Source organism: Diceros bicornis, chromosome 16 (assembly GCF_020826845.1).
Source record: "Diceros bicornis minor isolate mBicDic1 chromosome 16, mDicBic1.mat.cur, whole genome shotgun sequence".
Lineage (NCBI taxonomy): Eukaryota > Metazoa > Chordata > Mammalia > Perissodactyla > Rhinocerotidae > Diceros > Diceros bicornis.
This window is the reverse complement of record NC_080755.1, coordinates 38,732,612-38,804,700: the sequence shown is the minus strand read 5'-3', so window position 1 is coordinate 38,804,700 and position 72,089 is coordinate 38,732,612. Positions and strand designations below refer to the sequence as shown.

At 43.2% G+C, this 72,089-nt stretch overlaps 1 protein-coding gene across 1 annotated transcript; it reads right to left on the bottom strand.

The window, feature by feature from the left end:
- Positions 1-24,963: 24,963 nt before the first annotated feature.
- On the bottom strand, positions 24,964-49,338 carry SLC14A1 (solute carrier family 14 member 1 (Kidd blood group)). The gene is made up of 9 exons (XM_058556567.1): positions 49,177-49,338; positions 42,216-42,372; positions 41,417-41,606; positions 39,070-39,198; positions 37,125-37,317; positions 34,283-34,430; positions 33,942-34,076; positions 28,679-28,728; positions 24,964-26,995 (listed from the first exon to the last, which is right to left on the bottom strand). Exons 1-9 carry the CDS (start codon positions 49,321-49,323, stop codon positions 26,822-26,824), a joined length of 1,323 nt encoding a protein of 440 aa, XP_058412550.1. The 5' UTR covers positions 49,324-49,338; the 3' UTR covers positions 24,964-26,821.
- Positions 49,339-72,089: the final 22,751 nt, after the last annotated feature.

The window sequence follows — 72,089 nt, the reverse complement described above, 5'->3', positions numbered from 1 at the left end:
CCTGGGGTCATGCTGGTACTTGGAGAACTTATAAGTGTGACACCTGGGAGGTTGGGCTGAGATGCTGAGAGTCACAAAGGGTTGACAGTTGATGAATATAAGTGGACACACAGTTTCCAAGCACCCACAAGCTGCTTGCTCAGTGAGGGTGAGGGCTGGCACCTTCTCTAGCACAAGCCTCTGCAGGACGACATATCAGGTTTGGTGAGTATCGAGAGCAGGCTGGGTGTAAGAGAGAAAGTGATTTTACAGCCAACATCATACATAACTGTGGAAAACTGAAAGCCATCCTTCTAAGAACAGAGACAAGACAAGGGTGCCCACTTTTGCCACGCCTATTCAACATAGTACAGGAGGTTTTGGCCAGAGCAATTAGGCAAGAAAAAGAAATTAAAGGTATCCAAATTGGAAAGGAAGAAGTGAAACTCTTGCTGTTTGAGGATGACATGATATAGAAAACCCTAAAGAATCCACCAGCAAACTTTTAGAAATAATCAACGACTACAGCGAAGTTGAAGGGTGCAAAATCAACTTACAAAAATCAGTTGCATTTCTATACACTAATAATGAACTAGCAGAAAGAGAACTCAAGAACACAATCCCATTTACAATCGCAACAAAAAGAATAAAATATCTAGGAATAAATTTAACCAAGGAGGTGAAAGAGCTATATACTGAAAACTATAAGACATTACTGAGATAAATTGAAGAAGACATAAAGAAATGGAAAGATAGTTCATGATCACAGATTGGAAGAATAAACATAGTTAAAATGTCCATATCACCTAAGGAAATCTACAGATTCAATGCAATCTTAATCAGAATCCCAATGACATTCTTCCTGGAAATAGAACGAAGAATCCTAAAATTCATATGGAACAACAGAAGACCCCCCAAATAGCCAAAGCAATCCTGAGAAAAAAGAACAAAACTGGAAGCATCCCAATCCCTGACTTCAAAATATACTACAAAGCTATAGTAATCAAAAGAGCATGGTACTGGCACAAAAACAGACACACAGATGAATAGAACAGACTTGAAAGCCCAGAAATAAAACCACACATCCATGGACAGTTAATCTTTGACAAAGGAGCCAAGAACATTCAATGGAGAAAGGAAAGTCTCTTCACTAAATGGTGCTGGGAAAACTGGACAGCCACGTGCAAAAGAATGAAACTAGACCCTTATCTCTCACCATACACAAAAATTAACTCAAAATGGATTAAAGACTTGAATGTAAGAACTGAAACTGTAAACTCCCAGAAGAAAATATAGGCAGTATGCTCTTTGACATTGGTCTTAGCAGCATCTTTTTGAATACCATGTCTACTTAGGCAAGGGAAACAAAAGGAAAAATAAGGGGCAGCACAGTGCCGTAATGATTAAGTTTGATGCGCTCCACTTTTGTGGTCCTGGGTTCGCAGGCTTAGATCCCAGGTACAGACCTATACCACTCATCAAACCATGCTGTGGCAGTGACCCACATACAAAATAGAGGAAGATTGCCACAGATGTTAGCTCAGGGCCAGTCTTCCTCAAGCAGAAAGAAGAGGATTGGCAACAGATGTTAGCTCATGGCCAATCTTCCTCACCAAAAAAAAAAGAAAGAAAGAAAAAAATCAACAAATGGGACTACCTCAGACTAAAAAGCTTCTGCAAGGCAAAAGAAACCATGAACAAAATGAAATTACAGCCCACCAGCTGGGAGAAAATATTTGCAAATCATACATCTGATAAGAGGCTAAGTTCCAAAATATATAATGAACTCCTACAACTCAACAACAAAAAAACAAAGAACCTGATCAAACAATGGACAGAGGATATGAACAAATCTTTTTCCAAAGAAGATATATGGATGGCCAACACACACACGAAAAAATGTTCAACATTACTAATTATTCGGGATATGCAAATCAAAACTACAATAAGCTATCACCTCACACCTGTCAGAATGACTATAATTAACAAGACAAAAACCTACAAGTGTTGGAGAGGATGTGGAGAAAAGGGAAACCTCATACACTGCTGGTGGGAATGCAAATTGGTGCAGCCACTATGGAAAACAGTATGGAGAATTCTCAAAAAATTAAAAATAGAAATACCATATGATCCAGCTATCCCACTGCTGGGTATTTATCCTAAGAGCACGAAATACACAATTCAAAGAGATTTATGCACCCCATGTTCATTGCAATATTATTCACAATAGCCAAGATGTAGAAGCAACCCAAGTGTCCGTCAACTGATGAAGGGATAAAGAAGATGAGGTGTATATATACATATATATATATATATATATATATGTATATATACACAATGGAATACTACTCAGCCATAAAAAAGACAAAATTGTCCCATTTGCAACAATATGGATGGACCTCGAAGGTATTATGTTAAGCAAAATAAGCCAGATAGAGGAAGACAAACACCGTATGATTTCACTCATATGTGGAAGATGAACACATGGACAAAGAGAACAGATTAGTGGTTAGCAGAGGGAAAGGGGGTTGGAGGGTGGGCAAAAGGGGTAAAAGGGCACATATATATGGTGATGGATAAAAACTAGACTATTGGTGGTGAACACGATACAGTCTATACAGAAACTGACATATAATAATGTACACCTGAAATTACACAATGTTATAAAGCAATATGACCTCAATAAAAGAAGTAAAAAAATAAAAATAAAAAAAAATAAAAGGAAGTTATAAACTGAAGCTTAAAGCTAACCCTCCTGCTGCTCCAACTACATCTGAAGGGGGGTGCAGGGCCATAGTCGAACGCTTGACCCGAGACACCAGCCTAAATTCCTTATATTTTATGATTGTACCTAGTCTTAGTGTTCTGTGCCATTAGCTTGAATAAATCTCTTTAAAAATGCAAAAAAAAAAAAAAAAAAGAATGTAACTGATTTTAGGAGGATGAGTAAGGGGGTAAAAGAGGCAACCTTTTTTGAAGATTTGGGATGAGGAAAAAGGTGGGTCAGGAGAAATCAGGAAAAGAAGTCTTGAGCAGGCTGACTTCTTTTGTTATTCTGAGCAGAGGACTTTTCTGCCAAAGAGCCAGGGAAGAATTCAAGGAGGGCCAGTGTTCATTCATTATCCAGCAAATAATTACCCATCTGACAGCTATCGATGTGTGTCAGGGATACGCAGAAGACATCCTCTGTTCTCAAGTAACTCATTGCTCATTTCCACCTCTGCACATTTGCTCACACCATTCCCCCTGCCTGGCCTTCTCTCCCTCTTCTTTCCATCTATTCCAGGTTTCTCAACTTCAGCACTATTGACATTTGGGGCTGGATAATTCTTTCTTGTGGGGGACTGTCCTGTGCATTATAGAACTTTTAGCAGCATCCCTGGACTTTACCCACTAGATGCCACTCCCTGTCACCCACCACTCCTCGTGGTTGTGACATCCGAAAATGTCCTAAACATTGCCAAATATCTCCTGGGAGGCAATGGAGCCACTCATCCATTTTGACTTGATCCATATTTCACAACCTCACTCAAGTCCCACCTCCTCTATGAAGCTTGCTTGGCTCCTTTTGCTCATGTGGATTTCTCCTTTTTTTTGGCCTCCTGTACCAATTATTGCTGCTGCAATGCAATTTAAGATGTAATCTTCTACTCTCCTCTTTTGATCTCTATGAGAAGACAGTCCCGAAATTGTCCTGGAGATGTAGATTTCACTCACGCACGATGGTGAATCTATAACATCTCTGAGACCAAGCAGCTTCCATTCTGCCAGGAGACACCAGTTTCCTTGATTGTCAAATCAAACATGGTGCTAGATCAGGAATTTTCAACCATGTATCATAGAAGATATGGAAGAGCCAATTGGGAAGATTTCTAGGTACCAATTCTCCTTAAAATGAAGCAGATTTTATGTTTTATACATTGAGTTTCTGTACAGTGTTTTGTAGGGACAGTACCATGGAGGAAAAAAGTCAAAAGCTATTAGATTATCTTAAAGGTTTTTCTAACGTTTGATAATGAGATTTCATTTGTATTAACTGTATCTCTCAATTAGGTGTGAGTGCCTTTGATGCCTGCTACATTGCTGATTTCCACAGTGCCAACTAGCTCAGTGCTGGGCTCAAAGAAGCTTCAATTAACATTTGCTATTTGATCACTTTTTCACTCTAAAGCCAGAGATGATTTTGCTCTGATGTTGAATCTTGGCATTTGAAATCTCCCTACATTAGTTAGGAGTGTTTCATTTGCAAATTATAGAAATCCTAATCACAACAGCTTGAACAAATAGTGGTTTCTTTTCCTCACATAAGAAGACAGCAACGTCAGGGCTGGTGTCTTAGAGATTTTCTGGGCCTTTCCCTCCTGCATGTCTCCTCCCAGGATGGTTGTTCCAACTCCAGGCAGCACACCCGCATTCAAGTCTGGAATCAGTGCCACCTGTCTCTTTAACAGGAAAAAAAATTTCCCAGAACCCTCCCACCAAACTTCTGATTATATCTCATTTGCCAGAACTATATCACAGGACCACTCTAAGATGAAAGGAGATTAGGAGAGTGAATATTTGGCTATTCTAGCCTCCATAGTGGAAATAGCAAAGGGAAAGGAGGGGGAGGAGAGATGCATGCTGGCCAAGGAGCAGGGTCTCCCACTGTCCCTATTCAGCAAAGTCTCCAGCACCTATAGCCCTGGAAGGTAGGCAGCCAGAGGGCCACACACAGGACCCCGTACTGTGACTGGTGCTTCAGTCTCAGCAGTGCAGCCTTGATTCCCCGAGCTCACCCACTCCCCCAGCATGGCTCAAAGTGGCTCTCTGAGAGAAGGGACAATGGTTCAGTGCTCCTAGAGTGGGGATTAATCTATCTGTGGCTTAGGTTTTCCTTTCCTCTTGGCAGAGTTTTCAGTTGGAATTAAAGTCTCCCCGACAAGGAAGCAATTAAGTAAATTAGACAATGCTGCCTGTTTTTGAAATCTCATGGGTTTAGTTAGGATTAGAAGTATCAATTTGGGCATTAACCCAATAAATTCTTTGACCCTTTACGCTGGCTGGAACAAGGGAAGGAAATCAATAGAAAGAATCTTTTTCTTTTGTTCTGATCTCTCTACTGACTCCTGGAACAGCCCCCTGAAATAATCTACACACCACCTTCTGATTAATTTCTCCACTCATGTCCCTCCGCTGATCAAAAATTCTGATCCTCATCTCTGTTCAGAGCCTACATCAGACTTCTACTTCTAGTAGAGGCAGATTAGGTAATCTGGACCAAACTTCCTTCTGAAAACAACCAAAAAAATCTGAAGAAAACATTAAAAAACTTTTTCCTAAAACATAAAGCTAATAGGATAGTGAGGAATTAGCAAGCCAAAGTCTAGAAGATGGAAATCTAGAGAGATGAGCCTGGCATTTAGGGCTACTTTTACCTAGGGGGCATTGGCTGATCCAAAGAGGAAGCTGAGAAATGAGCTATGCTTTTGAAAATTGTAAGTAGCCAGGAGTCCAAAAGTTGGAATCTATTGCTTACTTTCTTTTCCAGAGTGGAGGTCCTGGTAAACTACTTGTCACTTGGAGTTGGGGCCCCGAAGGGCTGCACTGTAGGACTAAGGTCAACCAGAATTAAACTGCCCTCCCATGGAGTGCAGCCTAGTTGAGACATGTGGGGGGCCCAAAGAGTTGAAGCCTTCACTTTGGATTAAACTGACCTTGGAATGCTAGTGTCCCTAGATATCTGGCCAAGCAAGTGAAAATCTTGTCTGGAAGAAGATATCATCCTAGGTCTCAAATTATTTCTACAGACAACTCTTCAAATGTAATGTCCAACACACAATAAAAAATAACCAAGCAAATGAGGAATGCCATCAAACCCACCTTCAGTGGCATGTGTAGTGGCCCCTCCACTTACATCCTTGATTTCCATAGCTCCCCTTCATAAGATCTCTGCTACAATGATCAGATCTATTCACTGTCCCTGACTAGGCTGAGTGTTTCCGTCCCTGTTCATTTACTAATCTGGCCCCTTCTCCTGTGAGGCCTGCTTCTCACATGTTTTTAAATCCTCTTCTGATCAGTTTTCATGCAGTTTCTGTCTCTGCCACAATGATGTCTCACCTAGCGACTCTGCTGCCCATAACTCCTCTGTTCACCAAACTCCTAGAGCCTTGATGGCCTGACTCACTCAAAATTGGATTTATTATACACTGTTGTCTTGTATTGTGGTTTATTTGGAGGTTAAGGTTTATTTTTCTTAGAATATAGGTTTCTGGAAGACAATGATCATGTCTTTAATAATTTTTGTATCTCTCACTGTCTATCACAATGCCTTGCACAGAGGAGACACTAAATAATTTTTACAGAAATAGGTAATCATGGAAAGCCATTTAATATCTGTGAGTGGTTTTCTCAGCTGTTAAAATGATGAAAACAATACCTGCACTAACCTAATTCACTAGATTGCTGACAGGCTCAAATAGGCTAATAGATCTGTAAGAACTTGGATTATGCAATATGCTATAAAGAATTACTAAGAGTAGCAAGCATTGATGATCAAGCAAATCATTGGGTATTTATAACATGAAGAACATTAAACCATCAATGATTAGAGTTGAACAAGAACCAAAAGTCACTATTTGAGCCCTCAGGTAGTTGACGCCAGGATTCAAGTCATCCATTCACTCACTCATGCAATGATGTTTACTGAGGACATACTAGGTGGCTGGCATTGTGTCAGGCACTGAGTGTGCAGAAATACAATAGTTTCTGCCCACACCTAGCTCAGTCTGGTAGGGGAAGATAAAGGTGGCAAATGGTATAACAGAGATATTTATAAAGTGCTAGAAGAGCAAAGAGGGGAGACACCTGACCTGAGAAGGGATGTATTAGGAAGAAGAGGTGACCACTCAAACAAGTCTTGAAGGGCAAATAGGAGATAGACAGGTAATGGAAGAAATAGGTTATTTCAGGAAGAAGGCACAGAGTTTCAAAGAGCAAGTCTCTTTAAGGAAATTTTTGCAGTTTTATGCAGATGCAGAGGCCTGCTGACTTAAGAGACTGGGCAGCTACATGGGCACCAGATTAGTGAGAGCCTTATGAGCCAGCTAAGAAGTATGAGTGCTCTTCTTTCCAAGGCACTCTCCAGATCATCTGGTCCAGCAGTTCTCAAACTTGAGCATAAATCAGAATCTCGTGGAGGGCTTGTTAAGAGACATTGCTGGGCTCACCACTGATTTTCTGATTTAGTAGGTCTAAGGTGGGCCTGACAATTTATATTTCTGACAAGTTCCCAGGTGATGCCCATGTTGCTGGTCTGGGGACCACTTTGAGAACCACTGCTCTAGTCCAACCTTCCTTGCTTCCAGATGAACAAGCTGAGACCTAGACGGGAAGTGCATTAACCAAGGTAACAGCTGAATAAGGCCAACTAGCCAAGCGTCCAGAGGTGTCACTCTCTCCCTCTCCCCTCTCACAGCCAAGCTCCTCCCTTCCTGGACCTTAAATAGCCTACCTACCTCCTTCCCCCTCAAGAATTCTACCCTCTCAGTGCTCTGCTGTCAACCCTCTCTAAGGGAAAGAAATTGGTTGTCCCAATTTATACTAGAATTCACTTTTAAAGAAGGTCCTTATAGAAGCCTGTTTTAGTAACAGTCGACTCCTAGAGACCCAGTGAGCAAAACCCTGTCGGATCTTTTCGTGCCACCCTTTCATCTTTCCAGTGCTATATCAGACAATGCTCCACTGCTATTCATAGGGTTTTCTTGGCCGATTTGTTTGGAAGTGGGTGGCCAGGTCCTTCTTCCTAGCCTATCTTAGCCTAGAAGCTCCGCTGAAACCTGTCCACCATGGGTGACCCTGCTGGTATTTGAAATACCGGTGGCATAGCTTTCAGCATCACAGCAGTATGCAGCCACCACAGTATGACAACCAACAGAAGGGTGGTGTGGTTCCCTGACCAGTAAATGAGTCCGGGTTGTGGCGGTGAGAGCACCCAATCTTAACCCCTTAGACCACCAGGGCTGGCTTTAACCCAAGGTAACGCATCTTTAACAGCAGATTTTGAGACAGCCCCCGCCCAGGGCTCCAGACAGCCAGTGCGCACATCCCCATCTCCACCCAGAAACCCGGCTCTGCAGGAGACCACTCTGGCCCCGGAGAACAGGGTCTGCGCGTCCCCGACGCCTGGGTGACACGGCTGAAGCCGCGCGAGATTCCCATCTTCGAGAATTCCCTTCCCATCTTCGAGAATTCCCTTCCCTTCTCGCGCTGCTTCCTGGCGCCGCCCCGTCCGCCACGGGGTTCCGCACAGCGAAGCGCTGGCCGCAAGCATCGCTGGACTTGCGTCCTTTGCGGCGAAAGCGACTGTCCACAGGGGTTTGGGGGTGATGTTGGGGACACGAGCGGGACGTCGTGTTGCAGGGCTCCTAACAGCCCGGTGCTCCGCCCTTCTCCTTCCCCCACTTCCTCCCGGCCACCCTGGAGCATCGGGCAAACCTTTCCTGCAGCCCAACAGTTCCGTCCTCTTGGAGGTTCTCACCTCCGGTTCTTCCAACATCCCACACAAGCAGAGTGTCTTTCCCAAGAGGGATTCCTTTCTCTTTTTGAGTTCTCTGAGTCTTGTGGTTTGGAATGCAGCTGCTGTCTTGTTCTCTGCAGTCTATGACAAGCTTAATAATAGCAACTAATATTATTAGTTGTGTTATTAACAAATGACTGAACGATGTCATGTCTTTGCTCTAATTTATTCAAGGAGTATTTATCATGAGACTGCCATTTACATTGTCCTTTGCTAGGTATTGTAGGGGACATTCAAACGTGGTAGCACATGCCTTCTGCCCTCCAGGAACTTAAAGATAATGTTAGGACACAAGGTACCACAAGGTAGAGTTCACAAACGATTCCACTCCACCATTTTGGAGGTGCCTCCAGGAATGACATAAACTGAACACATCTTGCCATCTGCAGTGTGAGAGTTAGAAGAAAAGTTCACTTAAGTAGTCAGTAGAGGCTTCAAAGAGAAGGTGGAGCTTAAAGTGGACTTTGGAGGGGATAGGTAGCCATAAGCTGGGTGGACAGAAGGAGAGCGACCTTTCCAGGTTGGGATTGGAGTAGGAGGAGAGTGAGATGAGGAATGATGTGACCAAGGTGAGGTTGCAGTGGGGAGACTGAGGTAAGTGGGAGGTGTATGTTGGCATGTGAAACCTCCTCTCCTCCAGCAGATATAGTCCTACTTTTATATTTCAAGTGACCAGCCACTTTGGTAAGGCCATAGGATGTGACACCTGAGACCTAGGATAGAGACTGAATAATGCAATTCTGTGGGGTCTGGCTTTTCTGCTTCCCTCAGAGACACTGGGGAAATGGTGCATGCCCTGGGCAGGTACATGAGGTCCAAACCCTGGAAGCAGGAAGCTGTCTGGGGTTTTATGGGCAGCCATATAATAGGAGAGTGACATTTGTCTTCCAGAGTGATCTTTCTGGTTAAGAAGGCTGGTTTAGACACTGGTAACAGCTTATTCAAACCCCAGTTAGGCCTGAAAGAAATCTCAGTTTCAATGGGTTCTTAGTTAATAATAAGAGCAAGACTGGAAGAGAAGGACAGGATGTGGTGAGCAGAGCAAAAGAGAGGATTCCCAGGGGAGAACTGATGTTTATGAGAGGCTCTGAAAAATACTTACATATACTAATGTTTCATTTATCCTGACAGAATTTTTCTCCCTGAAAAGCTAATGAAACCTGTAATACTGTAGCTTCAAAGGAAAAGAAATGTCAAGTAATTTTTAGATTTAGAAGGTGGTAAGTATTAATGAGAACCTACTGCTAGGGAGCTAGTGTGGGAGTAGGCATCTTTTCACATCTGGTGTAAAATTGATGGTCTTCTTCTGGGGTCTGTAGGAGGCTATTGGGAAGAAACACTAGGGAGACTGCTGAATGCTCAGGCTTTTCCCTCTCTTTCTGCTCTTCACCTTGGAGCTTCTTTGTGGTTTCCAAATTCTTCCTTTACAATGCAAACACACATGGAACACCTTAATGGGGAAAGGGGAAGGATGACGGGGGAGTGGGGAAGGGAGATAAGAGGGACAGGCACAAAAGCATTCTGAGGTTTGGGGCATCTTGGGGGAGGGAAATCTGAGGGGATCTGCAGGAAGACACTTGGGTGTGGCAGAGGAGCTTGAAGAGCACTGAGTGTTGGGAAAAGACATTGACAAGGAGCCAAGGGGGCATTTGACACAAACTTTGCCTAATGTGCAGTCAGTGACAATAATACAAAAAAGCATTAAATGCCAACCATGAAGAGGTGAGGGTGTCCCAGCTTTCTGTTGCTGCCTAACAAGCTCCTCCAAAACTTAGTGGCTTAAATCCACAACTATTTTATTATATCTAATGATTTTGTGGGTTAGAAATGAAGTTGGGGCTCTGTTGTGTGATTCTTCTGTTCCTTGTGGAGTCTATGAAGGTCACTCAGTGGTACTCTGCTGCCATTTTAAGAAGAAGAAGAAAAAGAAAAAGTAAGCTAGTTAACGTTTATTGAGCACCTCCTTAGCATGGGGGTTGAGAGAACAGACTCTGGAATGAGCATGGTGCTGTCTCTTCCCAGTTATGTGGCCTTGCAAGAATCAGTTAGCCTCTCTAAGTGTCAATTATGACATCTATAGAGTAGAAAAATATCCTCTTGGGGATATTATGAGGTTCAAATGAGATCACGTGTATGAGTGCTCATTAAAGCTAAGTTGGTACTGCTGTTGTTATTTTTATTTCTCTGGGAGATATTTTGCTTCTTGTGTGGGGACACAATGATGTAGCAGATGCAATCTCTATTCTCAAACAGCTTAGTGAGACAAGCCCTACGCCACAGATGGATAATATGATAATGCACAGTAGCTGTGACAAGTGCTGGCTTAATATGAGAGCTTAGCAGAGAGGAGATACTGTAATCTTAGAGGACTTCATGGATGGTGAGCATGTTTCAGATAAATGAGTAGAAGAAGGAGGACGTTCCAGGCTACAGGGGAAGCAAAGGAGATAAGGAGGGAAAGCTGAAGGGGTGCAGAGGAGGTATCAGGTAAGGTTCTTGCAGAGAAGTGGGGTTACCTAAGCCTGGAAGGGGAGTGGGACAGACTGGAAGTTCTGAAGTTCCATCCTAAGCCCGTTATCCTATTTGCCAATTGTTTTTCATAGTTTTCTTCTGAAATATTCTAAACAGGAGCTGGCGGAGTCCAAAGCAGCAATTGCAAGCAAGACATTTCTTAGAAGTCTCATGTTTTATCTCAGAAATTCATGTGCTTTTGTGTTCTACTTATTAATATCTCCATGTTTATTTTTAATATAAAAATGATCTTTTAAATTACTTAACATTGAGTAAAAGGGAAGGACCTGATGTATTATCCTTCATCTTCGCTTTCTCCAGGCACATCGTCTCACCCTACTGTGGAGGTGCCGACCCTGGGGTGAGACATGGGCCCATGTGGGGTTTGAGTGGACACAGACTGGAATGAAAGCGATGCACATAAGCAGCCTAATGAGGGGGTCTGGGAGACCAGATGATAGTTTCTGGAGAAGAGGGCTCGGGAGCCTGAAATGGGGGCTCACTGGAAGTGGTGAGAACAGACACCTCAACTTCTGCAGACCCAAGTTCAAATCCAGATCCTGTCACTTACTGGCTGTGTGACCTGGTGAAGGTGTAACCTTTCACAACCTCAGGGCCATTCCTCATCAGTACAATGAAACTGTAACAGTGTGTACCTCAGAGGGTTGATGGGATTTGAGTAAAAGAGATATAGTATATAAAGAGTCTAACAGTTCCTGCACCTAACAGAGACTTAGAGAGTGTGAGTTTTCCTTCCCGATCCTTTTTTCCTTCTTTCTTTCCATACCTCCCTGCCTCCTGCCTTGAGCATGGTGCAGTGGCAGCAGGAGGACAGAGAAGTAAGGAATGGCTGTGTCTCCTCTTCCAAACCCTACTATCGATTTCCCCTGTACTCTAATAGTCATTTAGCCCAAGCTCCGGTTTCCATACATGTAACATGGGAAAACCTTCTCATGGGGTTATTATGAGGTTCAAATGAGATCACAGATGGGTACCCAATAAAATCTAAGTCATTTAAATTATCCCAAGTGTCTCCTGTCTTTAAAATAATCACCCTCCCATCTCCCATCCAGCTTTGGTTGCTGTCCCTTTTTTTAACTCTTTTCAGATTAGCAAAGGTTTTCACACTCACTGTCTCCACTTCCTACCTCCTATTCTTTCCTAAACCTGAGACTCTCCAGCTTTTGCTCCCACCACACCAAGCTCTGCCTCCCAAGGTCATCAGGGACCTCCTTGTGGTGGAATCTCATGGACAACCTCTCGGAAGCAGTAGCCACTGTTAGCATTCCCTTCTTCTCGAAATCTGTTCTTTGTTTGGATTCTGTGGTGCCCACTCTCCTGGTTTTCCTCCTACCTACTCCTTCTCAGCCTCTCTCATGCCCTTTTTCTTCTGTTGCAGCTTAAAGACTGATTGTCTCTGGGGTCCCGTGTTCATCATCTTCTCACCCCCCATGCTCTCCTGGGGTCATGGCGGTTTGAATTATCATCTGCAGCCCAAAACACTTTCTGAAGCCCCAGACGACTATGGTCAGCTGCCTCCTGGGAGCCTCTACTTGGATTCCCCTGCCCCAACCCTTGCAACTTGCTTCTTTTCTGTGTTTCACTTTTCAGTGAATGTCACCACCATCTCAGTTGCCCAAGACTGTTGTCCTTGACTACACCCTTTGTCTTCTTCCCCATGTGAAATCAATCACTAAGTCCTAATTCCATCTCCCAAAGTGCTTTAGAATCTCTTACTTTTACCCACTCCAGTGCCATTCTCGTGGGTCAGACCTCCATCATCTATCTCTTACCTGGATTACCACACTGGCTTTCTAACTAGTCTCCCTAGCTGGAGAACTGCTGGGCTCCAGGCTGTTGTCTGCACACCTCTGGAGGTACTCCTCAGCCTCGAGCCATCCAGTGGCTCACCATTGCCCTCCGAACAAAGCCCTCATCCTTTCCCATGTTTACAGTACAAAGCTTTCATGCTCAGTCTTGCTTATCTTTCCTGCCTCGCCTTTCGCCACTCCCTGCTAGGCTCCAGACAACTGAACTGCTTGCGGTTCATGCACTTCATTGGGTACTTGGCCTCCAGGCCTTGTTGTGTGTGGGTTCTCCTGACCAGTATTCACCAACTCCTCCACCTCTTTTGTGACCAACACCTATTAAGCCTCCAGGACTCAGCTTTGCTGTTGTCTCCTTTGAACCTGTAGTCTTCTCGGAACCTGTGCTCTTATTCCACCTTGTAAGTGTTTTCATGTTTTAGGTCTGTCAAACTTGGGACCTCATTGTACTTTGATTATTTTTATGGCAATGAGATATGAGAATGTAGGAACTCAAGAGGCAGACACCTGTAAAGGCAATTTTAATTTGAGTACTGCTGAGTATTAGGTGCACTGCTTCCAAGTCTTTGTAGGTGCCATTTTTCAATAAACCAAGTTGTCCTGGGCCCAAGAGCTGGCATAGCTTGCTTGGTGATGGGGAAAGATGCAGAGAGGGCTTCTCTACATCCTGTGGCCAATTCCCTGAGGATGATTATTTTTGCAGATAGGGGCTCGTGTGGCCCTGAGCCTGTGTCTGAGCTGGTCGTATGGATGGAGCCAAGCTGCTTCAGCACAGTGCATGGCACATTACAGGCTCTCAGTCAATATTTGAGTGACGTCAATGAAGCAGGAGGGAATCCCAACTGGTTTTGATTAATGGTCCAAGGAGACATTCTTTCTTCCTATGGCAGCAATTCTCAAAGCAGGGATAGGGCAAGCACCCATTCCTTGGCAGGGAGGATGAATGATATTGTTGCGGGGGCGGGGAGAGGGGATGGTCAGTCATGGGAAAAGCAGCAAGAGGGAGGAAGGTGAATGTAATTTGAAAAAAATCATGTTCAATATAATTGCTGTGTCAAAGACTGATAGTTGGCCCCCAATGTTTAATGAGCACTTGCTGCTAAGAATAAGGACTACAGTTTCCAGCCTCCTGCGGCTATGTATGGCCATGTGACTAAGTGCTGGTGAATGGGATCTAAGAGGAATTGTGTGGCAGCTTCTAGAATCATTCCTTAGGACATAACTGACATATGCTTTTTGACTTCTTCTTCTGTCTACTTACCTGCTTCTTGGATCAGAGGTATGATGGCTGGATCTAGGACAGGGTTTCTAAACCTTGGCACTATTCACATTTTGGGCTTGGATAATTCTTTAGGACATGCTGCTGTAGGTCATTTAGCAGCCTCCTTGGCCTCTACTCTCTAAATGCCAGTGGCACCACTCCCTTTTCCCTCACCCCAAGTTGTAACAATCAAAAATGTCTCCTCGGGGCTGGCCTGGTGGAGTAGTGGTTAAGTTCGAGCATTCCGCTATGGCAGCCTGGGGTTTGCAGGTTCAGATCCTGGGTGTGGACTTACGCACCACTTATGAAGCCATGCTGTGGGAGCATCCCATATAAAGTAGAGGAAGATGGGCACAGATGTAAGCCCAGGGCCAATCTTCCTCAGCAAAAAAGAGAAAGATTGGCAACAGATTTTAGCTCAGGGCTAATTTTCCTCAAAAAAAAAAAAAAAAAGGGAATGTCTCTAGGACTTGCCTGTTGTCCTCTGGGGGAAAAATGCCCTTAACTGAGAACCACTGATCTAGAACAGTCATCTGAGACCAGGGTGTACCCTTGGGAATGATAGAAGGAGCCTGGGTCCCTAGGTACTTGGTGGAGCACAGCTGTCACATCAGCCATGGACAACCTACCTCCACACTTTTCCATGTAAGAGAGAGAAATCTCCTTCTAGTTTAAGCCACTGTTATTTTGAGTCTATATTACTTCAATCATACTTAATTCTAATTGACTCAATGGCCCGTTTTTCTTTTAAAAATACAAATAATTGAAAATAAATCTCAAAAAAATTTATTTGGTTGGCAAGGATATACCAACAGAATGAGAAAATATTTTAAGGATCCATGGGTTTAAGAAAGTTTAACTCAAATTTTCAGGGTTGGTTGATTAGCGGGGACTCTTAGTTGAAAGAGACAGTTATACTTTTGACACTAGCTTAAGCAGAAAAGGTGAGGATACTCACAGAATAAAAAGGTGAGGAAGACATGCAGGAATCAGGGAATTTCTGGGGACCTCAGGGAGCGGAATCAGAGACTTGAGAGTTCTAGAACATGCTCTCTCTCTCTCTCTACCTGTTGCCTTGTTCTCTCCTACTCCTGATGGTCTTTCTCCACACAGTGAGGCCTTGGACTCGCATTCCAGCAGCTGTGTCACCAAGAAAGAAAGGAGTTCTTTTCCACCAGCTCCAGTCAGAAGAATTGAGATTGGCAGCTGCTGTTGTATAACCTTCCTGAATCAATCACTGTGGTCCAGTGCAGTGATTGTTCTAACCTGCTCATGGACCTCCCCATGAAGTCGGGGGTTCAAGGCCTGCAACCTGAAGGGTCATGGGTGGGAGGTGGGCACAGACAGGGCAAAGACAACAGTCACTTGGCCGCCCAGCTCACACACCCCCTTCTTCCCACATACACAATTTCAAAAATGTCCCCATTTAAGATAAAACCACATTGCTTATACTTCCTTCCCCCCGGGGAGACAACGAGAAGTCTACTGAATACCCTCCCCCCTCAGATCCTCAGTTGTCCTCATGACCTTGCAAAGGGATAAATGTGTCACCCCCAACACACCCAATATATAACCATATGAGAAGGGAACAGGATAACAATAAAAATTGCCATTTGAAAAAGGAGAAAGAGAACAGACGATGACAGCCACTGGCCCAGAGGACAGCATTTCCTGCTTGTCAGGAGCAGTGAGTAAGCAGGCAGCATGTTTGTCGACTCACTGCCCCGGCCGTGGGTGAGTCCTCCGTTGGTCACTGTGGCTTCCCTGAGGTCTGCTTGCCAGAGCCTCCATCCGGGGTTCACCTTGGCCACACCTGAAAGGCACTGGGCAGGATTTTGCTGCTGGGACTGTGAGGCCCTCTCCCTCCTGACATGGGCTCTGGGGCCTGGCTTTGCCTTGGGGTTGACAATCATAAGCTCCTGCTGCCCAGCCTGGAGTGTCTCTGGCAACAAAGCTTAAGAAAACTCTCACGGATGACGTCTAGGGGAGCTTTATTGACTGGTAGGTCACAATGTTTGAATCTGGACCCCAGGCTTGCAGACAGACTCTCTTAGCTCATCTGTCTAGACCTCAGCTTGCTGGCTTGGTCTGGCCTTTGCCTTAGATCCTGGGGCCAGACCTGATTTGCTTCCTGTCAGGCCCTCCCCTGACATTTGTGGGGCTGGGGCAAGAGCACAAAAAGAGGTCCCTGGTCCCCCCTTTTCTTCCCACTAGGCTCTGTCCTGCACAATGCGGCCTCTTGCACACATGTGGACCACTCAGTGGGCACATCCAAGCTCCATTCACCCCACCCTCCATCAACCATCTCTTAGTGGCACCACTGGCCAAGGGGTGTGTAACCTGGAAGCACAGGGTCCACTCAGAAGAATGACTCATGGAAGGGGCCCTCATGGGCCCAGGAAGCAGGCTCTAGGCCATTTGGGCAGCACATTCTGTGATCTTGGGCGCTTGAAGCATGGTCTAGAAAGGGTCCCAGGCTCCCTGGGTCCAATGGGCTCCTTGTCCTGTAGGAAGGGCATGGCCAGAGGAAGGTCAGGTTAGACATTTTAAAACATGGTGAGGGGGTGGTCAGGACAGGACCCTTCTTGCCCAGATCGAAAGCCTGTACTGCCTCTGTCCTCTGGCTTCTCTCCAGTAAGTGACACTGAATCTTGGCCAGGAGTTGCTAACCTTTTTTGAAAAGGAGTGAATTTATAATAAGAGTTATTCGGGAAGGGCCTGGGTATCCGAATTCCCCAACTCTCTTCATCCTCCCAGGTAGCTGTTTACTGGTCAGGTCATAATTTTAGTGCAGGGACAGAATTCAGCTGAGGAAGGAACCTCTGAGCTGGTCCCAACTGGTGCTCCAAGGGTCAGGTTATGGGAGAGTGACAAGAACCTGGAGACTACTGCTGAAAGTGGTGAATCCCTCTCCCCTCATCCTGCCTCCCACTCTCCCACTGGTCCACCCTATTAGCAGAAGCCAACAGGCAAAGGAGAATGTGGGTTGCAGAGTCCCAGCCTTGGCATCACAGAGCAGAGTATGGCAGGGTGCATTTGGAGCTGGGAGACAATAGCTTAATAACCTTCACAGGCAGAGCGCACAATTATTCCGCTCCTAGGGGTGTGTTGCATTTGCTAAAGGTAGAAAGAGAATCTCAACATGTCTATGCATTCTGCTTTAATGTAAGCAAAAAAAAAAGTAGCCGGAGCACTCCAACATCCTGACCTTTTCCTACCAAGACTTTTCGAAAGCTTTAATCATGGGGACACATGGTTTGGGTCACAATATACATCAGTTAATAGTTTAACCCCTATAGTAGCAAGGACTATCAGATTCCAAGCCTGAGATGGGGGAGTGAGTCCCCACCCCATCTTGACCTAGCCTATCTGATCTTCTAGGCACGTCACTTGCAATATTCTGCATGAGTTTTGGTTGTCGGTTGCAAGAACAGAACCAGATTCTGACTCCCTTAGATACCAATTGAGTTTGTTGGAAAGATATGGGGATAGTTCACTATATAAAAGTGTTAATATCCTGGTCTTGGGGGTGGAATGAGGGGAAGAAACCACGGTGGCTCTGGTATTTCATGGCCTTTCCTCCAGACCGCTGGTGTCAGACCCAGCTCCAAATTCCTTTTATCCTGGAATGTCTGCTCAGATTCCAAATTCCTGCAGGGCAGAATCTGCTTGGCTCAATTTGGGTCAGGCGGCTATCCCTTGGGCCAATCCCTGTGGCCAGGGGATTGGAGTACTATGATTGACCAGGTTTGAGCCATTTGACTCCACTGTGTCTGGGAGTAGAGTATTGAGGCTGGCAGCCCCAAGAGAACCCCATGGATGGAGAAGGACCAGATCCCTTAAGGAAAGGGAGGTGCTGTTACCAGAAGAAGGTGGGGAGTATGTTGGGAAGATAAAAACAACAAATGGCCATTAGAGCAGGCAAGCTGGGATTTCAAGGTTATGGGAAGAGAAAGTAACCACATTCTAAATGGCACGGAAAAGAGAAGTTGCTTCTGAACCCATATGGACCCCACAGACTGCCCTGCTGGCAGAGGCACATGCCTGATTGGACTCTGGTCCTCACCTACTGGCTTCTCTCTTCGCTGTGATGTGCTCACAAGGAACGTGTTTTAATTGTGCATTGTCCTTGGTTTCCTCTTGTATGTCCCTCCTCCTCCTCTTTCCTTTCCTTTGCATGACCACTGCCCTAGTTCTGGATGACTGTCTTCCTTGGATTTGCCCATCAAAACTAATCTTTCTAGAATCCTTTTCCTATAGGATTTGCTCTTGCTGACTATCAGGTGTGAAGAGACGAGATAAACTAAATCCACCAGAGTTTTACTACCTGAGATCTTAATGAGTTGCTGCTGTCATAGAACTCAAGGAGAAATTTTAGGCTTCGTGGGGGGCTGCTGGTGAAGGCATCTCAGAGCCTCGGTAGCTCTCAGATCATGCAGGTATTGGCCTGGTCTGGTCCGAGTGTGACTGTGCTGATCCGGACGCCAGGTGTATGCATGCACCTCATGCACTTAAGGCTGAGTCCTGGATCTTTAGACCCCACCTTGCAGCCTGGGAAGAAATAATGCTTTGCATTAAATTGCAACCAGCATTAGGAGTATAGTCTGTCTGCATTGGATTGTTTGAGCAAATGTATACCAGGGTGACTTTCAAAAACTTTAACTGGTCTGGCAAGGGTACTGACCAATCAGATCCAGGATGCTGAGAAAGGGGCTCCTCAGGCTACTGTGGGCCTGTGTCTTGGAGCCTTTGAGGATCCTGTGATGGGCAGTGAGGGGCAGGGTTGCGGGTGACAGGGTACTGTCCATGAGGAACATGAGGGTCAGAAGTGGGACAAGTAGGACAGATGCAGAAGTTGAATGAGGTCCCCAGGAGAAGGAAAGAGAATCACAAGCTTTTCTCGCACAATGAGTGGCGAGGTGGAGGTCGGGGGTGGGGGGATGCCTGGAGAATCACAACATCAGCCTTCTTCTTTTGGCTTTTTTGTGTCTATGTAAATCTGGTTAGTTATTTCTAGGTCATCCTTACAGGTGAAAAGGAGTAATCACACAGCAGTCCATGAGGGTGGGTAAGATGAACTCCGTGCTGTTGCCTTGGCCATGGAACAGGGTGGGAGTGAGAGGGGAAATGGTGGCTATTATGGGCTGATGACATAAGTAAGCTTTGGGTACTTAAAGAAAATAAATTCTCCACCACAGGCACTTCCTTCTGCTCCTGACCACGTTCTGTGTACGTGTCTACACTGTTAATCTCAGGGCCCACCAAAACATGGCCCATTGGTAAGCATCATTTCTTTGGACTCTAGAAGTGGTCCTGGAAAGGGCAGTAGTCAGGGTATCCAGGAGGAACCCAAAGGGGCTTCCAAAGCCAAGTCCAGGTGATCCAGGGAGGGAATGTGTCAGAACAAGGGCAGAGTCGCACCTCCTCCAGGAAGCCATCTTCAGTTACTCCAGCTTCCATAGCTCTCTGAGTTTTCTGAATTTGCAGTTGCTTTTATGTAGGAGAGCACATTACAGTAATCTGTAGAACTTTTAAAGATTCAGGAGGTCCAGGATGGGACGGGAACAGTTGTGTTTTTTGCCCTTACGGATTATTCTGATAAATGCCCTTGGTTGAGAAACATTGTAGAGCATTTATACGAGCTGCCTGGGAATAGAACTTGCAAAACGGAGCCCACAGAAGAAATCTAGCTCCAAAATAGGCTTTATTTAGCTAGCAAAGTGTTAAAAAAATCTGAATGTGAGTGCTTTTAGGTGGGGATGTGCAATCTTCAGTTTGCCACAGTCCCCACTGTTCCCTGTTGCCTTATAACCAGGTGCTTCATTTTTTTCATTGCTTGTGACTGATGAGCACCTTTACATCTGGGTGATGGCATCCTTCACATGGGCACTTTGGGAGGCAGCCCATTTATCCCAATGGTGCTGCCCTAGCTCTGAGTGTTTCTGAGGCCACTTTTCAGGTACTGCCTTGAGAATGACTTTATATCACACACAAGAAAATCAGTCCCCTCGCTCTGTAGCCACGTTATAATTATTTTTTAAAAAATTACACCTTTAAGGTGCACAGGGTATTCCCGGAAAGGTGTAAAATTTTACCTGAAATTGACATTTACAATCTTTGAACTCATGGATTTGAGATGAGGTCTCCAGAATTAGCTAGCTCTGTCTCCACAGTGTAACAGAAGAAAGGCTTCTTACCTATCATTCTTTCTAAAGGAAAAACAAATTCTCCAGAAGTGTGAGTTCAGACAGCTCAGGGCCATCCAAGTTGCCATGGAGACTTAGTAAACCCTTAAGAGCCCAGGAGTTGGGTGCTGTCTAGCCCGACACTGTCCAATAGAAATAGAATGTTAGCCACAAATGCAAGTCATATATGTAATTTAAAATTTTGTGGTGGCTACATTAAAAAAATTTAGAAAGGTGAAATTAATTTAGTAATATATTTTATTTAACCCAATGTATTCTAAGTATTGTCATCTCAACATTTAATCAATATAAAAATTATTGAGATATTTTACATTTTTCTTGTCCTCTGTTTGAAATCCAGTATGTACTTTATACTTACAGCACACCTCAGTTTGGGCTAGCTTTATTTCGAGTGCTGTGTGTGGCTAGTTGCTACTAAAGATCTAGCCTCTTGTGAAGAGGCCAGAACGGGGTCTCAGAATGTAGAAAGGCCTCCTTGTTGGATTGGCCGCTCCCATGGCCTGCCTGTGTGTGTTCTTGTTACTCCAAGATGTGCTTGCTTTTGGGCCACTAACTCATGTCCTAGTGGCCATTGTTTCCTGTGGTCTGAGGGACTCAACTTTAGCCAGGTTTCCTGGCACTCTGCCAACTTTCCTCTGTGCTTCCTTTCTTCCCCTTCAAGTCCTTGCATCTCACTGTGATATAATTCAAAGCTACTGTGGGGTAGGATCCAATGGCCCGATCTAAGCAGGAAACTGGCTTTCTCATTTTTTATTTGGAACCATGAAGCAGAAAGTGTCAGACACTTGTTTTCAGTGCTTCGTTGAGCTGGAACTGAATTGAAACACAACTATTTCCCATGGGGCCTTCTGACATGGAATGATTTAGAGGCTTCAGCTGTTAGATCAAGAGGACTAGTTAGAACATGAACTGACCCTAACCTTTCCTTGCTTTGATCATTATCGCTGGCTGTCTCACTCTTTGCTTAGAATCTTGTTAGTCACAGGCTACAAAACCTTGTATGAGGCTGGGGTATCCTAATGTACTTTGGGAATATTCCAGCAAGTATTCCACAAAGTATCTCTGTGTAAAAGGTCTTGGTCTAGGTCTCTGTCCCAAAGCTCTTTGTGAATTCCACAATAGACAGTCTTGTCTGTCCCCACGTAGCTCTCTCCAGTGTGGTCTGGGCACGTAGGTACTGTCTACTGTATGGTGGTACTATATACCACTGTGGCAGACATGTTGGCTGCCTGTCCAACAGCCATTGCTCCTGCTTTTGCTGTAATTTAGCAGAGCACCTGTTGCAATATGGCACCTGCTACGATAGAGGCTGACAATAACAGATTCATGCTTTCCCAGACTCCTTTGCAGCCAGGAATGGCCCATTTCTTCCAAAAAGACACAATTGAAAGTATTTTGAGAGAGCTTCTGGGAAATATTTTCCTCCCTGATAAAAAGAGAGACATGAGAGAATGACTCTTTTGCGACTCTGGTTGCTTCCTTCTTCCTGAGGTGGTTGTGATGTTTGTATCCAAGGCAGCTATTTTGGGACCATGAGGCAACATGCCTGAGGATGAAAGTGGAGTCTTCTGAGGATGCTGAGAATGAAGAGGAGGATGGAAAGAGATTGCATCCTTGATAACATTGGCGAACAGCTGCACCAAATCTGGAGCAGAACTTCCTACTTTTAGGAATGAAACTACTGTTGTTTAAACCACCATTAAACTGGTATTCTGTTACTTGCTGACAAAAGCATTCTAACTGGTATGGATGCATAGTATTTAAAGATATATTATTGTCTTCTGTTTCTTAGAAGGAGGAAGTCACTGGAATACTCTTCCTTCAACCTTATGACCTGGCTACCTCTTACTCATCCTCATCACCACACTTCTCCATTTACTTGTCAGTTCGCCTCATAAAGTTCTTGTAAGGGTGGAGTCCGTGACTGTCTGGTTCACTATTGTAGTCCCAGTTCCTGTTATGTAATAAATAGTTATTCAATAAATACTTGTCAATGAATGAAAGAATGGGGGTTATCAAAGAGGTAGAATCTCTAGAATTTGGTTATTGCCTAGAGGTGAGAGAGTGAAGTCAAGAATGGCACAGTTTCTGGCCTGTGTAGTTGGCTAGAGGGTGCTACCTTTCCCCATGAGTCAACATGGGATGGTGAGCAGAATAGTTGAAGAAGATGAGTTTGTCCTGGATGTGTTGAAATTGACGAGGTGCTTTTGGAATAGTCCCTTTAGACGGTTGAACATAGGGTCTGGATTGAAGCTAAAGAAAGATGGGATTGGCCAGGAAGAATGTGTAGCATGAGAAGTGACTCTTCAGTGCTCCCATCTCATTGTGTGGCACCACTGTCCACCTAGTTGCCCAAGCTAGAAATCCTCTACGCTTCCCTCTCCCTCACCTCCCACATCAATCCATCACCAAGTATTGAGGATTCCAGCTCCTGTCTCTCATACTAATAAATTTCTCTCCATCTCCCGTGCCACCGCTGGAGTCCAAGCCAACCACTTCTCTCCTGCGCTACTGCAATGGCCTTCTGATTGGTTTCCCAAATCCATTCCAATGCCCTTTCACTCACTGTATTCCAGCCACATCAATCTTCTCTCACTCCTTAAAAGCACCAACTCCTGGTCTCAAGGCCTTTATCCATGAGGATCCCTCCACCAAGAACACTGTTCTCTCCATCCTCCTCCTTTCACCTCCTGCCCCTCCTCCTGCCCTTCTCTATTCTTTAGGTCTCAGCCTAAATGTCACGTACTCAGGGAGGCCTTCCCTAACTCCCCTCCTCCAACCCCCACCCCTTGGAATTAACATTCTTGAAACACCATGGGGTGATTTGGCTTTGGTGACATATATGGGAAAATAAAACTTCAAAAGACATATGTATCAAAATTAAACTATTAATTAAAATGAGAAATGTAGCTATGAAGGATCAGAAACTCATGTTGGACAAGTACATTTTCTCCCCTAGAAGGGAAATCTACACACGGAGCCAAATAGCTTGTGAATACAGGATCAGACAAGGGGCATTAGCTGCTTGATCTAAATAAACTGGCGAAACCATGATACCCCAGTGCACCCATTTCACCACAGAGATCTCCCTTGACACCTGTTCCTGGGCCACCACCCCCAGTGCTGAAGACCCCCTGCCTCTCTTTGCCTCCAACTCCTAAACTTCAGTGGCTGACCTGCTACCCCATCAGATGTAAGCTTGCTTTAGCTCTGTTAACACTTACCTGGTTAATATTTAATAAGGTTAAAGTCAGACCTGGGAGCAGTATTTTCTTTTAGGTGATTTTGCAATTGTCTTCTCTGATCTATTCTATGTATTTTATAGTTCAATTTTATGAGCTGTGAAAGCAAACTATTGTAGGATTTATCTTCACTTCTTTTAAAGTCTATAATTTACTATATTGTTTAGATTCCTTCAGGATCTGCTGATTGTTTTAGTAAGTGGAACTCTGTAGCCTCGAAGCTACATACCTTCTAATGGTCTGGGGGGTTGTCCATGCAGGATCAAAAAGGAGATTTAACTCTAAAGATTGAAACCTTTTGGAAGGAGTTGTTAGATAAGACTGAAAACATTCATCTGTATAAAACCTTGTTCTATACTTAACAACCATGAAAACATTCTTGTAAGGTTGTCTGTAAGAAGCCCCTTTGGAAACTCCTGATCTCCCATGAACTTCACCTTCCATCTCAACATGTTCAACACTAATCAAGTGTCATGGATAACAAGCAAATGGCACCTGTAACTCCTAAAGGTAAATAGTGTCTGGAATCTTGAGCAGAAGAACCTCAAAACCTCTGTTTTCTACCTCAGACCAAAGGGGGCATTTAGTGACCAGATCACTCTCATAAATTTGTTATCTTGAAACAATAGGTAGGAGAGGTTTTGTTTTGACAGAGGGCACTCCAATGGGGCCAATCCATTGTGGCCTCCTTTTGTTTCTTGTTTGGGCAGCTTTTGAAACTTGTTGGAGTAAATTTCCATTCTTACTATGTTTTCTTTCAGCTGTGCTAACCATGGAGGAAAGGAGGTGGAAGAGAAGTGTTTCAGGTGACAGAGACAAGCACAGGCAGTGGCTTCACCCTCAGGGGAATTCACCCTCAGGGGATAACATTCCAAGAAGTTGCTTGTCCTAGAGCTCTGACCCCTGCGGCACGCCATGGCCCCGGGTCAGCCCTGATGCGGTGCCCAGGGCCTGTCTGGAAATGCATGGAAGCTGGGTCTCAAGACATTTATCTCAAAGTGTGAGGAGCATGCTCTGAACAGCTGTAACTGTCTTCAGTAATTCATTTTCATCCCTGAGTGAGGAGAACAATGGATAGTTGAGAGGATACCCAAGGGGAAGGGCCCATAAATCTGAAATTGAACAGGGTTTGCTCAGCTATACATCTGGTGCCATCACCAAGTATAAGAAAGGAATAAGGAGTCTAGCACATCTAAATGTAAGCAATACATACTTATGTATGTGACTGTTAATATACACCATAGCTATAAAAGGCATATATGACTTTTAAACAGAATTTACACAAAAGTGAGTTGTGAGTATAATTTATTCATATTCTTACATAGAAATTTGTTATACAGACAATAGGAAAGAATACAAGTACTCCCCAAGAAAACTAATAAAATACTCACTTAATTTTAGGATAATATTTAGTAACAAAAATGGTTTGAGAAAGTTAATGTTATTTAAATTAATGTACAAAGCTTTAAAATGTTCCTATTTATAAGGCTGTGTGAGCACAGGGGAAGAAGGTATGTAATTAGCACATGGGAGCTCCATTCTGAAGATCAACTTGGAGACATTTTAGAGGCCTCAGGTTCACTCAACCATGGCCCAGCTTCTTCACTTCTGGTTCTCTTTGGTTATGCTTGTTTTTTTTCTGTCCCCCCGCCCAACTCTTATTTCGCAAATTCCCTAACAAGGGAGATTTCAGTTCAAACACTGAAAATTTAGTTTTTTCACAGGAATATACATGACTCTATGACAGTTGCAAATTCCTGGTTTCAAAAGGCTTTGGTCACAGGGTTTTTCAATTGGAGCAATGTTTGTTTTCAAAAGGAAGAAGTGAACTTCTCCCTAAAATATGTGTAGGTTGACTTCCCTTCTTCTGTTAGTCATTCAGCAAACTGTATATTTTGCACTGAGCACTGCAAACCCAAAGAGGAAAAAAACCTTTAGAGTTCCACAGGTTCACTTTCTGAATCCTCCAAAATACTGAATTGATACATCCCGAAGTGGATGGTAATGACCATAACCTTCCACCGCCATCTTCAGCACGTTTAGTTATAGAATCTTTATAGGACTGATAACTTTTAAATTAAAAAAAAAAAGAAAAACAAGAGAACCCTGTATCTGTATTTCTTTTTGGTGATATTTTTCAAATATCATTGGTTTCTGAGCGAGAATATTGTGAGTGTGTAGTAAATAATGAATTTTTTTTTAAGTAAGAAAATCAGCAACTTCTAAGTACCCAGGAACACTCTGACCTTAACTTTCAGTCTTTACAACATATAAGACATGTTCAAATGAACTGAAAATGTGACCTTAAAGGGCCCTTGGATGTTGCTGACTTGATTCTATGCATTCGTGGCATTTACAAAGTCAACTTAGGACTTAAAGTAAAAATAATCTTGCTTAGTATTTTATAAAAATGTAACTTTTCTTTAATATCCAGGAACTAGTGAAGCCAGGATCTTCTCTTATTTTATCTCATTGAAAACAAATCCATTCTAATAAGAAAAAAATAATAAATTATACCTAAAAAGTCCTTTGTAATCTCCAAGAAAAGTGACAGTACAGAATAATTTTGACTGAAAAAATCCCTTTTTCCCTCCTGCAGCTCTGTCAGCCTGAGAAAAACCAACCATCTAGTGTAAGAGAATGCCCCACACACAACAGACAGCATCAAGGCCATTCTGCTGAGGAGCTGGGGAATGAGCTCAGTGATCAGCCCGCAGCCCTGTGATGTTGACCACAGCTGTAATGTGTAACTTGCATTGATTTTTCACAAGCCCAACTGCTTATCGGAGAATTTTGAGTTGACTTTGATTTTGTGACCTTGAATTCCATTCACTTAAGGCTTGATTGGTTTATAGAGCTTAATTTTTAATACTGTGAATATCACGTAGCCAACAAAACACCAAGAATATTAATAAATATTAATAATTAGTTCCAGTCTCACTTCCTCTCTCTGTTGGAGCACTTTGACTTTATAAATATGTTACAGTCTTAGCACCAACGCCCCACTAGGGTTTAAAATTCCATAGCCAGGGCACATCATCTGGATGTGTCTATCACATCTTTGGGGATGTTCCTGGAGTCTAAAAGAAAAATACAAAATTAGCATAAGAACAGATCACCAATGGGTTAGAACGAAAGTTGTTACTAGTGAAAAACAAGTTTTCTGACACCCTGGAAGTCAACTGGGGCAGTTCATTGGAAATGACTTGTGACCATAGCTGTGGATGGAGGTGCTGTCACAAAGGGCTTTGAACCATCTTTTTCTTGGCTTGCAGGTAGAAGATGCGGTTTTCTTCAGGATAAGTGGCTTTACTGAGGGGCATCTTGTAGATGTTGGGGTTTTTCGTGGTCAGCAAGAGGAACAATAGTGTGGCCAAACAGAAGGGCCAGGTACCAGATGGCAATCCAACCTGGGAAGAATAGACAAGCCACACATTTCTTTGAGATCCCATCAGAAAACTAATGCACACAAAGCACTACCCTTCCCTCTAATCTCATTCAGCTCAGGGGGATGAGTCACTGGACTATTGTTCTGGACTTGGCTTCTGTCCATGGAGACTGAGTCTAAGATCTCAGGGCATTTAGCAGTTGAAATGTTATCATTTGTTCCTTAGAGTGGTCAGTTAGATCTCTGTCTTGTATATCTTTCCCTCTTTCTCATACATTCAGACTTCCTACACCAGATGTACATACAGAGATGATACTTAGCAAACTACCAATAGCATCACATTCACTAGGCCTTCTTTGCCTAGTTCAGCCTGCAGTGACCTCTCTCTCCTTGACTGCCATCCAGACTAGGTCTTGGACTTCACTTGCTTTACTTCTTTTCATTCCATCTCCCAAATAGACTCTAAGCTCCTTGAGGGTAAGTCCTTCTGTGCTGTCCATGGCAACTCATGCAATTCTGTGCATATATCATGCACTTGGTTAGGTCTGGCCCTATGCATGGACTCTCTGGGGTGTGATGGTACCCAAACCTGACTGCACATCAGAATCATGGGGAGGGGTTAAAAAAAACACAGATGCCCAAGCACCATACAAGATCCACTCCATCAGAAATGCAAAGGAACAGGGCCTAAAGGTCTGTATCTTTCAAAATCTCCCTAGCTGACTCTGTTGTGCAGCCTGCCCAATTCTGGTCCATGGACTGATGCCTGTGAACCTTTGTTGGGATGCAAAGGGCCCCACAATGCTCTAATGGACTTCCCATCATGCCCGTGATGGGGTTTTGACTTTCTACCAGAGAGATATTGTGCCTTCCAGATAAACTCTCTATGCGGCTGCTGAGAGGGCTAGATATTGTCCTGACTCATTAGCAGCCATGACCACGTTGACATGGATTGAGCTATCAGAAACTGGCCCTACATCACCTGCAATGGTGGGTGAGGAAGAGAGAAAAAAGTGCAGGGTACTGGGAGGTGGGGGATCCTGGAACAGTCAGGGGACACTGGGCTCCTCAGGAGAGGGGAAGGAGAAGGTCAAAGGGTAGGACAGTGCTGAAAAGGAAGGAGAAAGAGTGGCAGGAGGCACTTAATGGGCAATGATTTTGCCTATTAAATAATTCAACCAGGACATGGGTCTGAATAAGTCTTCTTGATGACTGACTGGGGATTTAAAAAAAGACAAAGGGTATGAAAAATTATTGACTTGATTAAGAAAAAAATCGGAGTCTTTAGCCAATTATCCTTTTCCTCCCTTTCCTGATTTCTCAACTACTACATAATCCTGGCTTTCTGTTTAATAGAAGATATTCTAAAGTCAACGTCTCTCTCTTTTTTTTTTTTAAGTCAACTTCTTGACACTCAGAGTTAGACTGTGAACTTCATAATATGTTATGCAACCTAAGTTTCAATTCTTAAAATCAAGGAATCAGAAATTCTTAACAAGCCTGGTGATTGTAGTTTGGACTAAAATTTACTACAATGCTGGAAGGTGAGTGAGGACAGGCAGGTCCAGGAGATGGGAAAGTAGTGGCTATCACAGTCATGGATCCTGCCATGGGGCCCTACCCAGGTAGACTTCAGGAGGGTTTCCATATCATTGAAAACTGATCAATCATGCTGATGATAAAAGCGAGATTAAAGCAAACTCACCACAGCCATCAGGTTTGACATGCTGCTTCCGAGGTAGGCAGTGAACAGGGCTACAAAAAAAGGAGAAAGAACAATGGTACATTTCTCATCACAGGAAAGACTGCTTTCCGGTATAAATCCCCTGGAATGGAAGCTTTGACGTTTTGGCAGCTAGGCTAGTACGCTGGTTATAAGTATGAGCTTAGAGTCAGCAGCTCTGGGTTCAAATCTGGACTCCACCACTTATGAGCTTGGTGGCCTCCATTCTAAGCCTCCATTTCCTCACCTGTACAATGCAGATAATAGGAGTATCTCTCTCATGGGGTTGGTGTGAGCATGAATGGAGATAATGCTTGTGCTTAGCACACAGTAAGTACTCAATAAAGGTAGCTTTTCCGTGGTTACTATTTTGTTGCTGTTATTGCTCATACTTAAAGCCTTCCATTTCAAATAAATTTCCCTGTTATTTTATCCAAGCTTAGTTGAATTAAAATGAAAATTATGAATGTTTCTTGAGATAGCACAGTTTCCATACAATCTCACTGCATCTAGGATTCTCATATCACTGGTTAGAATTCACAGTTACAAAAAATCATGGTATAAAAAAATAAGAAGGTAGTAACTCAGAGATCAGCAGAAACTGAACACAAACTTGAGATTCCTCCCGACGATAACATTTTTCCAAATACCATTAAGGTTGGTGTACAGGTCCATGTAGAAACATGATATATATATATATATTTTTTTTGGCGAGGAAGATCAGCCCTGAGCTAACACCCATGCCAATCCTCCTCTTTTTTCCAAGGAAGACTGGCCCTGAGCTAACATCCCTGCCCATCTTCCTCCACTTTATATGGGAGGCCGCCACCGCATGGCCCGACAAGCACTGCATCAGTGCGCGCTCAGGATCCGAACCCGGGCCGCCAGCAGCGGAGTGCGTGCACTTAACCGCTACGCCACGGGTGCTGGCCCCCTTTATTTTTTGTGAGAAAGATCAGCACTGAGCTAACATCTGACGCCAATCCTCCTCTTTTTGTTGAGGAAGACCGGCCCTGAGCTAACATCTGTGCCCATCTTCCTCCACTCCACGTAGGACGCCGCCACAGCATGGCTCTACAAGCAGTGCATCGGTGCGCGCCTGGGATCCGAACTGGTGAACCCCGGGCCACCGCAGCAGAACACGCGCACCCAACAACTTGTGCCTTCGGGCCGGCCCCTAAACATGCTATGTTTTCATTTACTTTGAGCATGAATCTTAGAGTGGTTAATTTGAGTGTATGTGTGACATTCAACGTAAAACAATGAAAACAAAGATCTCAACTAGCAAATCATCAATTCTTCCATTCTGCTTGAAGAGTGAGCTCAAGGAGGCTCAGGGAAGCCCTTAGGTTTCACAGAGGCAGGCTGAAGAATGGTCTCCATATAATGGCCACACAGCCACTTGGGCCACCAGCACTATTAGACACACTCACCATCTAAGTCTTCATGTACAAATGAGAAATTGCATCAGCTACGTTGGGGGGCGGGACAGGAAGCAGTGGGAGGGACTCTGTGATCCTCATTTAATTTGCTATAGACTTTTGTCCTTTTATCAATATTTTGTCTTTATATTCTGGTATTTTTTGTTCAACGGTATACCTAATTCTTTCATATCTGAATTGTCTCATGCTAGCAGGAAAGGTTTGTCTTCGGAAACAGTCCTGGCTTCAAATCCCAGCTCTGCCATTCTGTTTGTTTTATAACAAATCACTGAACTTCTTGGAATCTAGTTTCATTGTCTGTATAAAGGCAATCTGAAGACATGCTTTACAGGGAAATGATGTATCTTAACTAAAATCATGTATTTCCACAAACAGCAGCTGTAAACTCATCCCTGTCACCGTGGGATTGAGATATTGCTCTGAGCAGAAGGGTGCAATGGCTTGGGTTGGAAGAATTTCTCTGCTTGGGTTTGCTAATTTCATTTATTTTTTCCATTTCATTCATTCATTAATTCATTCAACAAATATTCACTGGCTCTTGGCTAAGCACCAGGGACACTGTGTCCCTGCTTTCTTGAGTACCAGCTATTCTTACAACACTTCTCCTGAGTACATGAGACGTTATTGCCATTTCTCTCCTTTTAATACCTATTGTACTTCTAAGGCATGCTTTTGGCACTCAAGTCTCATATTGTTATGCTGTTTTGAAGTGATCTCCAATTCCAAGTTCCTTTTCTCTCCCTAGCAGGAGTGTCACATGATCTAATAGTAGTTGCCCATCAATTAAGACTTGCTGAGTCGGACTGAGAAAGCCTCACACTAGAGGTGGAATTCTGCCCACCCCAGCTTGTAGGTGATGACCCTCCCAGTGTGCTGGGTAGCTGAGGGAAAGCAAAGGCCTTTAAGTGCTAAAGGGAAGACTGGATTTCAGCTCTTCATAGACAATGTCCTTCCCAACAGACCACCATCTGTGAGTTCTACTATGATAACCCAACCATGAAAAAAACACACAAAATGTGTTTACAGTTTGCACTGATAAAATGAAAATGAAGAATTCTCTGGATATGCAGTTTCTGGTTGAAAGGCAGGGAAGGTAGCATTGCCAGGTTCTATCAGAGTTTCCCAAGTCTTCTTTCTGATAAAGCCATTTGGACTAACGGAAGAGCAGCTCTGTAATAAATGTCTGTTATTTATTTACTTTGGCTGAGAAGGTTGGGTCTTTTGACTGGCAGTGTCAGGGTGATGTGAGCAAGCTGAAACTTGCTGTGGCATTTTACATGTGAGATTTTCTTTATGAGAGGGGCTGGAGGTCTGTCTCAAAACTTTATGTCCAAAGATGAAAAAGACTGATAGTAACAGGTACTCTCACACACTATTGGTGGCAGGGAAAATTGGTATGGCCTTGGTGCGGGTGAATTTGGCATCTACTGAAACTAAAATTGGCAGAGCTGGAATTTTGGCACCAGCGTCTGGGCTCTTAACTAATTCAATATGCTGCCTTAACCATTATGCTATACTGGTAAAGAAAATCTGATCCTTCCAAAGGAAGGGAGGCATGCTAGGCAGAATAATGGCTCCCAAAGATATCCATGTCCTAATCCATAGAACCTGTGAATATGTCACCTTACATGGCAAAAGGGACTTTGCCATTGTGATTAAGTTAAATATCTTGAGATGGGAAGATTATCTTGGATTATCCAAGTGGACCCAATGTAATCACAGGATCCTTATGAGAGGGAGACAAAAAAGTTATATCTAAGGAGTAGGATGGACTATTTTAACTTTCTGCTTTATACTTTTCTTTATTGATTGAATTTTTGTTCTGTTTTGTACAATAAACCTATATGACTTCTATAATAAAGAAAGTAAGTAAGATATTCCTGCTTTGGGGAAACACATCTGTAAACATCTTTGGCTTCATCCTTCTCCATGGTCTGTCAAGACCTCATCAACAACTCTTGTGACCAAAATAGTTTCTGCTTGATCTTTAAGGATGTACTCAGGCTGTCCCCATGCTGGTCCAGACCACTCTATCTGCCAGCTAGAATTCCTCCTTTCAATTTTTTGGGACTGATAGAAAAGCCACCTTCTCCAGGAGCTACTTCTTGATGATTCTGAACTGTAAAGTTCCTCCAGAGAATTTTGTGCTGTACATGTCTCCTCGTTCTGCTAGAAACATCATATGGTCTCCTGTGGGCTCTCTTTCTTACTCACCTCACTTCTGCCCTCCACTATATCACTGTCTGTATACAGGAATGGCATGGAATCTAAAGCTTCTAAACCCCCAGCTCTTCCTAGTACTGTCTGGGTTGCATCATGAGGATTTAATACGAATTTGCTGCTATCGTCAACACAAAGGTATGCACACTAAATAAAGGTTTGAAACCTCAAACCAATCTCTGAATAAAGATAGAAGGTTGTAGGATAAAAGATTCTAATCTAGCTGAACTCAAGTGGCCACACAATCTGTCCATAACCTTCTCCTGTGCCCTAAGCTTGTGAACAAATATAGGAGAATGAGCAAAAGTTTTTGACAGGGGCCTTAGGTGAAACAGCCCCGCAACTATAAAGAAATTGACAAAATGACATGTAAATGGCAATACAACTGCAACTGCGTTTTGTTAACCTTGCTACAGCATCGGAAAAGCAAAGTTGAATGAGGCCTTAGAAATCTTTAGTCCCATGCTACTTCCTGCCCAATACAGGAAATCCTTTTAAATCCTGCCTGAGATGTAGTCCGCCATTTTAATAACGGTTTAGATACCTTGGATTGATTAATCTGGTGATAAACTGACCCTAATCACTACATTAGAAATAATTTTTGCACATTCCACTATTCCTTTGCTCCTTTGTCCCCCAGGCAGTGTCATTCCTTTCACTCTAGCACATTATCTTAAATACTTTTACTTGTATTGAATTAGGGATGCCAGAGGCTGTGGGTGAATAAGCTTTCCCTTACAATGGCCTGAGAAATCCACTAGCTTTTCAAATCCAAATCACTTGAAGTCTGTTTTCACCTAATGGCATGAATGCTACCAAAGGAAGCAGAGGAGTGTGGCAGGTGTAATTCTGCAGGTTGTTAGCAAATGTGAATTCTGGGTTTGTGCTGACCCCTAACTGACTGGATGCCTGTCAGCACATCACTTTACCCCTTTGGCCTCAGTACCCCAACAGTAAAATGAGAAGGATGGAGCGGAGATCTCCAGAACCCCTTCTACCTCTGACAGGCTGAGTCTGGCTAGAATACGAGGATTTAAGGAAAGGATTAATACAGCAGTTATCAAAATGTGGTCCCCAGAGCAACACCATCAGTACCATGTGGCACCTTGTTAGAAATGCAAACTCCTCCACCCACCTCCAACAATGAATCAGGAACTAGGGATGGGCCCATTGAGAATGGCTAGATGAATGTGATTCTCAAAGGGCCACAGATAATCCCCCCCGATTCAGCCAGGGAAATGGCTCTGTGTTTAGCATGAGTTATTTCCTCTTAGTTTCTTGTATGAAGTATGAAGAACATAGGACAAGTCAAATTTCTATCCCCCAAGATATACATATTGTAAAATGAATTAATACAACTCAACAGGCTCTCCTGTCTTCACAGTAACCAATGAGGTAGGCAGAGGAGACTTGACTCTTCCCAGAGAGGGGATGTCACTTGTCCTGGTCACACACTTAGATACCAGGGGTCACAAACTAGAACCCCAACCCTAGTTTCTCACACTGTCCTTCTTTACTGTTTGCCCTTGATTGTTATCTCATAATCGTGAGCAACCTTCCCCTCAGATGCACGGGATACTCACCGCAGGCAAGAGCCAGGAGGTGGGTTTGCCAGGTGAGCGCCATGAACATTCCTCCAATTGCGATGCAGGCCAGAGAGCTGTTCAAACCCCAGAGTCCATCGTAGATGTCCCCAAATGGAGCCGAAAGACTGAGTCCTATTAGGAAAGACAGGAGGGGTCGGAGCTGCAGACTAAAGGCAGGATGCTCCGTAAGGAGTCTGGCGATGGAGGAGGCATCCAAGAACTCCCATTGGTCCCTTAGAAGCAGAACCCTCAAGAAAGGTCTGGAGTATAGAAGATGTCTGAGACAATGCATGGGATGGAGGAGATGTTCAATATCTGGTAATGAGTCTTATGCTTACCTGCTACTACCCCCACCAACGATCCGATCGCAGCGTGCAGGCACATGAGTGGGGAGGAAAGTAGGAGGGCACATAGGAAAATGCCCCCTGTCCATGGATTATCACAGCCATATATCTGACCAACACCCACAGGCAGGGATTTCAATAACTGCAAAAACAATTTAGAAAATGAGGTCATTAAAATAACTGAACAGAAACCCACAGGACACCCACAAACACATACAACGTGATTTTAGATTTACTGTATCTTATCTTTCAAGATCAGTGTTACTAATTTTTCAAATTCTCTCTTTCTATCTAACTACAGAAAAAAATCTCAGTCATTCTGCTTTATCCGTAGAGATACACCCGCCCTTCCCTGGTGCATACTGATCATGCCTTCTCAAAACTCTCCCTTCACTCACTGGCTCTACTGCTTGCACTGACACTTGGCCTTGGTCGCTGATGAGCTCCCACTGTCACTGCCCCCTACTGTGAGGATCTGCCATGCCTCCCAGAGAGGATGGCAGGGACTATAGCTTACACTTCTATTGTTTTCAACTGTCTGTCAGTGCTGATGCCAATACATCAACACACTCCTATGGTTAACAGAAATATTATTATTACTCCTATGCAATTTGGTTGTTAATACTGAAGCCAGAGACCTGAAGCCAGGTTATCTTACACACAATTCGGAAATAATTATTGGCAAGTTCATAAATCAGGACTATATTTATACTTCTGTTGTTAACAAGAACATGTATTAATTTATAGGATATCCTCAGCTTATCCTAGTTATTGATAAATGTCAGTCAGTCCTCAAAACACAAAATACATGTAAATGTCACAATTCTATTTTCTGGCTGAGGCCTGAATTCAGCTAATGTGTTCACAGAATGGCAGTTCTCAGAAAGGTACAGAGTTTGACTCAAGCTAATAAATGATAATTATTTATAACAACAATTCTGGTAGAGCCAGGATAGGCATAAATAGCCATGTTAGTTCCATTTTGACCAAGGCTATTTATTGAAAGATGCCTTCCTCACCTCCCATCTTGCTCCTTCCACCTTCTCTAGGTACATGTGTACCTTCTGGCAAGGACCTTCGAGAGGCAGTCACTCTGATAGAGGGAGGCCCAGCTTGGGCACGAGGGACTGTCCTCTCTCTTCTTGCATTAGGCTGGATCTAATGCTGGCTTCCAAACACTGGTTTGGTCCTTGCTCACCAGACGGGACCATGCTGTGAGTTTGATTCTACTCTAGGGTGGGCCCTAAAGTCTTCCAGCCTGTGGTGGATCTTCATGTGCATACAAGAAATATTTCCTGTTTCTTCTAGACCAAGGACATAGGCAAAGACTGCATTGGCTTTTATCTTAGAACTGGACACAAGGACTACCCCTCAGGTAGCCAGGGAGGTGGGGAGCTGGGTGAGATGGGAAATAAGTATGCTGATGATGGGGTGGTAGTTCAAAGTGAGGAGAAGGAGAAGACCCCCACGTCCCCAGATCAGCACTGACCAATAGAACTTTCCATGATGGTGGAATATTCTACATCTGTGCTGTTCACCAGAAATGTGACTAGTGAGGCTAAGAAACTGGATTTTAAATTTTATTTAATTTCAATTAATTTACCTTTAAGTTAAAATAGCCATGTGGGGCCAATAGCTAGTGTATTGGACAGTGCAGTTTTAGATCAATTAATACTATTCTATAGTATTATAAAATAGTATATTATATATACTATTATTAGTATTAGTATATTATATATACTATTATTATACTATATATACTATTATATAAATAGTATATATATGTATACATATATATACGCACACACATATATATATACCATAATGTTATTTTTCATGGGTAGTTCTAATAAATCTTTGCTTTTTCTTCTGAGTTATTTCCAAATGCTCCCATTCGTCTTCTGGACACGAAGCTAAAGAAAAGGCTCCTCACAATCTTGGGTCACTCAGAGAAGAGGGTGGTAACAGGTGTTTCATAACCTGACGGTGGGAAAGCCAGTCTTTTGCACGTTATAAAAGGTAAGGTTTCTTTGATTTTCTTCTGATATCAAGCGGTCTCTTGTTTTTAATAATCAAGAAAACTTAAACAGACTTATTAAATAAACACCAACAGGAAGAGCTGGAATTCGATTTGGTTTTTAAGAATGAGTGCTCTCTCTACGCATATCTGTAAAATGATACATAGTACACATCCCACTATAGTGGTTCTCAAACTCTGGCGCACATCACTATTGCTTGGGGAGCTTGTTAATACAGGTTCCCAGAAATGTGACTAGTATAATCCCAGAGATTATAATTTAGGGAGTCTGAGATGGAGCTGTATTGGTATTTAAAAAACAATGATTCTCATGCCTACCAAAGCTTGAGAACTCTGAATTATTGTACACATTCTATGAGATCTACCATAAGAAAAAGCAGAATGAGAGGTTCTGTAATGGGACGTAAGAGTAAGCAGCCAGTTCTTTTGATTGGAGGAGGTAAGTTTTGGAGGATTTAACCCCAGGCTGGAGGCTCCTACCTCAAGGGCTGGCCCCGTCACACCCACCCAAACAAGCGCCAAGTTTGAAATAGAGTGTTTGATTTCCAATGGAGCTTTACTCTGGAGTTAGTACTGCAGATTTCAGGAAAAGTTAGCTTTGACCAAATAGTCATTTAAGAAATCCCTTAGAGCCCAAAGCTTTGGCCTAGAACAAATGCTTTAGATGGCAAGATGAAGGCAGCAAGGCCACCCTCAGACTGAGTCTCTATAAGGCTCTGACACCCATGAACAATTCACCAGGAGGACACTGGGCATCTTCCAGAGCCAGGAGGAATGTGAGAAGATAATGCCTCTTACCTGCAGGGCACTGAGGTCAGACCAGGTGACATTGGCAACTGAGGTTACAGGTGTGAACAATTTGCTTGGGAAGAACAAATTGTAATGTCCTGTGGCTGAAAGATACATTGACAACGCCATGTTGAAGGGCAGGGTGAAGACAGGGAGGTCCCATTTGTGGAACACAGAGCTCAGTGCACTTGAGAAAATTGGGCTAAAAACAACAACAGAACAGAATGGAAGAATATGCATGAGACAAGCCAGGTTGACAAACTGAATTTCTATACTATGAAAGGGCTTTATTTCATCAGCAAATATGTCCCTCAAATTCTGTGTTGGTGAACTTTTCACAGAATAAACGAAGCAAAACAACAACAACAAAAAAACCCAAAAAGCAACCTGGGATAAACTGTGTCATAGAATAATTCTTACATAAAGTCAAAAATCAACTCTTACATTATTTGGCTTTTAAAAAATTATACCCTGCGGTTGCTCACAATGAGTTATATATCTAGGGTTTAAAAATATTTTTGAAGTATTTAAGATATATGAAATAAAATACTAACAACACAGTTAAAGTGTTCTGTGTAACCTACTTGATCATATGTCCCTCCTTCCCCACCAGAGGCAACCACAATCTTGAACTTGTATATCATCTCCACGAGTCTTTAGTATATCTAATTTTGGAAAAGAGAAACAATTGTCCAAGGGAGGATGCAGGTGATGTGGGCTGGAGGAAACAGATCTTAAGTGCAGGGAGGCAGAGTTTTAAGTGTTGAGCAGTTGATGAACTGTGTGACCTTGGGAAAGTTACCACTCCTCAGTTTCCTTGTCTATAAACTGGGGGATTGGATTAGATGGTCTCTGGGTCCCTTTTGTGCTCTCACTTGTTGACCCAATCAAGGAGCCATCATTTTACCATCAGACCTCCAGATTTCCTGGATTGTAGGAGGGGCTGTGGGGAGCACCTGTAGGTGATACCTCCTGCCCTTGAGCCTTTTCTTAAGAACAGGTTGGAAGTTACTTCCTGCGAAGGTTGGCTCTACCGCAGGTTCTCCTCCACACACTTGTGGGAGCAGCCAGGGTGGGTGGCCCTCCCGCAGACACTGTCCACAGTGGGCTGTTTTTCTAATTTGTGTGGATATTAGTACTTTATATTCTAAACATGCTATTTAGAAGGAAATGTTTGCTTCCAAAAAAAGGATTTAAGATAGTGTCAATGTAGAAACTAGTTTGAAGGATTTAGGGTAAAAAAATAAAATGAGTTGAATGCAGTAAAGAATTTTTTTGAAGGGGTGGGGCAGGTGGGTAAGAGGAGTTCGTATAGGCACAGTGGTTCTCAAAGTGGGGTCTTTGAGTCAGCCACATCATCATCACCTGGGAACGTGTTAGAAATGCACATTTCAGGTCCCACTCCAGATAGACTGAGTCAGAAACCCTGCAGAGGGGAGCAGTAGTCTGCTTTAACAAGCCCTGCAGGTGATTCTGATGGTGCACAAGTGTGAGGACCACTGATATAGGGACTGGTTCTCAACTTTTGTTGCACTTTCGAACCCCTTGGGAGCCTTTAAAACTCCCAATGCCCAGGCAACACCCCAGACCAAATGCATCAGAATCTTGGGTGGTGACATGGGTATGGAGGACCACATGCATCAGTGTGTTTTAATGCTTCCTGTTTCCAATAGACATAACCTGAATCTAAGTTTTAAGAAATTATTTATTTTTCTAAAAATTGTGTTATATACATAACGTAAAATTTACCCTTTTAACCATTTGAAAGTGTGCGGTTCAGTGGCATTAAGTACATTCACATTGTTGTACAACCATCACCACCATCCATTCATGGAACATTTTTCATGTTGCAAAACTAAAACTCTGTACCCATTAAACAATAACTCCCCATACCCTTCTCCCCGCTACAAATTTTTTTTTTTTAAGAGCATTTTGAAAACCAGGTACAACTTACCAAGTCATGGACATAGCACATACAGGGAATAACAGCCACCAGAAATAGTTTCCCTTGTCTGAAAAGACTGCTATGAGTACTCCCACCAGGGTGGCATTGTAGCCCTGGAGCCCCGCCGCAATTGCTGACCTGCGGGCAAGAGCACAGCACGGACATTTCCCAGGTGGACATTGGCTAGATTTGCACATGAATGACACTTGCAACTTCCAGATCATACTCACATTAGAAAATGAGATTATATTTAGAAATCTATTTCAAAGTCTATAGAAGCCAAATACTAATAAAAACATGAAAAAACAAAATACGCATAGATAAAATACAAATATGCATACAGAACAACCCCCTCCAGAGGCATTATAGCTAAAGATAGAATTCTAAATTCTAAAGATAGAATTACGGCATCTAGTAGAGGAAAGAAAAATCAGCAAGGCAACCTGTTCTGCTTCCTTTTAGCCTTCCTTCCTTTACTTAGCCTTCGGGAAGTTATTATTTCTTTTAACTCTTTAAGGGCCTCTCACTTGAACAGAATTTTTAGCATCATGAAACTGTTTCCTAAGTCTGATTTCTTGGTGAGAGATATAAGATTCTTGAAATGTAAATGCACATTCTTAGTGTCTGTGACCTTATAAACACTAATCTTCCAACTTAGCATATATTTTCATTTTCCTGTGCTTCCATTTTGTTGTCTTCAAATATACATTTCCAAGTTATTACAAAGAAAAACAATTACTTTTCTTTTACTTGGCAAAGTATTCCATGTAATTAGGTGCATATCTAACACTTAATTCTTTCTTGGGTCTCTTTTTGCTCCTCAGCATTTAACCTCACTTCTAAAAGTTGTCCAAAGGGTAAGTTTGTACTCCTTGGTACAAATGGCCAAAATGGTTCCCATTTCATAATTGGGAACTAGAAGCGCCAAGTGACTTCTGCAGAATGAATTCTACATATATGAATCACTTATATTCATTTGGGCAAGAATATTAGGGTGGGACTCCCTGTTTAAAAGTCCTTTGTCTCCCTTAAATAATCCTTTGGGACATGTGGGAGGTGACACAATTTGTATTGGTTTAACTCAGGAAGTGATAATGCCCTCCACAAATTGGGACTATATATGATGACACATGATGAGTGAAGAACTATGCAAAGATTCGTCCTCTCAACAACTGACTTGCAGATTTAATGCCTGGGTTTGATCTACAAATAATTAATGGCAACATCTACAAGTTGTGGAATGTCACAGTTAAAGCAATAGGGAGATACGTATTCACTTAAAACAGAGAATTGCCATTTTAACAGTCCTTTAGGACCAAAGAAAGTAAAAGAGATTTGAAAACTAACACATGTAAATACGACTTGTCTTTTAAAAAATACTGATAAGGCAAATGGGTCAACTTTCACTGGAGTAAAACAGTGAAGGGATATTCAATATAGCACAATCCTGGACCACACCTTCAAAGTGGAAAGACTGTTTCTTGATACATTGGAATAGGGTTTAAGCAAGATACAAAATCACCCTCTACATAGAACATATCAGGCTCCTTGGACCTGATGGGAAAGTGGAGCATTTCCTGACTATCTCCTTGAGAAGCTCCTTAGGCAATTTACAGTAAGAGTTACAAGAACTTAGTTGTATAATGACCATTCACTGGGGATTCTGCATTGATCCTGGACACCTAGAAGACCGGCAGGCTCCCTGAAGGAACTGGTTAGTCAGGAGCTAACTAGTCCCCTGATGGGAGCCAGCTCATCACTTCTTCAACGGAAATTGATATTTAATTTATAAAATACATGCTATTTTTAACCTAACACATATTTTAGAAGACAGACTAACACTTCTTAAGTCAGGACTTGCTAACTGGGAATTTGTGGTTATTCAGCTCTCTGGAAGCTGACCTGACCTTTGCACTGTCTATGAAGAATGATTTGCTAAACTAAGCATGGAAACAAGATACAATGAGATTAGTGGGATTTTTAAGCCTCTAAGATGTTTCATGAACTCATATGTGCTTTTGCCCAAACAAACAAAATGCTGATGATAGATAATTGATTAATCATTAAAGAAGATCCCTTTAGAACCTCTCCTGGGAATTACTTGTAGCTTAGTTTTGGTTACCATGTACTGCTGTGAGAATCTGGTAGCAGTCAGACTGGCCACTTATTCAGATACCATGAATAAGAGGCCACAAATGATTCCCTGACCTCTAACTAAAGACAATTATAAAGAGTTCTATGGAATAAAGGCTGTTTCTCCGGAGAAGCGTGGGGCTTTATCTCTGCTGCCCACACTCACTGGTTGGCTCCTGTGTTCTCAGAAGCGAGAGAAACAGGCCTGGATGGACATGCCTACCTGTCCTGACCCAGCAACAGGGCCGTCAGGGTGGAGACCACCGTTCCCACACAGCCATTGAGAGCCCACCAGGGGTTCTGGACCAGGAGTCCCACCACAATCAGGATTCCGCTGATGGGGTTGCTGACGAACACCACTTGGGATATGCCCCTAAGAACCCAGTCAATGAACTGGAGTACCCAGGGTTTGTCTGGAAGAGATGAGATGGGCAGAGGTAAGGAAGTGGCAAGGCAAATGGTGCTCCTTCCCAAGTCCAGGCCCCCGCTGAGCAAAATCATCAAAATCCTGTCTGATGAAGGTACAGATTATTTTTGATATTCCTTGCAGCTTTTTCTCTCTGAATGCTTTGCCCCTTTAGTGGCACCGGATCCTGAAAGCATCCAATTTCTTTACTCTCAACCCACACGGCCCATACTAGAACTTCAGCTCCAGAAAGCATCGAATGCACTTATTTACCATGTTCAGAGGTTCAGATGCTTAAGCCAAAGGAATGAATTACCAATAGTAAAATTTCAGTTTTTAAGTACTGAAATTACAGGATGGAACCAGGTGTCTTCCTCTGATATGAGGAGGGCTCTGGCCCTAACCACTATCTGCATAAAAATAATTTTAAGAGGACTGCATGTCCTTTATTTTCCGACAAATAAAATTTTCCAGAAAATAAAAAGTTAAAAAATGGAGAGGGAAGAGATAGATAAAAGGTAGGGGAATATAACTAAAGATATGAGTAGAAGAGCCAGCAAACCATTTCCCTCAAAGCCACTTCTCCCATCTCTCCAAGGGATGGAAGCATAAATACCTTTAAGCCATTTGGCAAATTCTCTCATATCACCGGTGACATAGCGAAGCACTTTGGGGAAGCACCTGCTCCCTTGACGTGGTGAAACCTGGTTTTCACCTTCATCCACTTTAATCATAGTGGGGCTGTTCTCTATGGCTGTCTCGTCCTCTGATTCCTTGAGGAAAGAACAGAGTTCATAAACACTGTAATACAGGACATTCCAGACTGGTCAGCATTGGGCTTGGTCACAGTAGCCACAGAGGATAGGTTTAAAGGCACTTCATCTGGACCATGACATCCCATGAGACTAAGAGACCACATTTTCCTCTTGAAATAATGCCACAGAGATTATTACCCAAATCCAAATGCCCTACTACTTTTGTCCTCACTGTCTTTACTGCTACCACGAGAAGGTTCTGGTTTTCAATTTCATAAAGTTCAGTTTCTAGTCCAAAAAACATTTATTGAGCACCAAATCCTGCACTCAAAGAGCTCGGTCTAGTGGAAAAGACTGAAAACCAGTTAATTTCAACATAAGAGTCAAATAATAATATAGAAAGAGCTAAGATCAAGTGCTTAAGCTTCACGCCGTCAATTCTAGGAGCCAGACATCAGGTTACGAAATGGCCTGCTCACTAACGCGGACCAATCAGCTACTTTCCAAGTCAAGCAGCCTTTCGAAATTAAAATTTTATTTTACAGTAAAAGGTTTTATTTTTAAAAATTTGAAAGGAAAGAAAAATTTTAAAAAGTTTGTGTCAACACAGCCTCATACACACTCGCCAAGCTTGTATGTGTAAAAATACAAATTTCAAAAACAGGCAAGAGTAATATTCCACAAATATACAGAAACTGGAAAAGGTGGAAGTGGACAAAGCTGTTGAAAACCAAAGAGTTGTGATCCAAGAATTGCGTGATACAAGAAGGTACAGGGCATAATTATAGTAAGCATGCCTTGGGAAAATGCTAACAATAGAACCGTGACTTGTGTTCACTATGAGACTCTTCACTTCTCATGATGAGTATGCAATAGGAGAGTACCGACATCACCAAAATGTGGTACCCTGGAGACAAAAATGAAGGTTGCATGGCGCTGACAGTAGATACAAAAGAAGACCAATGACGTAATCCTAGAGGTAGGCAAAGGGAGAAAGACGATGGCAAAACCACCTTGAGTGTGCAAGAAAAGCCAAGAGTACAGCCAGGTAAGTGTGAGGTAGGGGAACAAACTGTCAGACCCCAGAAGGCATAATTCTGCAACGTTGAAGCTGCAGGCACATAAGACATGACCAAGGAAATACCCAAAGCTCTTGAAGATTAACCAGCTCGTCTTCTCCTTACGCACAGGCTGAGAGTAAGGAGTTCTCATGGCTATTTTTGGCCCCATCATTATTCCATTTAACAGAGTCAACAAATAGCTATTAACAGACAATAAAGTTATGTCTTATTTTTTTTTTTTTCGAACCTTGACTCTAGTTTTGGCTGCCATTAATCCCAGTATGGAAATCACTGTGGGTAACTGATTTTTTAATTGGGTAACAATTACACTTCAATTGTATTATTTCACTGCCCAACTAACCATCCTGCTTTTAAACAATGGCAAACCATTAATCATTACACTAAGTAGAAGCTATTTATGCAATACACTCTAGACGAAGCTCATTTTATCTTGGCAAAATAGTGTTAGACACCAGAATTTGTGCAGCTTCCAATGAACCTTTAAAATTCTTTGTTTTTTTTTTTTTAGGTTTTTAAAATAACATTTATTTTTTAAAAGTTAACATGTTTATAATAGGAAACTGAAAAACACAAAAGCAAATAACCAAGTTATCGCTAATCACAAGCAGTTTATAGTTTGATCTGTCCTTCTAGGTCCTGTGTGTTTATCTACACAACTAAGCATCCATTTTTAAGTAATTAAGATTGCAGTTACATATCAGACTTTTTCAAACATCATGAATATTTACCATTTCAATGTCCCAAAGCTATATGAGTATTTTGATAACCAACAATACACTACACCAACTCAATCTGAAAGAAAAACAATGTAATCTTGCCTTTCTTGGAGACAAAAATGGCAATAGGCCTCTAGATAAAGATATTGGCAGAGTTATGATTAAAATACTGCATTCTCTTAACGTTCAATTAAAAATGAGACAAATGCACAGCAACGAAAGCACCCGATTACTGCATTCTACAGATGGAAAAAAAAAAAGAGACATCAAGCAACAGAGTACACAAAATATAATACTTTTAAGAGAATTTGATATCTGATCTATACTATCAAAATATTAGCAAGGAGGTAAATTTCCATTGAATTACTTAACAACATGTTCCTGTAGTACAGCCAAAAGAGATCACACACATCTATGGTTATCATCAAAATATAAATATGAACACATCTGCATACATCCCTCCCCCTGTACTTCCTTCAGGCCCTCTGCTGCCAACCTAATGAACTAGTCCTGACGTACATGTCTCAGAGAAGGTTTAACAATTCCATGTCCAAGATGCTTCTTTTCTATCAATTATAACAAAAAGATATTTACAAATTGGTTAATTCACTAGCCCTACTTTTTATCATACAGTGTCACCTCAGGACATCTAAAAAGCTTAGATGTTGCAAAACGAAGAATGAACCTTGTCCACAACAAACACAGGTACTTTACAAAAATGCACATATAGACCTATGATTATAACCTAAAACTGTCTTCTAGATGTGGAGATACCAGCAAAGAGCCCTTCCCTCCATCCTTTCTCGTCTCCCTCCTCCACCATTTCAATTATTAAGTATAGGACCACATCTAATTCCAAGAGGTGGATTAACAAAGACACTCCCAGAAGACAGTCCTTCCTAAAAACTAACAAAAGAGCATTTATAAAAGGATTATTTTACTACTTCTATTTTTTATATTCCTTGGGCATTAGGACTTGTTTATCCTTTAATACACTGCAATATTAACTAAAATGCATATATAGAACAATGGTTAGACAATCTGAACTTGTCTAAAGACTCATGGGCACAGAACTCTTCTCTCAGCACTTCCTCCCCTGCCCCTCTCCTCACCACCCAGTGATCGGTCAGCATACTCTCCAAAGCATCAAGTTTAACAAACCCATTCCAAAAATACAACCATTCCTATAATTAACTGAAAAAATACTTAAAGGATATTACTTTAACTCTACTTTTAACATATGTTGTGCACTTTTAAAAACCTAGAAAGACTAGATGTTTCAAATAAGGATTTAAGTTGTCCACTAGACATACAGTAGAATTGAATAAACTGCATACAAAGGCTATAATCTGAAAGTGTCTTCTAAATAGGAACATCTGGCCTAGAACCCTCCCCGTCTCATCTCTATTAATCCAGTGACAAGTATAATAAGCATTTGTAATGCTTAGAGAGGATTTCCATAATTTCACTTCCTCAAGCTGTTTTCAGAACAATCTTTCCTATTAATTTTAACACAAAGTGTACACAATATTTGCTTTCTAATTTTATTTTTGTCATACACTGGCAAACTCTTTAACATCTAGAAGGACTAGATGTTGTAAATTAGGACGTTTGCCCTTTATATACACTATATACACAGCTAAGTAAAACAAAACGCACAGATATACCGGACTACAGTTAATCCCTGCCTAACTATAAACCTATTGGTATAAAGCCCTTTGCACTTTCTTCTCCTTCTTCCCCGAACCAGCACAAATATAATAACGTGTACTGCTCTGAGAGGTGGTTTATCATTTTGATCATTCCATTCCATTCCATTTCTAAGACAATATTTCAAATGAATTTAACAAAAGGGTACCTACAAAATGTGTTATTTGACTACTTCTACTTTTAACATACTTTGTGCACTTCTAAACATCGAGAAAGACTAGATATTTCATATAAGAACTTGTCCACTATGTACACAGCATGGTTAAATAAAATTGCACATACATAACAGTGGTTATAATCTGAGGTGTCTTCTAAATATAACCATTTTGGCCTGAACCATTCCCTCCCTCATCTCCTTCTCTCCACCACCAATCCCGTGGACAAGTATAGGTGTGTGTAATGCTTAGAGGTGGTTGAAATTCATATCCAAAAGCCGTTTGCAGAAGGCAAGCTTTCCTATGAATCTCAATACAAAGTGTACAAATTGTGCTAATTTTACTAACTACTTAGTAAAAAACTGACAACCTCTTTTAACATCTAGAGACTAGATATTGCAAAATTAGGACTCATTAGTCCATTATATACACAGCAAAGTAAAACAGAATGCAGGAACATAAGGGACAATGGTTAATCTTGCCTCACTATAAACTTACTGGCATAGAGCTCTTTGCACTTCCTTCTCCCTTGAACCAGTGCACAAACACAGTGTGTACTGTTCAAAGAGGTGGTTTGGTCATTTCCTCCAAAATAAACAACAATATTTCATATGAATTTTAACAAAAAGATATTTACAAAATGTCTTTTTACTACCTCTACTTTTAACATATATCAGACACTTCAGAACATCTAGAAAGATTAAATATTTCAAAAAAATACCTAGCATTGTCAACTATACATACAGTAGTGAGGAATAAAATGCACACAGAAAACAATGGTTATAATGTGAAAACGTCTTCTAGATATGACCAGGCAGGCGTAGAACCTTCTTTTCTTCCTCCTCAAGGTCTTCTACTCTATGTCCTCTAACCCACTGAATGAATGTGCACATGTGTCTCCTGATGTTGCTGCTAGTGGTGGTCTAACAATTGCATTTCAAAAAGTCATTTCCAGAAGCCATTTATTTTCTACGATTATTTTAAAAAACAAATGAGCATTTGCAAGACGTGATTTTTTGACTCTATCATACGTTGGCAACCTCTTTACATCTAGAAACAGTTTTCTTTTGAAAGGTTGAGGGGCAAGTTGAGAGCAGCTTTTTCATATTATACACACAGGCCTTCTATAAAGTGCCAATAAATCTTCCCAAAGGGGGGTGGGCACTTCCTATTGGCCACATGGGGTATGTTTTTCTACCATTTATATCTTCCAATATCAAGGTCTGGTGAAGGCGATGGCCCGCTAAATGTTCCACCTATCATAGGCTGGGGCTCTTCTCACCTTCAGGCTTCATTAAGGCCTTTTTCCGGACGAGGGGAGACCTCGTCCAGTTGGGACAAAGCGGTCGTCCCACGCCCTGGATCTGTGTGGCTCTAAGGCCTAAGGGCGGCTGACCTTGCGTCCACGTAGACCCGCCTTCTCGGGCCCTCCAAGGCCCTAACGGCCCTCTTTGGTGGCCGCCACTCTTCTCGCCCCACCCCGCTTGACGCCCAAAAGCGTCACATCCTCCGTGGCTCGGTGGGGGCTCCGCCCAGGCCCCACAAGGTTGGGCCCGGAGACCAGGCGGTTGGTAGTGTCTGGCCTGCGTGAGGCCGCCGCCATTAGGCCGCGGAGGTGCGGATGGAGGGAGAGGTTCACCGCTGCTTCAAGGTCTGGGCCCGGCCTGTAGGCAGCACAGCCAAGGCTCTAAGTCTCTGCAGGACAGAGCCCGTGGCCTGTCCCCTGACTCCCAGCTCACCCACTGGCCCGCCGCCGGACCACCTGGAGGGCCCTGGAAGAGAAGGCCCGTCTCTGCTTCTCACTGTGTTCTTTGCTGGAATTAAGAAATTCTTAAATTGAAAACTGCTGGAGGTCAGGAACCAAAGTTAAGTCCATATGGAGCTCAGCTGGCCCATAGTTAAACTGAATTATTAAGCAATTATGAAAAATTGCCTTTTATTTCATTATCTAAGTGATGGCTATCATTAATTTTCAGATATCTCCCTCTTTAAATCTCATAGCTGAAAATATTGCTTTGTGGGTTCCTTCCTCAGCTACAGTGACCCATTTTCAAAGCCATACAAACTTATGAGAGGCATCAGGCTTCAGCCCAGGTGACAGCAAGCGACTCAGATAAATACAATTGCCTTGAGTTTCTATAACTGAGTAGGTCAAGTCCTACAGAGGCAGCATGTAATGAAAGCATTAAAGTGGCATTTTCCATCAACTACAGAAACAATTAGGTATATGGGTTATTCTAGAGTGAACAAATTCACGTTCTCAAAATCTCCAGCATTTATTTATTTTAGAGCGTTTTAAATACGTCATCACCTCAGAGATTTTGGAGATACAGATATGAAACCTGATAATATAACTGGCCAGACATGATTGAGAACCTGAATGGCCAGAGTTCCCTGCTGAGTCACCCAATATTAAAGAAAAATTGAAGTATTTTTGTCTGAATCCACAGCCCAACATATAGAAGGCTTATTGCAATTTGTTTCTCCAATATCCACATATGAGTTGTAGGACTACCAGATCCTAGAGAGAGGGGTCTTCTCATGTGTTGAGAAGACCTTTACTGCTGTCGCTGACCCCCCAGGAGCCATTTATTCTGAACTGCTGAGCCCTTCAAAGCTCGGGGAGCCGTGACTACTTGCTCCAGAACTCAGACATGAGAACCGCTTCTGAGGAACCCGTAACTTAAAGTTGTAGTTTACCCTAGAGTTTTATCAGACTAGACTATTTGCATTTCTTTAGGGAACTTATAAGAATCTAGACATCCTAACCGGGACTGCAAAGCTATGGGGCAGGGACCTTCTACTGATGCTCAAACTTCTCAAACTCATTAAATTACAACTAAGAAGACAGGACAATAAAATAAAACGAAGAAACTCTAATAAAATAGAAGCAGGATGCATTAAAAAGCCCAGACCACGTTCTCCTAGCCTTTCCATGGTTGTCAAAACTCTGCAGCTCAACAGTCCAGCATCTAAACCAAGATGAGTGCCTTATGATTTTCTGGACCCAGAGCCTTGTGCATCCAGCTCAGCCCAAGCTGCATGGCTCAGCAGAGGTTGAGCACCCCTAATCTCAGGCTCTACTCAGAAAAGACACACCACAGCTGGGAGCTCAGGCCACGAGGTTCCCGAGACAGAGGCTGCAGGAAGGAAGCATACCTGTTCTGGTGGCCCATGGGCCAGGGTCAAGCTTAGCCGGGCGAAGCCTCCACGCGCTGCCTCAACAGCTTTATTTCCAAAAGGGTCTGTCCAAAGAGGACCAGGAGGGGCATCATCAGCGCCGCCAATCAAAGACCGTCCATTCATCCTTCCTTTCTCTCCATACACGACCAAGGGCAGAAATACGTGACTCAGCAGGACGCGTGCCCTGGCTCTGATGAGGGCATGAAATGCAAGATGGAGGGATGCAGGAGAGCACCCTCTGGGTTCCTGGGGAGAGGAGATGTGGCCCCTCTAACAGAGAAGACAGTCTTCTCCATCAGCAAAGAGCTCCATCAGCAAAGAGGGACAACCAGCTGATTACACACGTTGAATGTTCGTTTTACTTTTCTTAAAACAAAACAAAACAAAAATGGAGGCAAATCATCCTGCACTGAGACCAACGCACAGATTTTGTTCTGCTGCATTTCTCCACTAGTAGGAGGTTGACAGATCTGAAGCCTGTTCCAGAGGAGGGATGGGCTTCAGGCTTGCTCTGAAATGCTTCAGGCAAACTGTTAGGGCTCCATCCTGGGGACCAACATTAACGCAACAATTTCCTTCAGCTTTGTTCTTTACAAATGCGAGAAGAAGAAGGTATGGTGTGGGCTCTATTTTCTGCAATAAGAAACTAGCCACACTTTTAATGCACAGCAGAAACCCAGTCTAAGAGACTGCTAATGGCATTTTTTCTTATATCTGAATAAGAATCGTTAAATATTGGACATCACCTTGTTAATAATGAACAATTCTTAGTTGAATTCAACAAGTGTGGCAGCTTTTTATGTTTGATTTTTCTTTCTTTTATAAAACTTCCATTGCATCCAAGGATATCATTCTTACTTCAAAAGTTCCAGAAAAGTCGTGTGTGTGGTGTTTCTTTTATTCTCCCCCTTTTATTTAATTTTTACCAGAAGCAGTGACTGTTCTGACAGATATATCCCCATGCCTCAAAGTGAGCCTGACTCTCCTGTATCACTGACACATTCACAACAAGGCCTGTGTGTGTTGAAGTTAACATCCTAAGAACATTCTGGAAGCTGCACCTGATAAGCTTTCCAGCAGAAGTTGGAAACCACTTTTTGTAGCCCAGATCACTAGTGAAACAAGCAGGACTCATCATTCTAACATGAGGCAATATCAAGATTTCAATTCAACCAACATTGCTTATTTTATTATATGAAATAAAACTCATTCTATTGTCAGCATACATTAGAAATTTGTGGAGTTGGAGAGACCTGAAAGTCTTTAATTTTCTATGTCTCAAGTATCCCTTTTAAAAATAATATAAACTTTTGGATATAGATATAGAAGAAAACATTTAAACATTAATGCTCTATTATAATAAAGAGACTTTCAGCACTGACATTTACTTGGTACTTACAATAATCTTAATTTTAGGAAGTACTCAGTTTTCTTTAAAGCTGTAATCAGAAACAAAGAAAATGCTGTCAGATATTCCTGTGTCCTGATTAAAACACTTCTCTCCTTGGAACACACCACTCCTAGAAGCCTCGAGGTCCATGCCATAAAGTGTAGCTGCAAAGAAGCTGCCCAATCGTGGCTTCAGTGTGGCTGGCCAGTTCTCCCGATGGTTATCATGCACAATCCCTTCAGCATGTCCCAGCACATGCAGAAAAGTCCATTAAACCATAACTGGAAAGGACCATTTCTAGTACCCCAATTCTTTTTTGAATTCTCCAACTTTACTTAACTATTCCAAGAACATGAGCTCAAAACTATACAGTGTTGATGAACTCAGAGTCATTTAGCACAGCAAGTGGACTCCTTGCCGAAACCCCTCTTCCACATGGAGCTCAGGTGTGACTTCCACCCTGCTCCAGAAATCATAAACAAAGACCTTGCTTTCAAGCTTCCAGGAAGAAGCCCGGGGGCTTGGTAAATTGCTTTCTAGTCTACCAGAACTCTAACTCTGCTGCTTCTACTCAGTTCTGACCATCTGAAACATATTTGTCCATTAAAAAAAGAAAAGGGAAAAAGAGCCAAAATTAGAAGACAAACCCCCAACAATGAACAGTTGGAAATGAATAGAAATGAGGACGGTACTCACACTCCGGCTGGCTTTCTGGTGACAGAAGGCACTGGCCGATAAAGCCCTGGTTGGCTCTATTGAAAGGGAGGCTGCTTAGAAGGAGATAGTGCCGGGAGGAGGCACCCAACTGTTTTATACTCAGAACCCCACTCTGCATGTCGGTGCACTCTGCTTTCTCCGCCCACTGTAGGCACCAGTGCCAAAGCATTGCTGAGGAACTGGTCCCCTGTGCTGTACCTGATGTCTCTCTCTTTCTCTCTGTTCTTGATTCCGTGCCAACATTTTTGCTGTAGTTTCTGCCGGGTTCCGAGGTCTTTGCTCAACAATTATGGCTATTCAAGATCATCTTTTTCTTCTCTAAGCTGTTTCCTCTAGCTCCTACCCTCACCCTGAAATATTTTGGGGAAGATATGTAACTGAAAATGATCAGCACACTGTCTTTTACTCTAAAAACTGAGGGACAGGTTGCTAGACAGTGGACTCTGGAGCTAAGTGACTGCCCCCGGGGAGGAATTTTCTGACTTGTTACAGCTTCTGCACAGGTGTAAGAATCCAGCAAAGTCCTGAGGGGCATGGTGTGAGAGTGGGGAGGACAGGGGTATACAATTTGTTTTCTGGAAACCAACCTGCCCTTTTCCCCAGTGAGGAGAAAACAAAAATATAAATGTTTCCCTGGAATGTACGTCTTTCTCGGTGAGAATCCCTGGACAAACTCTGCTGCCTTTTAAAAGGTTTAGGAGGCAAACCTTCCATAGCAGAGCAATCCCAAAATCAAGTGAAAAATCCCTTTCTTCCCCATTCTTCTTAAATTTCAATTTTGTGGCTTGTTCTGTTATGGCAGAAATATAACTAACTCAGGTGCTCTTCTATGAGCACAGAATAAAATAAGCAAACAAACAAACAAAACAACCCACAGAAAGCTGCTCAGATGCCATTGGTCTTTCTCTCCTCTGGGCCTCCTGCCCTCCTGGGTGAGCTGATAGCTCTTCTGGGGGGTCACCAAGGCAGCGGGCAACTCTCTGGCTCCACCCACTGGACACTTGCCAAACCACAAGGTTCCTGTCCTCTTGGGGACCCGCTCCCTTCGGGTGCCCTCTGCAGCTCAGGACCTGTGTGTCTGGAGCCTGGGAGGGAGACCATAAGTCCAGGTTCATGATGTGATTTTTGAGGTTCAGGCAAATCTCCCTCCAACATTTTTTTTTCCTGGTAAAATAAGGAGAAAATCAACTCCTAAGGTTACCCTGAAGGAGAAAAACCAATCACTAGAGAAGGTTCTGAGGGCCTGCTGTAGGAATGAAGGGAATTATGCTAGTGTTCTCATGAGTTCTTTATGCAAATTGGTTACAATCCTTCACAGTACTAATAATGATAATGATAAAAATTTCACAAATGGTTGAGCATTCACTCTATGTGCTTGGCGCTGTGCTGAGCACTTTATCTGCATTGGTCATTTAACCATCATAAAAATCCTATGAGGTAAATGCCATTATCCCTATTTTGCAGACAAGGAAACTGAGGCTCAACAGACTTGAAATAACTTGTCCAAAGTCTAACATCAAACTTTGTACTTTGGTGTGCTCCAGCACCGTCCAATATTTCCAACTTCTGCCCAGTGTTTGCTTTTCATTAATTAACCCGATGAACTCAACCATTAACACATATTTATAGACCTCATCTGGAAGTCGCCTCTACATGGCACCCTGGCAGCCTTCTGCCTCAGTGGCCCTGGTCACGGGCTAAGGGTGTGGATTTAGTCTCAAGTCTTCTTGGCAGAACCACCTCCTCCTCCACACTCCCTGGCCTCTCCCCTATTCCCTGTAAAGCCACACCAAGTGCTACTCACAAAATACAGCCTTGCTTTATGGTATCCACAAGATAGAGCAAAGCATGTGGAATTCTGAGTCAGACAGACCTGAGTTTGAATCTTTGCCTTGTCTCTTACTAGCTGTCTAACCTTAAGTCAGTTACTCATCCTTTCTTAACCTCAGATTCCCCACTATAAAGTGAGGTATGTTTACTTCCTTTAGAAAGTTGTGATGAGGTTTGGCAATGATATACGTAGAGCTCTGTATCTGACATGGGAGGTGCCACCATTCTGATGTCTGCCCCTCTCAATCAGCGTTGGTTTCTCCTTGAGCATTCCTGAAAGGGTCCCTCTTCCCAGCTTCAACCATGGGAAAAGCTTCTTCCCTGCTCTAACATCAGAAGGGATGTAGGTATGAGCCTGGAAACAACTATTTGGCAAGAATCCTAAACCAGGTGGCTCATGCCGCTCACCAAGTTCTCCTACTGCAAGAGCCCAAGATGCCACGGTCTGATGCTGCCCAGTTGGTTTGGCTTTGGAAAGAACCCCTAAGCTGGAGATCAGAGGGACAATCGGGCACCCAATAACGAGTGCATACCTGAGGTGTTTTTAAGCAGCTCTATTGCACACACCAATGACTTTTTCTCAGTTCTTTCTCCAGAACCTCCTGGTATCATTTACAGAGCATCATTTGCTGGGCGGTTAAGCCCTGACGTTGTTTCCCTTTCTGGTCTCCGCTGAGTCTTCCCCAGTGCTCCTCCTCGGTGTGTGCCCCTCTCCTGGTTCTCTGATCTCATCTGCCACCCCTCCCTCTGGCTTAATCACAATCCAACATACACAGAGCTTTTCCTCCTTTTTAGGTTTCTCTATAGAGGTTCTGCCCCTAGAAAGTTCTCTCTCTCCATCCACTCTGCCCAAACGTTCATACCCAGCTATCTTTCCTCCTCTATTTGGATTTCCCAACTGACTCCCATCCATGCCGCACTTCTGGAAACTTAGAGCAATTTATGTCCATATTCCTCACTGGACAAGTGACCGCAGCCCCTGGCCCTGCAACCGCTCTGCTATTCTCTTTTATTTAAAAAAATCTTTTATGCTGCACAGTCCCACCTGTGCTGGAAGACACTGGATGACTAGGTCAGGATCTCTTTATCCATAACAGATCTCTTTCTTTCCAGAAAGGTTTTGAGGAAGTTCATAAAATATGCATAAGAGGTGATAAAACTAGATGAAGAAATGATGAAGAAGGGAGAACAAAACTGTGGATAATTATATGATTAAAATATTTTTTCTGCAACATCTTGTATTTGTAGGTATTTCTAAATATGTATTGTCTGACTCGGAAAATATTCCAACGCTATTTCATTTTGGTTGCTGCTTGATACCGATTTATCTATAGGAAGCCTAACTTTACAAATAGTTTGCACCACAAGCGTAACTGGGCAGTGCCCACACTCGGGAATTCTGCAGGAGAGGATTGCCACAGAGGGCTCTTCTGCCTCCTGAGCAGGGCTTTGCTAAGTGGAAGAGAGAACGCTAAAGAAAAACATTCTCTTTCTTCTCTTCCTCCCCTCCTGCCTCCCACAAAGAGAGAAGCAAAGATGGCAAGTCTGGAAGAGAATGTTCCTCTACAGTGTGTTCTGAACCCACAATATTTGTTTTGGTAAACAGTCAGATGAGAGCCAAAACTCCCACTGTCCCAGAATCCCACTGGGGGCCACCCTTTGTGGTAGGCATTCTCTAGATGTGGAGCCAAGAGACAAGCAGGAGCACAGTGCAAGCATCTCTCTCAAACCTCCACTGCCTGCCCTTGCCAAGGAAGCACGGGGAGGGGTGATGGCAGGAGGCACTGAGGTGCCTACATTTTTGGCTCTTAAATGCAGTTGTACAATTATTCACCTCCATTTAAGAGCTGGTTGTTCCTCCCTCGTGCAGAAGGGTAAGGGAATCTCCATCCCTACCATGACTTTTATCAGATGCCTTCTTTCCATGCATTACCTTCTTTCCAGCTTTTAAATTAAACTCAGGCCAGTGTAAAGCCCATCGTGTAGGTTTCTGGTGTCCACAGCCAGTCCTAAAGGTGTGCAGGTTGCGCACTACCCAAATGCACTATGTCTAAGGGGGGCACCATTAACATCTTAGACATTTATGTATTTATTGCAACAAAACTCCTGCAGATGGCACTAAAATGTCTTGAGGAAAGAGGTGCTAGGGTGCCTTTGCACAAAGGGGACATATTAGCTAGCAGTGGTCCTGCTGGTGCTTTTGTTTCTTTAGGATTAAAAAAAATAATTTCCTAATGAGGGACAATAGAGAAAGGGGTAGGAGGAGAATCTTGTCAATCTTTTTAGACTCGGTTGAGGAAGAGATTGAAGTGTTGGGAAAAATGAGGTTGGGGGCTGGCATGACCCTGTTTCCCTGACCTTCTCTTGAGAGTAATTTACAACTCCTTAGATTGTTTCCTTACCATTAAAGATATTGTGATATTGGCCCCAAGTTTAGGGAGATGAGCTTTGTTTTATAATTGGACTGAAAGAGAAGGTGGGATGGCTTGACACCACCATTGCGAGTGGGGCTGTCTGAACCAGGGGGCTGGCCAAGGGTTACAGGCTCTTGGCAAAGACATCAGCCACCAGAGGTTGAGTGGGATGGTCTGAGGCCCACTCCCAGCCAGGCATCCAGGATCAGGGTTATTCACCAGGAGCATGATGGAGAGAACTGGCATTAATGCAGCTAAGAAGCTGAAAGGGATGGGGTGGATATATTAAAGAGAGGCTGCCCTCTGGAGCTGAGGAGGTGGCTCAGGATCCTCACAGTTGTCCCAGTTGGAGGCTTAATGGCTGCTGGTTACACAGTTTTGTCAGCTCAGCTTAATTGAAAGGACCCTTCATGGTTATCAGAAATGCCCCCTATTACCATCCTCCTGCCTTACACCGGTTGGCAACTAACAGCTAGAGAGGGATTCAGAGTGTCCTGGCCCTCACTTCTCCTCCAATTCCCTTGCTTCTTCTTTCCCTACTGTTGGCGTTTGCCAAGGATGAGGTGGGGCCAAAGGCAGAGGGACCTTGAAAGAAAACTATTCAACTACCTGTCTGATCAACCGGCTTGAAGCTGGACCGTATTGCATCCTCAACTTCTTGTGTTGGTAAACTGAGCTATTATGGTTTAACTGGGCACAGATTCATATCAGAGCCTTAGCAATCCTCACTATAATAGTTTTGGCTTAAGAAATGCAGTTGTGCAGGAGTAATATGACAGACGTGGAAGAGAGTTCCTGTGCACCTCTGACATTGCAACTTGTTGTTAAGGAATAAACCGGGTTCCGTGTTTATTAAAAACCAAAATTAAACCTGGTGGGCAAGACCTTGCATATTTTTTTGATGCAATATGTCTTATTAGAACTTAAAAAAATCCACTAAACATTATACCACCATTATTCTCTGTATATAGCTATTTGAAAATATAAAAAATTTCAATTTCTTATTTAAAATTATGTAAAAATGGTGATAGAACTAGAAGAAAGGTTCACAATTAATTGCAAATCCTTGCTTTAAAATAAAAGATAGAAATTCTGAACACTGTTGTAATCCTTAGTTGGAGAAACACTCCCGTTGACTTTGTTTCTAAATGGAAAGAGCCAGGTTAGAACTCAGCTTCTTGGAACTAGTGGTGCCTTCTCCCAGCTGAGGAGTCAGTTCTGGGTTATGGAGAAATAGAAATGGGGAAAGACATGGGGCACAGAAAGGGAAGGACCAATTTTTCTATTGCTTTATCCACTTACCTGCAGCTTTTTCCTCTCCCAGCCCAGGTGGTTGGTTATTTTTTCCCAACGCCTGGATCAAGGGACATATTTGAATAAAGGGCTAATATTTAGTTATGTCATGTGGCCTGGGGTCGTTGGGATGTGCTGATGTGAGGGAAGTCAAAGTTGATTTCTGAGCAGGTTGATTAGCTCTCTAGCCCCCAAATGCATGACACACTGGGACACTGGCCAGCCATATCCATGCACCAGCTGAGGTCACAAAGTGGGCCAAGGGAGTGTGGATGGATGAAGAAAAGTCCTTCATCCTTACAGAAGAACACCTAAGACACAGTTCAGGAGATGTCATTTTTGAAGACAAGGGTCTGTGGGCTCGTAATTAAACCCTTACATGACATTGACAATGAATTAAACACTATGGAGTAAGGGGAAAAATCCAGTAAGAAATTTAAACATACTGATAAGTGATGAGCAAAACAATATTCCCATGTAGATTCTTAATGCCCAAAATCATTCAGAGTTTTGGAATCCCCTGACTCACGTTTTTGCAGAATCTGGGGGTTACAGAATCTCACAGAGAGTCAACTGCCATGTAAGTCTGACAACCAATTTCTCGATAGCTTCTCATCCTCAACAATTTACAGGGAGAAACTAGCTTTAAATTAACATCCATTACAGCTTTGAAGAGAAAAAAAAGTTACCCAACAGCAGCCTTGGGGGCAGGCGGAAGACCTAGAGCTTTGCTCAGTGGAGAATCTGAGATTTCTGTTTGAGGAGATGGTGGGCAGCCTCAGATTTTCACCTTGATTATGGCAAGAGATGATGCAATAAAGTCTCTACAAGAGCCTCAAGCCTTTTTTCTTCAAATAGATTGCTCCATCTATCTTTCCACTTGGGGCATTCCATCTTACTAACTAGAAAATTATCCCAATCCTAAAAATAAAATCCCAAAACATGGTTTCCTAATGGTGACCATTCACTTTTGTGTTGGTGGCTGCATACTAGGTAAAGTCTTTTCTACTGTCATTGTTTTCCTCTCAATCCTAGTGTGGCTCCCCATTTCTCTACTCAACTGGACTTTCTTGTCCATTGGACCCACACTATCTTTCCTGTTCCATCCATTCACTCATCTATCCATTGTTTAATGTATGCTGAGTACAAGCGGAATCATAGATGAATAAGATGTAGTTCTAATTTCAAGGATTTCAGTTTGGTGAGTTTTCTATCTTCCCCTTAGTTCCTAAATGTGTAATGTCTCTAGTGTTGGTTAAAATTCTCTGCTCTTCTCCATGTGTTTTCCCTCCACAAGCACCTCCATCCTACCTCCTCTCCCAGCCTGATTTAGCTGTTTAGCTGGCTTATTGGGAAGAGTCCCAGAGTACGAATTGAGAGGTCCTACTGTTGACAAGATTGGCACTGCACGCATCAGCTTCTCAATTACCTCACTTATTAGAAGAGGAGTTGGATGAAATCAGTGATTCTCAGTCTTGTTTGCACACTGCAATTACCTGAGGGGCTTTTAAAAAATGCTGATAGTGGGTCCTTCTCCTAGAAAGTCTGATGTAATTGGTTTGGGGTGTGGGAGTTTTAAAAGTCCTCTTGGTGATTCTAGTATGGAGGCAAGATTGAGGACTACTGGACTGAATCTAATCCTAATTCCTTAAACAAGGAAGTATGTCATAGAGAGGTCAGATGGAGTTTGACAGACCAGGTTCAAATTCCAGCCACTTATAATACCCCAGGGGAAATTACTTCACCTTTTCAAACCTTAATTCCATTAAATTAATGTAGGTTAATAATACCTACCTTGCCAAATATAAGGATTATACAAGATCATGGCACATGATAGGCATTCAAGCAACGGTAACCTGTATTACTATTTCCCCTAAAACAGTTCCTACCTCTGACTTCCTTATTTCTGCTAATGGTGCCATCATCATCCCAGTTCTTACGCTCAACAAATATTTGATGAGCGAGTAACGGATGGTGGATCTGACCATCCTCACCATGAAGGAGACGGGAAGGTTTAATTTCACTCACTCTTGTTAATGTTCTCAAGTCTTCCATGTGTAGTCCACAGACCAGCAGCATTGGTATCTCTGGGAACTTTTTCAGAAACAAAGAATCTCAGCCCAACCCAGACCCTCGGAATCAGAATCCGCATTTTACTCAGATCACCGGGGAATTTGTATGCACATTAAAGTTTGGGAAGCACTGCTCTCAAGCATTCCTGTCCTTGAGACTTGGTGAAAAGAGATGAATTCAAGCCTCTGGAGTGGCGACAGTTTACAAATTCCAGTGTTTTGGTTGGAGACACCATGGTGAGCCCAAGTGAGTCACGGTTGCATTCCAGCTGGCAGCATGGAGCACGCTGTCACATGCTGAGCCACACCAGTGAAAGTAGGGCTCTAGGTGAAACCTCATCATCCCATTAGACTCCATCAAGCCACTCCATCCAGTCCCACCCTCTGTCTGGTGCTAATTGCTTTACATAGGCTTGATGAGTGCCTCATATTTATCAGTCACCAGGACAGGTTATCACAGGTCATGGGAGGGTGTAGGCCTCCTCCTGCCCAGGGATCCTGGCAGTGGCTTCTCTGGTCTAGCTAGTGGCCTCTGCATCTTGCCCACCCACAGGTCCAACACAAACTGCACTGCAGGAGCAACCCCCGGCCCCGCCTTGGGTCTTGGGGATCTTCCCTTAGCATTTTCCTAGGTGGCCCCCACCCCTTGGTTCTCCATTTTGGATTCTTTGGCCTTTTTACCTCGGAGTCCCGCAATGGGTCCCCCCAGTATACAACTCCTTTGGCCAAAAGGCAAAAACCTGTGTGCAACTGTACCTTCTATAGTCTGCACTATAACAGTAGACATGTTAAATACACTTTTCAAACTACACTTTCCATTCCATTTGCTCTCCTTCCTACCCAGGGGAAGGGGTTGGTAAATGTCCCCCATTAAGACTCACTGTTTGAGGAAAGGTGACACTTTAGCCCAGGGCTGCGATCATTGGCATGCATCTCCTCACTGATCATTATTTGTAATTATATAATTGTGTGAATATTTGCTTCATTAAGTTTGCCCACTAGACTGCAAGATTCCTGAGGGCAGAGTCTGGGCTGGTCTTGTTTACTGATGTAGCCCTACTTTCAGGCTCAATGTCTATCTTGTAGGGATTCTCAGTAGCTGTTCATTGAGTATATGGATGAATAAATTGATGAATTAGTCTGGGGCTCTGGAGACTTGAAAGGCTAGGACGCGTTCTCATGTAGTACTGAGATAAGGGTGTGTGTGTGTCTTTGGTGTGGCAAGGGCGTGGGAGTAAATTTCTCCCAAATATAGCCCTCAGAGCAGAGTACAGCATTATGACTGGGACTTGTAGTCTAGGGGGCAGTGTGCCCTCATGCAGAACACACATGGATGGCCCTTTCTCATCTGCTCCTGCCACAGGTCAGTCAGACTTAGGCACCACGCACCCAGCAGTCCTGCTTGTGGGTCAACCTCCATGGTTCGAGGCTTTGGCTTGCCTCTAGGACTGTCCTGAAACTGAGGAGGACTGGGCCTCAGGCTGCAGTTGTGCAGGCTGTTCTGTTCTGGGGGTACCTGAGCCATCCTGAGGTTGGCCAAGCAGAAAGGAAGCCTGCATCTTCAGGGCCTCCTTGGTGGACAGCAATGTGGATGATACAGGATAGTCCCAATCTCAGCTGCCAAACTCAGGCTCAACCCAAACCCAGGAGGCCTGGGTTCTCCAAAGATTGGGTGTGGGGTAAGGTTGGCCCCTCCTCCCTTTACATCCCAGGACATAGGCTGTAAACTCATGATGCCTTGGGTAGCTCACCACCCTTATGCTGACCTGGGACTCAGTGTCTTCTCTCAGGTTGTCGGCCACGCTCTAAGGCCCTTCCAGTTAGCTTCCATTTGTTCATCCCTGATTTCTCATCCCACCGTGTATCTAGGTAAGTTCTCAGGACTCTAGGGGATGGCATGAGGTGTAAGACAGTTCTCACATCCTGGTGCAGCAACAAGACGAAGGGAAGATTAATGTCAAGGTCAAGACTGTATACAATCAATGGCCATACTATGGGCAGAATAGTGCTTTTTCCTTAGCATAGAAGGGATTTATAATTCCTCGGCCTAAGAGGGAGCCTGTGATGCAGGCTTCCAGGGAGGGACAGATGCCTGTCAAATTTAACCAAGAACTACAAGATTTTAATGCTCTCTTAAATGATTCGAGAAATGTGCAATTCAGTGCTAAATTGTGAGCAGACGCTATTTAGGGCTAAAAGAGTTTGGGTAACATCGGTGGTGTCTGGAGTAGACAGAGGGAACTTTCTTGAAGATATGGGCCTCATAAGGCCCTTAACACTTGAGTACAATTTAGTGAAGGCAGGAAAAGAGGGAACAGCGTTTCAGGAAGAAACTGTGTCAACCTAGAAAAGCGTGGCACATTTGTGGGCTGCGAAAAGTCTTGTGATTGCACTGGAGGGTGTGTGTTGTGAGTCACAATCCAGCCCCAGCTTGGGTCTACAAGGAACACAATGCTCCATCATGTTTGTGTAAGGCATCTGAATTGACAGTGCACTCTGACACTTGCTTCCTCGGTAAGATACACTAACCAGGCATTGACCCCCTACCAAATGACTCAGTATCAAAGAAAGTATAGGGAACAAAAATACTAAACTGTAAAAGAAAAGATGGAACTGTGAACCTCTATGGTTCATAGAGGTCCAAAATAGCAAAATTCTGCTTTAAGTACTAAAAATGGGCAATATGAACTAGCATATTGAGGTCCCTTGTGTAAAGCATATGTTCAAGTAATAATGATAGCAAACTGTAAGCAGACGTTAAACACATAATTTTATTTGCCTCCTTAAAGTTTGAGAGGAGTAAGTGAAATTTGCTTGCTTTCTATTTCCCAAGCATTTATTTCTATGATTCTCTAATCGGGAAGAGGTTTCAAAAACTTTCTACTGGCCCTAAACCTCCTTAAATGTGGCAGATGCTTGAGATCTGTAGCTGCTGAAGATGTTTGTCTCACTGAGAAGCAGTTTTAAATGCAGAGCTGACTTGAAATTTCTTTGTTACCCCTACTTCTCCCCATCCAGCTAATATCAAAGCTCTGCCTGCTTTCAGATCAAATAAAAGCCACCAGCAAATAAGTGATAGTTGTCACTTTAAGAAAGTCACGAAAACACCTGCCAATTCATTAGATTTTTTTGTATGTGCTTCATAACTTGGGGCTTCTGTGGAAATGAGAGTGTTGGAACAGCCTCTCTAGGGCTCTGCCAGCACTAACCCTCTCCAGCTTGCAAGAGTTTCTTGTAGAAATGCTAACAAAGAAGACAGTTTTCCTGCCAAACAAGCTGATGTACGAGACTTACAGGAGAGGGATTAAGGCACTGGAACACGACCTGTGGGAATTATGGAGGCAGCATTGAGGCCAGAAGGAAAGATGAGGTCTGACTAGGCCTGCACAGAGTGTCAAAAACCAGACAAATAAACAGATATACCTCTAGAATAATTAGAGATCAAGAGCCGTGGAAGTTCTGCAGACAGAACAGGGCAGTGATGAAAGCAGCGTTCAGGGAGGTTTTCTGGCAGCATTTCATGGGGTAGTCCGAAGGCTGAAGCCAGGGAGGCTTGCCATGAGCTCACAGAGCCTGCAGCAGGACAGGGGCAAGGAGAAAGGGCTGCAAATATGAGATAATTTTGGAAGAAAGAGAAATACAGATAGACATGGGGTGAAGGAAGGGTAAATAAAAAATGGCATCAAGTATTGGTAAGATAGTGGAGCGACCAGAACTCACATGAGCTGCTGGGGGAAATGTACATGGATACATCCGCTTTAGAAAAGTGCCTGGAAGTATCTACTAGAGTGGATATCTGCACACCCTTCAGCCCAGCAATGTTTCCTAGGAATATACCCAAAAGAAATGTATACATATCATCACCAAAAGACATGCCCAACAAAATCCAGTACAGCACTACTTATAATGGCCCAAAATGGAAAACAACCCAATTGCCCATCAGCAGTAGAGAGAATAAATAATGATGTATTTTGCACAGCAAGAGAATGAATGACCTACAACTCCATGCAATGGTATGAATGCATCTCACAATGCCGAGAGAGAGAAGCCAAGCACAAAAGAGTAGAGACTGTGTGATTCCATTTATACAAAATTCAGAACAGACTAAACTGAGAGAAGTCAGGATATTAATCACTATTGGCATGGGGCACAAGAGGGACTTCTGGGGTGCTGATAATGTTCTGCGTCATGGTTACCTGGGTGTGTTAGTTTGTGAAAATTCAACAAGCTGTATACTTATGATATCTGCATTTTAATGTAAGGCTATTACAGCGTAATAAACATTTTGAAATGGCAATATGAATTAGAGGAAAGGCAATTGAGAGCCCATTTTGTGACACTGAGTTTGAGATGTCCAGACAGGAAGTGGAAATGCCCAGGATGCTGTTGGAGATGTAGGACTCTGCTCTGGGCAAAAACCCAGGGCTGGCAACATTGAATTTGGGGACTGTCTACATAGAAGTGACAGGGAAGATGAAAGCATGGGTACAACTTCTGAGACAGTAGGGGAACAGTTAGAACCAGCATTAGGTCCTGTTAGAAGGAGGATGAAGAGTGAGCAGAGTCATTCATCAGAAGGCTGTTCAGCACTTCCCTGCATTAGGATCCTCTGAGGGACTTATATTTTGATGGGGTGGAGGGCAGATGTTCCTTCATCCCTTCACGTGGCATCATCTTCCCTTTAAAAGCTGAAGAAAAAGAGCATTGGTGAGGTGAACTGTTGAGGGCTGGTAAGCGGTAGAGTGAGGTGGCATGTGGTGACTTTGACACTGTTTCTGCCAAGAGCAGAGGGCATCAAGGCACCTGGGCAGATGGGCAGGCTGACAGAAGGCCCACAGAAGGGCCTTGAATGTCAGCCTGAGGGGGTAGCAGGCAATGTGCTGCCCGGTACTCCTCCTTGAAATACCGGAGCCTCTCAGGACAAAGGAGGAATGTGCTGGAATCCATGCACACACACAAAGCAGTGACACAGGCTTGTTGTCCCACTGCCTCATGTGGGCTGCGGGGCTTGTGATTTTCCTATAAGCACGTTAGGTCAGAAGGTCAGGGTGCCATCCCAAACACATGTATGATGCTGGGAGCCAAGGCAATATGTCAATAACAGAGCCAGTATATTTCCTCTAATGGAAAATAACAGGGCAGTAGGGACTACCAACACTCCCACATGAAACATCAAGACGTCTGCATAAATGCCCAAGAAGAATATCTATCAAGATATCACACCCCCTGCCCCCCACCAAAGTCCACACCATGAACTCTTTAATATTTATTTATTTTTTGCCCCCAAAGCCCCAGTAGATAGTTGTATGTCATAGCTGCACATCCTTCCAGTTGCTGTATGTGGGACGTGGCTTCAGCATGGCCGGAGAAGCGGTGCGTAGGTGCGCGCCCGGGATCCGAACCCGGGCCGCCAGCAGTGGAGCACGTACACTTAACTGCTAAGCCACGGGGCCGGCCCCACACCATGAACTCTTAACCATCACACACAGAAGGGCAGGAGGGGCAAAGTAGCTGGTTGGGGCAAGAAGAAGAAGCCCTCCATTAAATCTCCTCTACCTGTTTTCAGGACCCTCCCTCTGTAGTGGAGTGCTACCATCCTTAACTCTTATTGCTCCTGAAAAGGATGTTACGTGGGTGTGTCAGCTCCCCCAGAGGAGAAGTGCCCCGGGACAAACAGTCCTCATTCCCATCCCAGTGCCTTTGCCTATGCTGTTCCTTCTAGAAAGATGTTCTTGGGAGTCAGATGGATTGAAATTCTGGTTCTGGGGCTTCTGAGCATCATAATATGTAGATTTGGGACAAGTCCTGTTAGCTCTCCTCAGTGTTCTCTTCTTTAAGATGGGGATGACCCTCTCACTAGTATCACTGCGTTAGTCTATGGGAAGTCCCTAGCAGAGAGACCAGCACAGAGTTGGCAGGCAACAGATAAGGGTTGTTCTCCATTTCACTTCGATTAACTCCTGCCTGGAATGTCCCTACATCAATGTGATTTTGTTCTCCAACCATCGCTAGGGGTTTCACTCAATTAAATGGTGTACTTGCCTCCCCTCATCCTGGCTCAGCTCCAAGGCTTGGGAGAGCCCACTGTGGGGTTTGTGTTAGCTGAGGGCTTGGGTTTTGCTCTGGAAAGGAACACAGTGTCTCCAGATCCTTCGAGTGACTTCCTCAGGGGCATTTGGCTACTGTAACTTCTAAAATGTCCTTGAAAAGCTAGCAACTACTTGTATATTTGAAATTTGATAGCTCATTTTTAAAAATCATAAGTTTACATGGTTAGAAATGCATTTAAATACATTGTTGAGGGGCTTCTGGATGCTGGTAATATTGTGTTTCTTGATCTGGGTGCTGGTTACATGACTATATTCATTTTTTGGAAACTTATTTATGAAATGTTCACTTAAGGTTTTTTCACTTTTCTGGATATATGTTAAAAATAGATTTGTTACAGGCTGTCTGAGCTCTGCCCCTCGACATCATAGTAGGCATTCAAGACTCTAACGGAGTGACTTCGAGCTCAGCATGAGGGCATTGGGTCAGATTTCTCAGATCAGTCTAAAGGATCCTTGGAGAGGTCAATTTTAAGGCCACCTCTGGTGGGCAAAGAGACCCCATCAGCCTGTTACAAGCCAGATCAAAAATGTTAGAGTTGAGATATGCACAAAACACCATGGAAGTGTTGAGGAGGGAAGCTTAACTTTGCCTTGAGAATCAGAGAACTCCTCCCAAAAGATGCTAAGGACAATTGAACTGAATAGGAGTGTTTTTGGTGGAAAATGGAAGAAAGGGATGACAAGAATAGTATGAACAAAGACAGAATCAAATCAAGGTGTGCTGGGTCTCAGGCTCAGAAAGTATTCTAATGTGGAAGAGCTTAGTGAGCGTGAGTGTGAGTGTGTGTGTGTGAGTGTGGCTGTGTCTGGTGAGAAGGGAGACTAAAGAAGTAAGTAGCAGCTGGATCAGGAAGCACTTTTTCAAGCTCAGGAGTTTGGGATTTATCCTTCAGGCAGGTGGAATCTCTGAAGGATGCTAAGTAGGAGAGTCCACCACCACCACCTCCAACTTCCACTTTCCCCACCACCACCACCACGACCACCTCCACCACCCCCTCCAGCACCAACTTCAGCACTTCTGCAGCCACCACCTTCACCATCACCTCCCCTACCTCCACTACCACTATCAATACCACCATCACCACCTTCAACATCACCTCCACCTCCACTGCTCTCTTCACCACCTACTCCACTACCTCCACCTCTATTACCAGAGTACCTATTAAAACAATTGTCTCCACAGAATGAATTATCATAATGTTCATTATAGCGTGACTAATTATGGAAGAACACTTAAACGACATCTAGTTTTTACTACCTGGCATGGCCTGGAGAAGAAAGCGGAGTGAGCGGGGAGCATGGAGCCGAGCTCCTTGGTGGGAGAGAGGCTCTGCTTTGCTAACCTGCACTCTTCTGCTCACTATCTGTGTCATGAACTGTGCTGCAAGCAAAATTATGAGGTCCAGACTGAAAATTGTAGAGGAGATGGAAAGGGTTCTGAGTGTATGGATGAAAGATAGCCAAGACTGAACTTAGATTTGTTCATAATTTGTTAATAATAAAATTAAAAAATATATTTTTGCAATTCAAAGTTTATGGTTTTCTGGTCATGCAAATCACTGCCTGTGGTAGAATAATAGTAGTCAGGAGCAGATCAAGGAGCATTACCACTATTATCTCCTTTAACGGTTAAAAGAGCTATAAGAACAGGCTCATATTTTTTTTCGTTAGCATGAAAAACTTGGGCTCAGAGGCATTAGATAAATTCCCCAGGGCCTCACAACTAACAAGTGCTTTTTTTCAGCAGCTGTGCACTCTCATGTGATCTGATGTCCCTTTGAGAATCAGTGAGATAGGGGACAGACCGGATCCTGGGAGAGTAGACCTGAGTGGAGAGCCTGCAATGGAAAAGGAGAGCAAGGAGTAAGGGGAGACTTGCTTGGCTTTTGAAGACGCTCTGGCGCCCTCTGGTGACAATCTGAAAGTATCATAAGCCAAGGAGCACTTTGTGTGCCTGAGTTCAGGGATCACATACACAGGATGTGTCCACATGCAAAAGGGCACAGAAGTGGGCAGTGGAGTTGGGGAAGGGAAGGGAAAAAGGCACGGGAAGAGCCGTCTTGATCCTAGGTACCTGTCAGCCTCTGCCCGTCATCTCTCTACAGACAACTTGGCTCTCTTGCTTAATCCAAGGAGGAGCAGCAGTTTTCAACCTTGGAGTGCACAGGAATCACCGGAGGACTTGAGAGCACAGCATCTGGGCCCCAGTACCAGAGTCTCTGAGGATTAGGTCTGAAGTGGGCCCAGCGGTCCGCATTTTTAAGCCACATCCAGGTGATTCTGATGCAGGTAGTTCTTGGACCACACTTTCAAAAAACCACTTCATATAATATTTAGCTTTAAAAAGATGGATACTTCAGTAGAAAACTAAAAATGAGGGGCCTAAACCAGTTGCAAAAAGGAATCCAGAGGAATTCACAAGTTACTGTCTTATTTCTGCTCTGACTTGGTTAAAGATAAAAGATACATCTCTACAAAACACACAAACCTCAACCATGCTGGTGGCTTAATTCTCAAAGAGCAAAGTTAAAACATTTTAATAGCATTCAGATTAATAAGTCTATTCCCCCTAAAGAGTGGATCCAAAACTTGAATTCCTTGGAAGTGTGCTTGCCAAATAAAAAGCATTCTCTGATAAAGTAAGGATGAGAGATTAATTAAAGCCCCTGGCATTAAAGTCTGACAAACCTACAGTAAATAAAGATGTTTAACTTTATTTAGCTTAAGGTGCCTGGATATTTTTGGATTATGTGACTTCTCTTATTATTTTTCTTGTTTTTGGTTATATGTTTATTAAGGTCCATGATAGACCAGTTTGTGAAATAGTTACCCTAGAACAATAGGAATGTAAACTAAAGATTTTTCTGTGCTCTGAAAAGAATTCCTGTAAGTGGGAGAGAACAGTCTTTTCAATAAATGATGTTGGGACAACTGAATAGTCACATGCGAAAGACTGAGGACCCTTCCCTGACACCGTATACAAAAATTAACTCAAAATGGATCAGACCTAAATATGAGAGCTAAAACTATGAAGCTCTTAGAAGAGTTTTTGTGACCTTGCATTATACAGTTGTTTCTTAGATATGACACCAAAAGCATAAGAAATGAAAGAAAAAATAGATGAATTGGAGTTCATCAAAATTAAAAACTTTTGTGTTTCAAAGGACATCATCAAGAAAGTGAAAAGACAACTCATAGAGTGGTAGAAAATATTTGCAAATAATATATCTGATAAGGGACTTGTATTCAGAATATATAACCCTCACAACTCAATAATAAAAAGACAACCTAATTAAAAAATGGGCAAGAGATGAATAGACATTTCTCCAAAGAAGGTATACAAATGGCCAATAAGGACATGAAAAGATGCTCAACATCACTAGCCTTCAAGAAAATATAAATCAAAACCATAATGGGATACTACTTCACACCCACTAGGACAGCTAGAATCAAAAAAGACAGATAATATAAATGCTGATGAGGACATAGAGAAAATTGTAACCCTCATACATTCCCACTGGTGGCAATGTAAAACGGCACAGCCACTTTGGAAAACAGTCTAACATTCCCTGAAAAGGTTGAACATATAGTTACCATATAACTCAGTAATTCCACTCCTAGGTATATCCCCAAATGAAATGAAAATATACAAAATCTTACCCAAGAATGTTCATAGCAATGTTATTCACAATAGCAAAAAAGTGGAAACAATCTAAATGTCCATCAACTGATGAATGGATAAACAAAATGTGATATATCCATACAATGGAATATTATTCAGCCATAAAAAGGAATGAAGTACTGATTCATGCTACAGCATGATGAACCTTGGAAACATTATGCTAAGTAAAAGAAGCCAGTCACAAAAGATCACATATGATTTGGTTCCGTAAGTGAGAGCTGTTCTGAATAGGCAAATCTATAAAGATGGAAAGTAGCTTAGTATTTAGGTAGGGCTGGATGGTTGGAGGGAAGTGGGGAGTGACTGCCAATGGGTGCACGGTTTCTTTTTGGGGTGATGAAAATGTTCTAAAATTGATGGTGCTGCAATTGCACAATTCTGTGGATATTCTAAAAACCGTGGAATTGTATGCTTTAAGTAGGTGAATTGTATGGTATGTGAATTATATCTCAAGGTGTTATAAAAAAATCCTATAAGTTCCTTCCTGCATAGAGACAGTGGAAAGATCTTGAGAATTATGTATGGAAAGAAATCTTTATTTTTAAATTGAATTTTCAAACTAAAAGAAGAGCTGCTAGCTGCCTGAGCTGAAATGGTGAGAAGGACAAAAAGTTTTTGAAAATAGATTCCTGGAGAAAAGAAGGGAAGACATTCTCCTTGAACTAAGTCTACCAACATGCCCAGTAACAATGGAGGGGCTTAGTTGAGAGTATGAACAGTATTCCACGTTGCAGTTTCCAGAACATTTAACCACGTGTGTTCTGCACAGCGACCTCCGAGGAAGGCAGGGCAGGGATTATCATCTCCATTTTACTGACGAGAAAACAGGTCCAAGGACAGGAAATATCTTGCTCAGGGTCACAATTAGAAAGAAATGGGACATGGATTGGAGTCTTTGGACTCTGCGTCCGGTGCTGTTTTACACCACTGCAGTTTCCTTCCTTAAGTTGTCATGACTGCCCCTCTGCAGGTCTCCATGTTGATTAATGATATTCAATAGCTCTGAGCCTCTCTTGTTTAATTCCCTTGGCCAGAAGACCCCAGTCCAGACTGGTTACTCACATCAGTCTCCAGTCTACCTCGCCCGCCTTTAATAAACCAACATTCCCAGATTATCACTGTCCTCGAGTCTCACCCTTGCTCAAGAGCCTCCAGGGGCAGCCACGGGGGTTTGGGTGTGAATTCTGGCTAAGGGATTTAACGAGCTGGGTATCTGTGAATAAGCCTCTGAATTTATTAGATCCCCGGGTATTTGATCTGTAAAATGGGAATGAGATGATCAACTCTATAGGATTTGTGGGATTTAACTGAAATATTACATCAAGTGCCTGGCTTCTGGCCGTATATATCTCACCTGATCCCACTCCCTGACATTGCGTCAGATCTGAGGTGCTCTGCTTCGCTTACCAGGCCTTTTTAACCTCTTCCCCTTCCAAAAGCTGCTTATAGCGCCCAAGGGTCTGCATCACACAATTTGGCACCTGGTTATTTTCCAATGAATTTTCTGGTCTTTGTCATCTCTCGTCTTTTAAATCGTTATTTGTCATATTACAATTTGGATTACAGAATAGGGGTCAGGAAAAGCTGGGGTTCTATTTTAAAAATCCAGACCTACTGAATCAAAATTCCTTGGGGTGGTAATGGTAGAAAACCACAGATTTACATTTTTCATAAGCATTCCCCCCACATCGCATCTCATTCTCATATACACAGCAGCTGGGACCCACTGAACTAAATTCTAAGTTTCTTGAGGCCACGAGAGGTTACAGGGTCTTCGCTCACACCACATTACTTAGCACAGTTTTGGGCACCTAATAGGTACTTATGTCAGTACTTGTATGATTGAAAAGAAAGTGCCATGCTCAGCTTAGTAGTTCTCAAACTCCACCTGCATCAAAATCCCCTAGAAGACTTGTCAAAACAGATTCCTCGTCCCCACACTCAGAGTCTCTGATTTAGGAGATCTGAGGTGGGGCCCAGGAATTGTAGCTCTAACAAGTTCCCAGGTGATGCTGAAGCTGCTTGTCTGGGGACCACACATTGTGTCTGTAGGAGTTTAGCCTGGAGACAGCATCTCAGCATCACTTGGGAACTCGTAAATTGCACCATCTCAGGACCCACCTGGGATCTAGCGACACCAGCATTTTAACAAGATCCTGGGGAGATTTGTGTGCACATTAAAGTGTGGGGAGCATCAGAATTTAGTTCATTTGATCCTCCCAACAAACCGAGGAGCCAGTTGCTCTTATTAGTGCCATTTCATAGATGACAAAATAGAAGGTGGCCGAGAAAGCACACTTCATGCAAAGTCACAGAGAAGACACGGCCAGCAGCAGAGCTGGACTGAAATCAGCCCTGTGGACATCTCCAGCCCTCGCCCTTGAACACTCAGACACTGTTTCCCTCTCTCCATGGAAGCCCACCCAGCTCCCCCTTTCTTTCCTCAGATAACAGTCCTAGGAGGTCCAATCCAGCAGCAAGCATGTCCTGTGCCCCGAGATGTGCTCGGTCCCAAGAGTGTGTTGTGTCCATGTAATTATAAAGATGAGGTAGCTGGCCTCAGAACTTGCCACCCCCTTGAGGAAATAAGACCCACCCAGATAAAACAAACGGTACCATACTATATAAAATTAAATGCTAAATTGTATGCACATTTTATGTTAAAACTAGTTTTCTTAAAGTATATAGAAACTATTAAGAAATTCATGCTGAAGATAAATTGAAGTTTTTTAGGGGAGAAATGCACAAACTATTTGTATTTTCCTTGTTATACCAAACCATATTTTGACCTTTTCCCTCCAGTGTCAGCAGTAACCGTGGCCCCCACAAGCTCCTCTCTGAGCCATTTGGGCAAATGCTGTGATAGTGCGGAAGGAGGGTGGGCAAGGGCCACAGAGGGCGTGGAGCCATCTGCGGGTCTGCTGCTGCTCTTGGCATTATGGCAGACCCCAGGTCAGACCTTACAAGCCCTAGGATTTGCAGAGTCACCCAACGGTGAGCCAGCTCCCCACTGGCACACGGCCACTCAGGCAACTGCATCCTGGGCCTCTATGTGAACCCTACTTTTATCTCACCTTGAGGCCTCCTCTCCCCACCCGCCTCCCTCAGTCCTTCAGATACTCAGGACAATTGGCCTCCTCGAGTCACTTGGGATGCTCATAAAAACGCAGATTCCTGTTCTGCCTTGTCTACTGAATCCCAATTTCCAAGGGTGGGGCCCCAGAATCCTCATTTTGAACCAATAGTGCCTTGCTTAAACACACACCTTCCGGAATTAATTGCTAAAATAGGGGTCCATCTGTCAGTAAATATTTATCAAGCATTTACCACTGCTGGGGGGGGGTGGGCAGTGAGAGATGCATGATCTGGCCCTAACAGATC

Coding starts and splice junctions, on each gene's coding strand:
- SLC14A1 (XM_058556567.1), bottom strand. CDS start 49,323: ATGAATGGACGGTCTTTGATTGGCGGCGCTGATGATGCCCCTCCTGGT. Junction 34,431..37,124: donor CTGACCTCAGTGCCCTGCAG/GTAAGAGGCATT, acceptor TTGTTTTTGCAG/TTATTGAAATCCCTGCCTGT. Junction 28,729..33,941: donor CCTCCTGGCTCTTGCCTGCG/GTGAGTATCCCG, acceptor CTTTTTTTGTAG/CCCTGTTCACTGCCTACCTC.